The sequence below is a fragment of the Lytechinus pictus genome, chromosome 6 (assembly GCF_037042905.1).
Source record: "Lytechinus pictus isolate F3 Inbred chromosome 6, Lp3.0, whole genome shotgun sequence".
NCBI lineage: Eukaryota > Metazoa > Echinodermata > Echinoidea > Temnopleuroida > Toxopneustidae > Lytechinus > Lytechinus pictus.
Window position 1 is genome coordinate 25202036 of NC_087250.1, and position 72089 is coordinate 25274124.

Sequence of the window (72089 nt, forward strand, 5' to 3'; positions counted from 1 at the left end):
TAGAAGAAGGAGGAGGAGAAGAAGAAGAAGGAGAAGAAGAACAAGAAGAACAAGAAGAAGGAGGAGGAGAAGAAAGAGGAGGATATACATGTAGAGAAAGAGGGGTCAGAAGACAAAAAAAGGAAGAACATGAGGAAGAAGAAGACAGAAGAAGAAGAAAAAGAAAAAAGGAGAAAATAAGAAGGAGAAGAAGAAAGAGGAGAAGAAGAATAGGAAGGAGAAGAAGAAGAGAGAGAACAATATATAGAGAGAGATGACAAAAGAGCCACAGAGAGAAGAAAAAACAAGAAGAGAGAGATAAACGTAATTTCAGTAAGCTAGGTAGTATCATCATTAGATATGAACTCTCCCTGACCTCACATGTATGTCCCATGAATTCATAATGCCTTGCCCAGGGCATTGAAAAAAAAAAAAAAGCTTCTATCTCCCCATCATTCAATACTCTGTAGTGACATTTTCACTCTTGGTTACAGTCCCATTCTCTGCTTTTTGTCATTCATGATTTTGTTTTTTTTAGCTTAATGATATCAGTCTTGACAGCAACAACAGATTGAATCCTCTTTGTTCAACAAGCATGCAGTTTTGGGAGCAGTTCATTTGATAATATTAAATGAATTTTCACTGACAACTGTGATAAGCTACTGAAATTCTTGAATCTGATTGGCTAAAGAGCAAACTTGTCAGTGAAAATCTCTGACAAGATGTCATTGTCTGTATTCAAATGCAGGATCAAATTCACAAGGGTGAATCAGAAAATGTAATATAGTTTTGTTCCCTCGTATTTTTCTTTTTTCAAGAGTTACCTTTATAGTTTACATGTATTAGATGGGCATGTATCTGCTTTATGTAGTGTTGACATTAAATCATGAAGATCAACGACCAGCATTTTTTTTTTTTTTTTTTTGTGCTCATTTCAGGAGGAGCAAAAATGCCTGAAAATAGATTGGAGTCCTGTTTCACAAATGCCCTACATGTAGTTCTAGTAAGTTTTTTAGTATCTAGATTCATACTGTTGATATTGCAAATCTGTTATTGTATCATGTTTTAAGAAACAGCCTCTGATTTTGCATCCATATTTCATATCAGCTGAGTATTTCTGTGGTCTTTCCAGGAGGGGCAGAAGTGTCTGAAAATAGATCTGGGGGGGGGGGGTGGTTTCATGAAGAGTTAAAAGAATGATAAAGTTGCTCTTCAATATCTAGTTGCGTGTCATATAAGTGGTATCACATAATTGGTCAAATCATGCTATACAAAAGAAGAGGCATGCTACAGCATATTAATTGATAAGATTGCGCATTATACTCATGTACACATCAGCATTAAGCATGACATTATTAAAAGTCACATTAACTCGTTTGTGAAACACCCCCACCCCCCCTCCCCCCCCCCAGATTTTGCATTCATGTTTTGTGAGAGTCTCCAGTATCCAAAGATTTTTATTTGCATTGATGCAAGCATGTAATGGCTGTTGAACCTCCCTCTGATTACTGTCTATCATGTGAGTAGGAGGCCTGATTCTTTGCCAGCAATTTACCCGGGCAAGAACCTCCCCGGTTGTTTTCCTTAATTTACCAGCATAAAGGAGGATAATTTTCAGCCACTTTTTTGTGATTTTGAATGTAGGTAGAGATTGGGAAGAGTTGATGGAAGGTCATATCGATGCAACTGAGGAGTGATTGTTTTTATATTTTTGGCGGTTGTTCGTTTGTTTTTTTCTCAAATGGTAATTAGTTGTACAGCATCTGAGTAAGGGATTGTTTCATGAAATAAAATGACAGTGGCTCTCATTGACAACTGTCAGAAGCTACTGAAATGCTTGAATCTGATTGGCTCAGAGCCCGATTCTGCGCTAGCAATTTACTGGCTCGACCCTCCCTGTTTTTTCCCCCGCATAAGTACTCAGTAGGATAGTTTGTACATACATGTAGCAATATTTATTGTGATTTTAAATGTGTATTGTAGGTGGAGACTGGGAAAAGTTGACAGAAGGTCATATAGATACAAGTGAAGAGTACATTGTAATAGCCATTTGTCATTTTGTGTTATTGTTTAGTTTGAGTTTTTTAACTTTTTTTCTCAACATGGTAGATTATTGATGTACACAGATCGTGCAAAAAGTATGAAAGTATGCACTTGAATTACTCCACTGCAAATATGAACACATCAACCGTTCATGGACATTTATAAGCTGTGGTCACAGGGATGAGAATGCATAGTGAAGTCTGGACACAGCGTGTTCACACTGATATTGATGGCCATCTGTTGATTTTGCATTAAATATATATAGGTAATACATTAGAAGTAGATAGATCATTTTCTCCCTGTAAATTTACATGTATGAACATATCAACCACTCGCATTAATTAGCTACGAGAGGGATAAAAGAGCACACAGTGTGGACAAATCATGTTCACACTAATATTAGATGTCCTTCTATTGATTTTGCATAAAACATTGTATTCAGTTCCCCGTTCATTCATGCGAATATGAACACATTGATCACTTGCATCACTAATTAACAATGAGACGGATACCTTGTGGACAAGGCATGTTCACACTCGTATTCGCTGACCATCTGTTGAACCCGTCCTCATCAGTCGGCAGAGGTTCTGAGCAACGTTCATTTTATCAGAAAGGCCAACCACCTTATACACTCCCGGGTACATCAGCCAGCAACTCTACATCACCCACAGCGATTCATTCCCACGTTTTTTTCCCTTCGTTCATTCGTTAAGGACCCATCTCATCGCATCGTCGTCGTCTTCCCTCTCTCTCTCTCTCCTCTCTCTGCGCATCCCACCCCTACCGTCCCGGACGGTGTCCTCTGCGTGAACCCCAAGCTTGTCAGGGGATATTTATGTAATATATGCCTTTTTTCTCTCTCTTTCCATACGATGCGATGCTGTCTACCAAAGCTCGCATAGACTTTGTACAATATGTGCCGGTGTGTGTGGATGTGTGTGTATGTGTGGGGGAAAATGCATTGGAGGGTTTTTTATGTGTAGGTGTGTTTGAGTATTGAGTAGTGGTGGATGAACATGGAAGTGTGTATGTGTGTTTTTGTGGGTTACATTTTACATGAAACAAGCAGACAGACTTTGCCCAGAGAGAGAGTGTATGAGACTGTTTCTCTCTTTCTCTATCTCTCGCTCTTTTACTCTCGCTTTTATGTTTCTTTCTAAATTTTCTTCTTTTGCTGTTAAATAAATGGTGTGTACTTCATAATCCTTTTCCCATTTTATATTTTACAGAAATAACTTTGTAGTGTTCGATCATTCACAATCTTTGTCCCATTCATATTTTTAAGTAAATAATGTGTTCAATCTGTTTATAGGCTGAATATGTCCATTTAACAGATCTCTCTCTCTATCTCTTTCTCTGAATGTACATGTATGTACAACTCTCAATGCTTTTTTATATGCAGCTCTTTTTGTCAGATTCTGATTTTTCTGAATGCTCAATTATTATTATTTTTGTTTGTTTGATAACATGGTTAACTGTAAATGTGACAAAATGTCTTAGAATAAATGTGGCACAATTGCAAATAAAAAAAATACCATGCTTCTGAATAGATATTAACCTTAGCTTTAAAACAAATTTGATTATGAATGAGACAGCCTCTTCATTATTTTAGCAGAAAGAATGGATATTAGAGCGAGATAAATATAAATCAAATGGTGACACACTGAAAAATTAGACAACAGAAGTATGCATACAACTTCTGACTATTTATAAACTGTTAAATAGCATTTTTATTTTTGTTTAATAGGGACAGTGGTTTTCCATATTGTACAGGTATTAAAAAATCAAACAGAAGTCTGTCTTGGATCTTTGCATTTCTTGTGAAAAATCATTGATACATGTATTACCTTTTCGAAATATAATTCATGTTTTCACTGTGCACATTTACCATTTTAGGTCAATGTTAAAATGGAATGACTGGTTTTCATAAATGGAAAAAACACATTTTTCAAAACAGAAAATAACTGCCCCTATTTGTCAATACATAAAGTTTTGCTGTCACATTACAGAATTTACTTTGTCTTGATAGAAAGATTCCTCTAGAAAAGTTGAGATGAATTTTCACTCATAAAAGAATAAAATTAAGAGTGAATAGCGTAAATTTATGGTGGAAATATGCATTTGACTCGCATTTCATTGACCATGGTAATATGTTGTATATCCAGCCTTTTTTGTGTGATATATTTCATTCAAAATCAGTCAAAAGTGTTTTATACCCAAACTTCACTTCAAACTTTTTTTGAAAGTTTTCACTTTTTTATGGTATTTTGTTTCAAGATTGGTTTGCATTGCAGAAGCTGAGTATCACATACATATATCTTTTACAGAGTAAAAACAAAATACAAACTTGATACTTTTAAGAAGAAATAATATTGAAATAGTATTATAAAAACCATAGAAAACATGAAGAAATAGGAAAGTTAACCCAATAATACATCTTTTTTTTTTTTTTTCTTTGGGGGGGGGGGTGGCAATGTGAGTTCAAATATTAAGACCAAAGTCAGCAGGATATTTCGAATAATTATGATGTAAAAGAAGAAATCGAATTAACCCCCAGACAATAATTTGTTTGCCTTTCCTTTGGACTCTGTGGAAATTACTCTAAAAAATTTGGTTCTGTATATTTTTGGCCTTGTTTTATTCAATTTATTTATGTTTTTTCCAGGATATCCTATTCTGATTGGATGTTTTTTTTTTTTGGTGTGTTTTTAAATTCTTTCCATAATTGTATTTACTTAAATCTATAAACAACACAAAATTGGCAGCTCACAGGCTGAAAACATTTAATATGCAAACATAACAAATAAATAGAAATAGTACATAATTATACTATTAAACATTTTAAACACACATGATGGGTCAATTTATAACATTGATAAATTGCCAACTGTCATTTATTAAATTATAATAATTTTAATAATAATTCATTGGTTTTCTACCGTGTTTGATATAAAAACAAAGAAACAACCAAATAGATCTGTTAAATTGAACAATATATGTAAAAAAAAAAAAAAAATGATTTTTTTTTTTTTGGGGGGGGGGGGTTTAAGCAAAGGTCAAGTGTGATTGATTTAGAATATAAAAAAATATGTTGTGCAGATTAGATAAGAATTAACAGAGCTTATTACTTTTAGGGGATTATGACATAAAAAATAAGTTAAATAATGTCAAAAGAAACAGTTATTTGCAATGTGATTTCTACAGGTATGTCTAAAATGGGCATGTGTCTTTCAGTTCTATTATTCATATTCTATTGTGTTTTGTTTTGTTTTTGTTCCCCTCCCCTTTTTCTTGTATAAGCGAGTTCTGGTATAGTTTTCTTGTTTGGACATTTAGTTTATTTATCTCTATATTGTGTTATGCAGTGGTGCTAAAAAGTTAGTGAATCCCACCAAAAAAATCACTCCTTCATGCTGAGTGTTAAACGGAGACAACAACACTACAATGTTTGCCGAGCCCAGATAAAAAAACTTCACAATAAAAAAGGTCAAGTCCACCTCATTAAAATGTTGATTTGAATCATAAAAGAAAAATCAGACAAGCATAATGCTGAAAATTTCATCAAAATCGGATGTAAAATATTAAAGAAAGTTATGACATTTTAAAGTTTCGCTTATTTTTCACAAAATAGTTATATGCACAATTTAGTCACATTGTATGCAATTGAGAGAATCAATGATGTCCCTCACTCACTATTTATTTTGTTTTTTTTTATTGTTTGAATTATACAATATTTCAATTTTTACAGATTTGACAATAAGGACCAACTCGACTGAACCATATAATGTTAACCAATGGTAATTCCACATGTTCAGTGAGAAATAAAACTTTTTATTCACAGGACAATGAGGAGAAAATTAAAATGTTTCATATTTCTTATAATAAAATACAAAAGAAAAAGTGAGTTAGTGATGTCATCAGTTCTTCATTTGCATAACAACCAGGATGTGCATATAACTATTATGTGAAATCAAGCAAAACTTTAAAATGTCATAACTTTAATATTTTACATCCGATTTTGATGAAATTTTCAGTGTTATGCTCATTGGATTTTTCTCTTTTTATTCAAATCAACTTTTTTGTTGGCTAAATGAAAGTAGTTGCAGTAAAACACTGATTTCGTGAGAAAGTCTGTAAAACCAAGGTTAAGTATTACTATATCATTGTGGATCTAGATCTGGTACAGTTACATAAACTGAACTTTGTGAAATCATAAAATCTAAGCTGAAAAACGATCACACTGAAGATTGCCAACACAGATAGGCACACGTGGGACAGTGTATTATTATTGCTGGAATAAAGACCCGACGGAAGTGCCCGAATCCGCGCTTATTTTGCTTATTTCTCAGCAATTCCATAATTTCTTCCAGAATCCTTTGGCACATATTTTTTATTCATACGAACAGACACTCGGGTGGTCATTATATTGGATTCTGTAAAAAGTCATTTTGAGATCGTTACCACAACTGGCATTTTTAATATCTTTAAGTATCTAAAACATGGCAGAACTTGAACACTTGAAAAAAAAAATGTGTTCATTTTCTAGTGGGGTTCACCAACTTTTAGCACCACTGTACATGTCCCAACACGCATGTATATATGTTGTGATATATTTTGTTTTTGTTAGTTTTCCTTGTTTCCTTGCCATCCCATTTGCTGTGTATTGTTTCAATGTGATGTGTCTACAGGCCCCGATTGGATCATGCTTGCAACGTTCTTAACATTCTTGGAATTGAGGCATTCTTTCATGTACATTAATGTATGTAGCACCCCCCCCCCCTTCATCCATCCATTCCCTTCCCTTCAAGTATCATTTCCAATATCACAACACTAATCTTCTGTACTTACGAGGACTAATAATCACTTTTATAAAAGCTTCAGAACATTCTATAGTGTGTACAATGTCAGCTTGATCGAGTCTTCTTTCAAAAAAAAAATCTAAAAAGCAAATTTAATATAAATTTAAACCCTAATCGTGAGTTGGGAATTAGGGATAGTAATTGTTTTGGGCGATTTTGAAGTGATGCATTATATCTTAATACAGCTTTGAATCTTCATACTTAATCTACTATCCTCATTCCATCTAATGAACATCCCCCCCCCCCCCCGGGGGGGAAGGGGGGGCAGTGGTTACTGCCATTATAAGATGTACAGGCATTGTCCACAGAGGGGCATACAATTAAAAAAAAGTATCAAAATAAAAAAAATCAGGGGAAAATGGTACATGTACATGTGTACTTTTTAATGACCTATATATGAGTAAAAGCAAGGAGGAAAATACACAGAGACTCAGGGGCGTATTTGCCCCTGAAATGCTAAAAAAATAGCCTTAAAAATTAAAAAGAGAGCCCTATAAAAATTAAAAAGAGCCCCAGAGAATCCCCAGAACACTACAAAGTTTATCAAATGAAGCAGAGTTTAGACAGTTAACACTCTGGGTTGTGAAAAGTTTCCCCTGAAAATAATATGTATTTTTTATATATATTTTTTTTTGCCTGGTGTGAGTAAAGTGAATATATTTCACTATCATGAAAATGAAATATTTAAGGCTTTATTTTAGTGGAGGGGGAAGCATGCCAGAATAGTTTAAGGGTATTCTGGGGATTCCTGTTCATGGTCTATTCTGGGATCCATTTTATAAAACTTGCATAACAACAAATATACATACGGTACAATAACAGTTTAAAACTACTGAAATCATTCAGTTTCATTGGCTGATAGCAAACTTGTACATTATTGTAACAAGTGTTTATGAAACAGGGCCCCTGAAAGTCCCATGTTGCCCACATTTAAATGACAGTGCCCACTCCCTCCTGAGGTCTAATTCATTTTCATAATTTTCATAATTTTTTTTCTGCATACAATTTTCTTGGCCTATAGTATTGCGTATTCCATGAAATCATGTATCTTCTTTATTCTTCCTGGACTTATTGATATTTTAAGTCGTTGGTATCGCAGAAGACTGGGGGCATTTTATTTAACATACACTGTACAGTACGTAGCCAGACTCATCCAGGGCTCTGGAAATGATTTTTTGATAGGTGCTGCTGGTTTTCAAAAAAAAATTGATTTTAAGCAAAACAGAGATGGCTTTCACTCCCAAATGAAAGGGATTGGGGTCATGAAATTTTGACAAGTAAGAAAAAAAATGATACTCAATCCAAAATGAAAGTGATTTCGATTCAGTAGCTCATGGATTGGATGTCCAGGGGGTGCTGTCTATATAGTAAATAACACATGCAGCGCCCACTTGGCAAATCCTCGGGGTACTTCTGCACCCCGGCTTCCCACAGCCAGGGTGGACTCAATGGCCCGTATTCTGAAGTCAGACTTAACTTAGACCATAAAGTCTGTGCTAAAATTATGGGAGCCAAAACTTCTAATATTCCGTTTATATTGTATATTTCTTATGTTCACTATTTTGTTTTCTTTTGCTTTCATAATGATGAAAAAACTTCAAAATACTTCAGTTATCATTCCCAGACAATTGGGTGTCACATGAGTCAATAAATTGGATGTGTACTGTAAGGGATTTGTGCCCTAAATTGGCTCTCCATAGTTAAACCACAACTTTAAACCAGGGTTTAATTTAAACTGGAGTTCAGAATACGGGCCAATATGAAATAGTGGTTCTCCCAAAATTTCTAAAAAGAAAAAGTATAAGGAATAACATTTTTTGTAGCCTAGTTATGAAGAATCAATAAAAAAAAGTTGTGAGGCAGTGACTGCAGCCGGTTATGATGACTGTTTTTCCCTTCTTTCATCCAAAGGGAATTTCTCAGCGCTAATGAGCATTTTGTTTACTTCACTTTGAGTGGTAATGGGGTGTTTGTGGCTTTGTAAAGATGTGAGGTGATTATTAATACTCACATGAATGAGGGCATTCATCAGCCTTGTATGGTTTCATGGTGATGATGGCAGTGATGGGCTCAGAATCACAATCATTGGTTAAGGATGGTGGTGATGCTTTCGCTGGTGTTGGTGGTGGGGATGATGATGGTGATAATGATGATATTGGTGATAAAGATGATGATGATGATGGTGGTGATGAGGATGATGGTGATGATGGTGATGATGATGATGATGATATTGGTGATAAAGATGATGATGATGATGATGATGGTGATGATGGTGATGATGATGATGATGGTGATGACGATGATGATGGTGATGATGGTGATGTCGATGATGATGATGATATTGGTGATGATGGTTATGGTGATGGTGATGTCATAATGTTGGTGATGATGATGATGATGATGATAATGATGGTGATGATGACTATGATGATAATGATGGTGATGATGATTATGATGATGATGATGGTGGTGACGATAATGATGATGATGATGATGATGGTGACGATAATGATGATTATGATGATGATGATGGTGGTGACGATAATGATGATTATGATAATGATGATTATGATGATGATGATGGTGACGATAATGATGATAATGATGATGATGATGATGGTGGTGACGATAATGATGATTATGATGATGATGATGGTGGTGACAATAATGATGATTATGATGATGATGATGATTATGATGATGATGATGATGGTGGTGATGATAATGATGATGGTGGTGAGGATAATGATGATTATGATGATGATGGTGGTGACGATAATGATGATTATGGTGATGATGATGGTGGTGACGATAATGATGATTATGATGATGATGATGGTTGTGACGATAATGATGATTATGATGATTATGATGATGATGGTGGTGATGATAATGATGATTATGATGATGATAATGATGGTGATGATAATTGTGGTGATGCTGATGATGGTGAATATGTTGAATAGTGATGATGATGATGATAATTATGGTGGTGATGATGATGATGATGATGAAGATAATGATGTTGATTATGATGGTGATGATGAAGATAATGATGTTGATTATGATGGTGATGATTATGATAATGATGTGGGCAATGATGATTTTTTTTTCTGCCAGTGCTGATGATGCTGATGGTGATAGTGGTTATGATTTTTAAGAGCAGGAGCATTATGGTGATTCTAGTCTTAGATGATTGAAAAGTACATCTAACATGTACATGTAGTTTGAAAACTATTCTCAAATTATAAAGGGTTTTCAAACAAAACATGATCTAAGTTTCTGTACATATACATGTATCTTGAAATAAGTGCTTACATTATCCTCTAGTTTCAATATTCTATCAGATTTTTCAAAGATATGTTTTGTGGATTACATATATTGTGATTGGAATTAATTTTAATCTGGATGTCCAACTGTTATTGCCTCAATGTGAACAGAGCTTGTTTGGTCAGTGAATGGACAGGTCAATTAGTCTGTTATTGTGACGAGTTCATACGCAAACCACCCTGGGATCCTCGAGACCAGCTGCCAGGGTCATACGTTAGATCAATCCCAATATAGAATTCTGGCTGGGAAGCCTCGTCTCGTCAACATCCTAACTTCATCATCCCCCCCCCCTTCCCCCACCTCAGGGTGCCCAAACCCTTCAGAATATTCCATCCCGCTTTGATATTTGACCATTACCGGAACATAAGCATGCATGGAGAGTAGAGAAAACAATGATGGGTAAATTCCAGGACATTTAAACAGGGGTTCATCCCGCAAGGTTGTTTGGAGCGGCGGCGTATGCGACGCTTCATTGTGTCAAAAAGAAAGTTTCCTGTGTAGATATTATTAACCACAGGAGTGTTCTACCCCATGCCTGACCATTTCTCACACATAGCATATAAATGTCACTCTACTGCATTAACATTATGTGCCGGATGACGTATAGGGGAAGTAACTCCCACTGTGGTCGTGGCGTGTGCAACGCATCTTTTGTGAAGAATGCTCCTGATCGTCCTGATTAACCCAAAGAAATTTTTTGCACCCAAACCTTTGATTTATCGCTCCCCTCCCGGAGTACCTCCTCTCCTCGGTGAGAGGTGCGCCGAGGGGGTCGCTGGCTACCGGTGGTTTCATGAATCGCGCTGCCCTCGCGGTCTGATGCAGGGACAGTCACTAGATCGCCCCGTGGCTGCGGGGTTCCGAGCCTTCGTGTGACCTCTGACTCTGCCTAGGCACTGGGCAGGCGGGGGGTGCGCAGCCGTGATCTCGAGGTGGAGATGAGTGCCGTGTGCAAAATATAGGTGAAGATGTCTGGTTTTGCTGCCCTCGTTGTTTGCCTGCTTACGTGCAACATATATTTTAAATGTCTGGAAGAAGGAGAAGAAAGGCTCTTGGCTAGAGGCTTTTTTTCCCTCTCTTTATACAGTATACCCATACAAGGCACATATACACCTCTGCTAGACGCCGTGTCAACATCATTTATGCACACGTTTGTTGCAACGCATCTCTATCAAGATTTCCTATGCAATAGTTCATCATCTACTATAGATAAGAGTGATATAGACACACACTAATCTTTATACTCACATCGCACATAATTAGCCAGATGAAATCATACAAGTGGTTATTAGGAAGATGGAAAAGATTGAATGAGATGAGGACAAATCTGTTAATATTAACTTTTGAATGGCTTCTCAGGGTATTGGCCTGTCCTCTCTGTATTGAAGCTGCAGGTCTTAGATTCAAACCGTGTGTATGCCCATCAGCTTTAATCCTTTGTATATCCTTTGCAAAGTCTGTATAAATGCCACTCTTGAGAAAGGATACATGCATATTTACAAATTTGCTTTTAATGGCTAGCATAGATAATCAGTAGGCCTTTTAATTTCCATTATCTGCAACATCCATTTAGATTTTGTCAGAGGTTGAATGGTTAGCGCCCTCTCTTGTTTGGAAGCGTCATTGATGTCTTAAGTATGTTCTAGATCATGGATAACTATTGACATATTTTGCTTTGATCATCATGTGATATATTCATTGCTGAAACCTACCAGCTTTTGTTTGCCCAAGGTTGGACTGGCACAGCACCTTACCATGGCATTTTAGCATGCAGTTTTGATAAAGATAAGAATTTTATTTACCTCTTCAGGGTTGTATGAAAACAACTCTGCTCAAAACCAAACTGACATTCTCGTGACCATTGTTAATAACCTCATCACTGGGTGATTAACATCACATTAATGATTACATTGATAACTAGATTCACCTAAATATAGATGTGCTCCAATAAATAATTGCCACTTTCGCATACATACATATTTATCTTGTGGCAGCTAGTCATAAAATGTTTTTCAAAAATGATCCTTTACCGATATGAAGATGATGATGCCCGAGTTTCAATGTGATATGAGTGCTGCATATCAAAGTGGCCATTATTTTTTTTTATTTAATAAGTATTATCATCATGCCATCATCAATTCATCATTCTGTTGTTATTAAACATTATTAGGGCAGAGTCAAAAATATTTAACGCCGTTCAAACGATTGTTCAAAGCGTTTTTCTATTTTGACACCTGTTTGGATGTATGAAAAAAAAAATCTTTCCCCCAAAGTTGCTGAAATTTCACATTTCACTTTTTTTAATCCATGAAATACCCTTCTATTTTCCTCATTTCCTTGTAATTGTTCATATTTATTTGGAAATTATCAAGAAAATAAAGAATATTCTCTTTCGTGACTGTAGAAGATAATTTTCAGTTGCTGTCACACTTGATCTACCTCCATGAGATTATGTATGTGAGACTACAATGGCCTCGGATGCCCTATATTGATTGGCCTTGATGGCCGTGCATGTATTTTGTGCCCCTTTTTTATTTATGTTGTATTGTGGAAAGTGGATAAATGTGCCCCTGAAAAAAAACTGGCCTTGACCCTAACATTTTTAAAATTGATAACAGAAATCTTTGCTCCTGTTTTTTATTTATTCCCCCTCTTTCTCTCTTTTTGAACTTTGAGCCAGGTCGGGGGCAGAGGAGGAAAGAGCCGGCTCACGTTGGGTATGTCCGCCGCTGCCGAGTTCCGGAACCACTTGACGGACTTCAGCGAGCATTACGCACAGCTTGGGCCCGCCAGCCACGATAACCCGCCAGACGACGGACGACTGAAAAGTGAAGTGATCGTTAAAGAGAACAGACGGTATTACCTTGACCTCAAAGAAAACTCACGAGGGCGCTTTTTAAAAGTAAGCAATATTTGGGTAAATAGTCACACCAACGAAACCAACTCCAGACCGATCAAAGCTTTTACTTCATTTCAAATGGCGTATCATCGGACAGTTCTGTGTTGGTGTTATTGGTGTGGCTCTGGTAGTAGAATCCAGTCGAAGCACTTGTATTTTAAGTAGATTCGTGTATACAAATAATGTTGCTTTATAGGGAAGGCGTAGTAAGAATTACACACACACACATGGTACCTTTGAAACCAGGGTGAAAATACACAGGAGCTTGGGGAAATTTCGCCAGTAAAATGCTCAGAAAGCTCCTGGAATATCCCTTATACACTGTTATGTTTTAAGATTAATGTTGAAGATATACGTGCACTGTATGTAGTAGATATGAAAAGAAGCCCCCCAAAAATTATTCTTTAAAAAGTTGCCTGTTTGGAGCAGTTCTTCCATGTAAAGCCGAGAGTGGTTTGATTTATTATAGTCGTATCATTTTGTGAAATCTGACCATATCCCTCACAGTTTTGGTCATCACAGATGGTTCTTACGTATAAACACAATAATTTGTTGTAATGATATTCAGTGTTATCCCTTTGATTGTTCGGTTCATGGCAGTGTTACATGATAGAAGCGATCAATTGTATAAAGTGTAACTCTAAAGGCCACCGCACACCTTACGACCCGACTGGTCTGCGACTGAGTGAGGGGAGATGAATCGCAAGGTGGTCATAAGCCTCGATACCACACACCTTGAGATCCGACTACCATGCTGTCTGTGACTCACGCATGCGCCTTTTGTTTTTTGCCACAGCAATTGAGAAAATGACGCTTACTACTGCGTATGCACGTTGCATATCATGCACGCATTGCAACTCTGCTGTCTGATTGGCTGGAAGATGGATTGAGTTTGCGATCCAGTTGTAAAGATTCGACATGTCAAATCTCTGACCGGTCTGCGACTATCAAGCTGACAAGAGCTGTGACATCACATCTCCCCTCACTTTCCTTTTAGAGGTGTGTTCCTTGTAGTTGATGTCCATAAAACCATGAATCATCTTGAACAAGCAGGTGATTTTAATAGGAACTCTGCCTTTCAATTGTAATAATTAATCGTATCTCTTTCTGTTATACCTCTAGGTGTCACAAACAGTGAACAGAGGAGGTCCCAGAACACAGATCGCCGTGCCTGCCCAGGGTCTTGTTGAATTCAAAAACGCCCTCACAGAGTTACTAGATGAATTTGGAGTGGATAGCACAGGTAAAATTGGAATGAGTTGAATTTCAAAATTGGAAATTATCTGAATGGACTTGTTACAACATGTGACGTAATTGATTGACTGTTAATGCTCAGGGATTTTGAAATTTTGAAAATAGTCTCACAGATTTCTTAAAAATGACCTTAGTGGAAAATCAATTTTCCTCCGGGTTCAAGGTTTTTTAGAAGAAAAAAAAAATCACAGAATCAAATTAGGATAGAGAGTAAAGATATATTGGAAAAAGTTACAATCCAAAATTGGAAATTGAAACTTGGAAAAGAAAGCACAGGGTAATCGACATTTTCTCCTGTTTGAGATATTGGAAGCCAGGGGAAATAATATGCAGCAATTAGAAACATTTGTATTTAGTGCTGTGAAGATGTTTTTAATTTACTTTAATAATTGTGATGTATCTACTTTTGCAAGTTTATGTTTCATGAAATGCCCTCGAATATAGTACTCGAATTTTTGCACAATAGCGCCATCTCCCGGTGAACTATAGACCACGCACTTCCGTTTGTACCAACCCCAAGCTAGCAAGCGTGCTAAACGTCCTCTTTGTTTTTTCGCCCCTCGTGTTGTATTTTGTTATCGTTGTTCACAAATTTACTTCTATTTTTGTAAATTTTTGTGAAGCTTTAATCTTCTTATTTACATTGCTTTTATTTACAGAGGAAGGTCAAGGAAACGTCCCAGAGAGTAGATCATTTAGGGTTGAAAATAAAAATTTCTACTTTGACATCGGACAGAACTTCCGTGGAGTTTACATGAGAATCAGTGAAGTACAGGTTAGACACCAATTAGATACTATGTATGGTCTCTCATTAACTAAGTGCTATAAGTAGCTAGTCTCAAAGGGATGGTCCGGGCTGAAAGTATTTATAGCATCATCATCAGCCCACCTAATGAATATTCATGATGACTTTTTTCACAAAATATTGCTAAACTGTAAACTTCAATAACTTTATTATTTGTTATCCGATTTTGATGAAATTTTCAGCATTTTGCTCAGTGAATTCTACTCTTTGTATTAAGATATAAATATTTTCAGCCCAGACCATACCTTTAATGGGGAAGTGAACTGACAGATACTATGTGTGTTCTCTCATTGACTAAGTGCTTATAAGTAGCTAGTCTTAAAATATACCTTTTTTTGACAAATATTTATATGTATAAATGTGTAGTGTGGTTGGTCAATAGTGTTGGGTTTGGCTGGGATGTTGCCCCGCCTTCATGGAAAGACCCAAATGTACATTGTATCTTGATTGTACTCATATTATTATTTTATCATGGAAAGACCCAAATGGACATTGTATCTAGATTGTACTCAAATAGTATTATTTGTATCTTGTGTATATTTTTAAGGCGACCGCACACCTTACGATTGGTCTGCGACTCAATTTTGGAATAAAACGTAGTAGAATTTGATGCTAATATTGAGACTTGGAATATACTGTGTAATGTTCAAAATCATTGTACGAATACCTATGTTCAAATCTGACAATGCTATCATCCTTCTTAGAATAAAAGCAAATTTAATATCTAGTCGTAATGACGTCATAGCAGTCGTACGATTGGTTACGATTTGAAACTAATTTGGCCTTTACTCCAAAATAAAGGCTTGCAATCTTTCAAAGTGGTTATATTCGTATTCTTTCAATTAATTTTAACCTCAAATAAAATGATATGTTCCATTCACATTTTCAGAAAATGAGCAAAATGCGATTTGTTCCAAAATCGGATCGCGAATCGGTCTTAAGGTGTGCGGTGGCCTTTATGCTTGTGCATGTATGTGATTGTGCTTTTTAAAGAAGTGGAAAAAGAAGCTATTATTTTTATTTTTACTATTATTATTATTAGATCTGATCATTTTAACTAACGAAATCTATCATTGTCATAATTCTTTATATAGGAAAGGTTCATAACCTCCTCATCGTACTCAACATCATCGTCAGCTATAATCTCCCTCATCATTCATCCTCCTTAATTATCATTATCACTTTTATCATCATTACCATCATCATCATCACCATCAACATTACCACTGTCATCATCATAAGCATCATCACCATGATCATCACCATGATCATCACCATCGTCATCACCACTATCAACATCATTATCATCATCATTGACATCAACACCATTGTCGTCATCATGAACATCATCATTATTATCATCAATGTCATCATCATCATCATCATCATCACCATAACCAACATCACCACTATCTATATTCTCATGAACATCATCAATGTCATCATCATCACCACCATAACCAACATCACCACTGTCTTCCATCATTCCCATGAACATCATGATCACGAAAATGATCTCTTAGTTCATACAACCTTTTGTGATTGATTTGACTTGTACCTTTGAAAGTTTTTTTAACAGATAAATGATTGATGCTATACAAATGCTGTTCATCATCATCACCACCTCTCATCCTCTTTTTCTCCTCTTTTATACCCTCCATCCCAGCCTCGAAATCAATTCCGCACATCCGTCACGATTCCGGAGCGATCCTGGGCCCGTTTCCGAGACATCTTCACAGAGTACGTCGACAGGATGAAAGAGATTAGAGCACCCGAAGGAGGAGGTCAAGGGGACGAGGGAGATTAGGATAATCCAACACTCACCTTAATCCCCTCAGAATCCTCATCCCCTCAACAGAAGAAAAAAAAGAAAAAAAAAGAAACAGACTCTATACCCTCTGCCTCAAGAAGACTGGAAAATGACGAAAAAAAGGAGAAAAAAATGGAGACAAGAATTCTTTGACAGATGATTATTACATAACAGTGTGTGTATTCATGGCTTGGGAAAAAACAACAACAACAACATGAGATGGATATATGTGTGGGAGAGACAGTTGTGATATATAAAAAAAAATAATAATTTATATAAATCTAAAGATTTTATCATATTGAAATGGATTTTTTGTATCAATGAAATTGAGGAATGATTTTTTTTTTGCAAGTGTGTTGGTTCAATAGAGAAGGTATTGAAACAATGTATTTGTTACAATAAACCACAAAAAAATTGAAAAAGTTAAGTTTATGAATTCCAAATATGTGTATGCGGACACAGCTAAAGGTTCTTTTTTGTTTTGTTTTGTGAACACATCGCCATGACAATAATTGTAAGTCTCGGTAGGTGAGAAAAGGATCCATAAAACTAAATTTTGAGCCAATTGTCCAGAAAAATATTAATCATATTTACTCATGATTTGGATATCACTGCTCACATTAAAAAAAAATCTAACTTGACTCTCCCAAACTGATTGCCCACTTGAAAATTTAGTAAAGTGAAATGGGTCTTTGTTAGAGTTTACCTCTGAACCAAACACAAAATGTTTCAAATTCATGCCCGCTAATAGAAAAAAAATCACGATTGATATCAATTGTATGACACAATATGCTTGCGTGATAAAAACTGAGCAAAGAAGCTGAAAGAAATAGGTTTTCAGCAATGCTTTTGTAATAATTTGATTTTAACCATGTATAAGAAAATGTTTTAAGGTATTGGAGTTAATTTGCAGAGGTACAATGAGCCATTTGAAAAGAAAATAAATAACAGGACAAGGGGGGGGGGGCGGTTCAAGGCTTGAAAGGGCACAACGTGACAAGGATTCAATTGCACCGACCTAGGACAGAAAAAACTGACCGTGGGATAAAACTGGCATCCGGATTGTTCATGCTGCCACGCAGGATGGGGATACATTGAAGGAGGGGATGGATTACAGGTGGAGGACAGAATTGCCCACGACACGGATATACGGATGGTGAGACCGCTTCAGACGGAGTTCCTTTTTACGGAAAAATGTGTAGAGTTTACAGCCTGTGTGATTGCATATAACAAAATAGAGCTATTTAATAATTTGATGAAAAAAGAGGAACGATGTAAAAAAGAATGAGAGAGACATTTGTACATGTGTTTATGATAGAGAGCCTTTTCTAACATCAGAATTTTGAGTTTTCTTTTCTCTATTTTTCTGGATATCTGGTTCCTGTTTCTCTTTTATAGTGACTGAATCAGACTTGATTACTTTTTATAACAGGGGCAAGCGTACTATTGAATTAATGTAAATTTAGTGCAGGGGCCTGTTTCACAAAACTTGTTATGATAACAAGTTTGTAATAACAGTTAAAAGCTACTGAATTCCTTCATTCTGATTGTAAACTTGTTACAGAGATTGTGCATTTGTTATTATAACAAGTCTGTATGAAACAGTATTGTGATCTGTTCCGGCTTGTTCATACAATCTTCCTTGCCTATATGTGGTATTCAATACCTGTCAGCTTTGTCTAAAAGGCATCAATTTTGTGATTTTTTACTTTCAATTAAGTGAAGGAGGTGAATACTTCATCAGTCTTCTGTACAATTCACATTGGATCACAGAATTAGGAAATATGAAAATAATTTTTAAAAATCAGGAAAAGAAATGAAATCATTTGAAATTGTTCACTATTACTCCATGCAATTACTCACGGGTCAACAACTTATTTCAATCTTACGCTTGCCCCTTGACAAGCATGTATAAAATTGCCAGAAATGTTTGACAAATCTCGGCCTTCACAGTGTAGAGAGAGAGAAAAAAATTCTGAGATAAATAAATCTTAAGAGAGTTATATTTACATTTTTCACTTGTGTCAAGCTTATATATATATGAATATTTGATATTTTGTCTTATTTTTTTTCTCTGTTAAACATAGAATTCTGCACATTTCTTTTTAATCCTGTCTACAGGAGCCCCCTGTATTCGGGAGATGCCTCATAGAGTTATTTATATAATCATAGAGAGTGCTTTTTGTGTTGTGATGACCAACAAGGTGTTCCAAACCATTGAGAGGAAGAGAGAAATATATCTCCCGATCTAATGTATAGTGTTGGTTTGTTTAGCTAGCGAGTTCACCGTTGCCCCCACGTAGCCCTATAAACGTATGGATTAGATCTGTAGTGGTATATATAGAGAAAGAAATTGGCAGCCATTTTGCTCCTCCTTCCTTATTGTTTTGCAATTACAGTGTAAGCGGTGAGGGCCACTGGCAGCCATTTTGGTACACCCATCTTCATTGACTTGAATTAATGTTTATTTACAGCCATTGTCGACCCTAATGATTCTTACTCATGCTTCATATCAGTCTTTTCAGCTTTTTATAGAGAAGAATGAATTCCACTAACTTTTATTCTTGGTGGCCCTATCAGTCCATCAAAATCATCAATTTTATTTTTTTGCTGGCCTGAAAAGCAAATTTGGTGGCCCTAAAAAAGTAGAAGACATTACAATTTATCAAAACTTTGGTAGCCCGACCGGGACACCAAGTGTGGTCTTTTGCAGAATTTTGTTGGCCTGACTCTCATTTTTGGTTGCCCCGGGCCACTGCTAATGTTGAGCCTGCTTTACAAGACTCTGTACATGCATCTAAACAAAGCATATTCTTATTGATGCCCGTAATATTGTGATTAAAACTTATTTAAAGCCAATCCATATAAGAGAAATATCAGTGAGAAAATTCTTGTCAAAAGCAGTAATTTAAAAGGGCTTGTATTTTCAAACCAAGCTCATTCATCTTGTTTAATCTTTGGATTATGAAGTCATAGATGTGAATGGTTTCAAAGAGCAGGTGAACATTTGTGAGATGATTAGGAGCTGTAACTAATGTTAGATTACCCAGGGAATTAAGAAACTGGGATTTTACAGAGCAGATTGAGAAAAAGGTGAGGATGTTTGATCTTGGAAGTAGTGATTCCGGGAAGAAAGAGAAAGGAATTATAGTAATCTCATGTTTGGTAGTAGATTTGTGTATTATTTATGCTTGCTTGTTTCTTGTTCCATTTTGTTTGTTTAGAAAACAGCACAATCTAACTTCAAATGATAATAATGGAAATAACATGAATGATGGATGGGGGGGGGGACCAGCAGGGATGTTTGTTTTATCCTTTTTTTTTTTTTTTATTGGTTATATTGCCAATTACCTGTCAAATGCAGTGTCGTTTTTCCTTTTCTCATAACAATCTGAAGAATTCTATATAATTATACTGGTCAATCTGTTCAAATATTTTGGAACCAAAGAAATCTCTCAAGCATAGCGTATGTTCACATTTTGTTCACATTTCTGGTCTGAAAAAAATATTTTGATCTTGACGATTATTCAGCTTCCAGTCTAAGTATTAAGGTTACTGTTTAGTTTGGCACTATTTCCACAAATCATCAGAAGGGAAAAAAAGACATGTTTGAGGATCAATGATTTTGAAGTTCAGTGCTTTGGGGCTAATTTATGCCCTTCAATATGTAGCTTTCAATTGTTCATTCAATGAAGAAAAGGAGAGAGAGAGAACATAAAGTCCCCTCCCCCCATCCTATTCATTTGGTGATTTCAAGTTCAGTTGTGACCTTTTGGTGTTAGGTCAATTTTTACACGATTATAACACCAAACATAAAATGAAGATGGTTCTGAAAAGTCACTGACTGGTGGCTGAGATGTCAATACTGTGATCTGGATCAGTTTTTACAAACTCTGAATAAGTTTTGAAGCTAGTGGAAGCAATTCAAATTTCAACACCAAGGCCAATACCGGACTTGAAATCACCCATTGGGTTGATCTCATCATGGCATGGACTGTACAGATTGAAGTAGGGATATAACATATTACTATAAATTTTCAAGTCCACTGGTTTTATTTCCTTCAATTAATCCACAGAAAGTTAAACTAGGCCTAGAGAATGAAGCAGATTCTGTTGCTATTTCCTTTTCTATATTTTATTTATTTTTGTGAAAGTGAGAATGTTGAAGTGATATTTACCACCAAAAAAAGAAAGAAAAAAAAAATGTGTAAGACAACATTGTATCGTTGTGTAATCTGTTTGCATGTTAAGATATACAGGATGGTAGCATGAAGGGTAAGGTCTGGGTTTTTGTTTGGCCCGAGAAGTTCTGAACGCTTTAAGAATTTCTTTAAGATAGTTCGTCATTTAGGATATTATCCCTTTTTGCATGTTATTTTGCTCAAGTTTCAAGCTTTTTCGAGTTGAAAGAATGTTGAAGTTCAGTATGATTCAGTGTAAAGCTATCTATGAGGTAGCTTAAATGGTGAAAGGTTTAACTAATGGTTTATCAATTATATATCGTCTCCAAATTTGAGTGGTTAAAGGATTAGTTATTGGTAATATTGTTTTTGATGAATATTGAAGGTTTAAGTAGGCGTAACTGCTAATTGCTAGTGGTTTAGGTGATGATTTATTAAGTATAGATTAAGTCATCCTATATTTAAGTCGAGATTGAAATGGTTAAAGGATTAGCATAACTCTTGAATGGTTAAGTGTAGATGATGGTTTATCAAGTATACTCAGTCATTCTGTATTTGATTTAAGATTGAAGTTAAAGGATTAGCATAACTTTTAATGGTTTATCAAGTATTTATCAAATCCTATATTTGATTTGAGATTGAAAAGGTTAGAGGATCAGTGAACGGTTGAGGTTGTGTAGGATAACTAGTAAAGGTTGAATTTGAGTAGGTTAACTTGTAAAGGTGTATGAGATTAAATGATTATTGGTTTTAGAGTGTTTCATTCTGAAGGTAAAAGCTTGGCTCCTATTATTATTGCAGTTTGTTTGCATGTCATGTACACTAATGCAAGTTATGATGGTTATAATGGTTAAAAGCACTATAAGTGATTCTGTTAAGTATCGTGTAATAATTAAGAGTTTAGAAATAAGGGTTTGATAATGGTTTAAGAGTTTGAAACCCTTGGTCGGAGGAAGATGCTACAATTTATCTATCTGCAAGTAATGCTACAGGGATATGCATTGCAAGTTATAATGGTTGTAACGGTTAAAACATTCTTAAGTAATGCTGTCAAGTATTGTGTAATAATTAAGAGTTTGAAAATAATTAAAGAGATTAAAACCATAGAGAAAGATGCTACAATATCTACAAGTAATGCTACAGCAATGTGCAACTGTGCATTCGGATTTGTCAGAAACTAGCTAATCTCAAGTTAAATAGTAAAACTTAAGTGGTTTAAAGATTGAATTTAATCAATGAATGGGTTTGTTTACAATAATAGTACATGAAAGTTAGTAGAAGGATACTACATGTACAAGATAATTTGAACATTGTGTAATGTACTCCCATTAGATTAGTTGAACTCGCTCCTGAAGAGGTTAACTTTGAGTGAAATAAGATTTTTGAAGATGTTTTGGACAAGAATGCATTTCATTAAAACCTGTAATCCTGGATGAACTCCGGTTAAATTCCATTTCCACTGGTAAGGTAATATTTTAATTAAATGTATATGTTATATGATCAACAAGTGACTATTCTTACCTCTGGTTAGTTCAGTAACCAGTATGATTGGTTGATAAGTTAAATAGTTATGCTTGAGTCAAAGTGTCTCAGTCAACCTTTACTTTTGATTATTTCCTAAGTTTAAATGGTTGAATAATTTTCATTCAAAACAAATTTTGTGGATGCCAATCTTGGTTGTTTACCCTGTGTGACAAAGAATTGTGATTGATCTGATCGTTCATAATTGATAAAAATCATGGCAAATTGTGTAAAGAAAAAAAAGTCACAATCGATTGCAAACATTTATTTCATGTTTAACAGGGCCCTAGGTCGAGTTACACAAAAGATATCAATTGTACAATGGATTATAACTGAAAAAAAATAATTCTACAGCACACTGTGTTTAGTAGCAGTCAGTTAATTTCATAACTTCATGTAACATGTCTGAGGTCAAGTATCACAAGATCATGGATAAACGTGTACAAAAAGTTTTAGTCAGTTGCAAAGATTGATTTTATCCCTTCATGTAACAGGTCCAAGGTCAAGTAACACGAGATATAATGTATTCTAAAATGGATCATAATAGCATAGCTAACCATGTACAAAAATGTTGCAAGTAATTGCAAAGATTGATTTCATCTCTCAATGTAACAGGGCCCTAGGTCGAGTAGCACAAAAGATGTAATCAATTGTTCAATAGATCGTACATAAAAGCATGGCAAACTGTGAACAAAAAAATGCAATTAATTGCAAAGATTGATTTCATCTCATGTGAAATGGCCCAGGTCAAGAAACATAAGATACAACCAATTCTATAATGGATCATAACTAAAAGAAAAAAGCATGGCAAACTGGTTATTAATCAGTTGCAATCTACAACCTTGCAAGTATTGCTGTATCCATGTAAAAGGGCCCAAGCCAAATGAGATTGGTATATTCGATGGGTCCAACTTCTTTTAAGAATTTTGATAGGAATGTTTATAATCTTCATGAATATACTCGAGAAACTATCTACACAGGATGGAATAGAAGGTATTTTATTTTGTTTCAGTCAAAGAGCAGTGAGTAGTTTCCAGTCTGCTGCCCTCATGGGGTGAAAATGAAAGCATTCTATTGGAACATTGCAAGAAACTTGTTATCAATTGCAAGTAAATGTTAGGTTCCTAAATCAGTCACAAGTCCGACAATTGATGGTAAATTTCATTTTGACTGCGGCCAGCAAAGTCAACATATAAAATGCATGTTTGTTCATAAAAATTCTAGATATGAATGTATATCCTTGAATTCATTGATTTCTTGACAATTTGGTGTGTTCTCCTGTGTTTACAAAGGACATTTTTGCCAATTTCCTATCGAAAAAATTAAGACACTGATGGTTTTCCATCGAGTTAGGATTGATTGGATCAATCGTAAATCTTTGTAAAACAGGGCCCTGGTCTGCTTATTGTAAGAAGAGGTAAACACATTTGCTCTAGTTACAATTTACCCAGTTTATCAAATGTAAAGAAATGTACAGAAATTTGCATTTGATTGCAAGAAACTGGAAATCAATCTCAAGTCAAGTGTAGGTCCCAAAATCATTTGCAAATCTGACAATTGATTGCAATTTCAATTTTGATCGCTGGTCTGCTTCGTGGAACAAGAATTAATTATACTTTTGCTGTAGTTACGATTAATCCCAACTGTATACAAACAGAAAATTGCAATGCAAAATTCTTGCATGTTTTGTTGCAACACTCTCTAAGGATAAAGTGTAATTTGCTTTGTGTGTGCATACATTTTTGGTTAGAATATGACACTTAGTCAGGGTTAGTACTCTATCAGATAATGGGAGTCATTCATGTGTATTGGAATTTAAACATCGCTCTGCTACATGAGGAAGAGTTCTCGAGATATAAAATGGGCATTTATAAGTCTTAATAACTGCGTGGATGGGACGGTTGTATCTGCCGGGAAAAGGTTGAATAATATAACGGTTTCTAAATGAGCAGCAAGTTTAATCTTCGAAAGAGATGGAATAGGCATAATGAGGAATTCTAAAAGATATAAATATATATTTTTTGTTATATTTTATATGCTGCAAGTATGATGTAAAAATAAGAATCAGACAAATATTGCAAGGGTTTTTCATTTCATTCTATATTAAAAGATGACAATAAGTATTCTGCAACCCATAATATTGCCCATATCTATCAGTGTTTGAAGCACACTTTACTCCATCTTAACCCTACTTTGCATAAAAATTGCAAACTGGTCTTTTGAAGCACCCCTTTTTCCCAATTCAAGTGCACTTCATGGAAGTCATCAAACACAGAATATTGCAAACTTGGGACCCAGATATTTAAAAATCCTTTTTATTATTTCAAGTTCAGGAGCTTGTAAAAACAGCTTTCTTATGGTGTATAGTAATTTACATTCATAATTGCAAACATGCTCATTGAAGACCCTTCAGTATTTTGTGAAAATTTGAATGATCATTTCTACATGTTTTGATCCAGGTTTTCGTTTAGTGCAATTTATGGTATCTCACCTGCAGCACACAGTATCAGGAAAAAGATGTGATCAATTCATGTTCAGGACCTCATGCAGCAAAAATAATATCTTATCAAAATCAGATTAATACGATATGGGAAATAATGTTTAAATTATCGTAACTTTCCTTGCATGATCGCGCAAAAGCAAATCAAAACAATTTCCCCCACATGCCTCAAAACTCTCTGTGAACATTTGCTGCAATAATGTTCCACATAAAATGCAAATGATCATGTAGGCCCACCAAATTTATAGAATCGATAAAGAGATATTAATTGTTCTAGATAAAGACAAAGTTGAGAGCCGTTCCGTAAAGCTTGTTATAGTAACATATTTGCAATAACAGTTTAAAGCTACTGAAATCATTAACTTTCATTCGCTGGTAGTAAACTTGTAGATATTTTACATTTATTATTATAACAAGTCTTTGTGCCATGGGACACTGGTCTCGGAATGAGGGAAAATATAAATAAATCTAAATATTTCGCATTCACCTTTGTTTGGAATGCTTCACATCCAAATGATCAATGTTCTTGCTAAAGAGCAATATATACCAAACAAATCCTACCATTTTGTTTATTGTATTATGCAAACCTAAATGCTTTTTGTACAAATATTATGGATAAGTTTTAAAAAGATACAATACATGCAGTTGTCTTTTATCATCAGAATTTTAACCTTAAGAATAAACCAGAAATTTTCATTGGAACATAATCAGGAAGGGGGGGGGGGGGCTTGGGTTCAGGGGGGGGGTAGAAGCTTATGATGGTACTGTATATTACATGTTTTAGAAGGTATACAGTACATATATCATTCTGTGTATTTGAATATTCATCTGTAGATGCTGAGCTTTTGCCATGATCAACTAAACAAACTAAAAGTAGAATAACAAAAAAAAAATGATGTGTGAAGTCAGCGAGAATTTGGCTTCTCCAAACTTGCCTAGGTTTCGTCTCCCTTATCGATAGTAATGAATTGAAGTGGATATTATTGAAGTTCTTGGTAATAAAACCATTTATAAAAAGAAATATGTGTATAAAACTGAATTTGCTAGGGGCAGAGCTGGGGATAGGGGCATATCTTGTTACAGTGCATTCAATGTCTCCTGTTAAGTCATGTGTGGAGCTGCAACAAGACAATCCACAATATTCAAATCATTATCTCTCTAAACTCCAAGTAACGTATTTGCAATCTTTTAATTGACTTCATTAAATCATCTGTGATCCGTTCAAAAGATTCAGGTCATTTTCAGGGGAAAATGTTTGAAACATTTGGGCTCTTTACAACTTCACATGTGGCTGGCGTCGTTTTCCACAGAATTGGTATATACCTCATGTGATTAAAATTGCTTAGCTTATACCGGTAATTATGCCAGCTCAAAAAAAAAATGATAAAAAATGATAATCCTACCAAAAAAAAATTGTTTTTAGAGAGACGATTCTGTTTTAAGAAACAAAGCTACGTATTATATAGAGGAAGATATATATTTTAAAGAGTGGGATCATTAAGGAGCTTTAAATATTTTATTTTTTGTTTGTTGTGAGAATATCTTTTGATTCTTAAAATGAAGCTTAGCTTCATGATTCCACACAGCCAAGCTTATATCAATGTAATGTAGATTTAGTGTGTAACAACATTGGAATTTTAAGAAAGAAAAAAAAGTAGATGTAATAATAATTGTTATTTATGAAAAAAATTGTATTTTCTTTTTCTTTTTATTTTGTTTTATGTTTCTTGTTGCTTGTCTAATCCTGATATTGATGGCTTTTTGGGTCATTTGAAAATATGTGTTCTTTTTATTTTCCTTTTATTTGTCGAGGAGTCAATGATGTAGCCATATTCATATTGGATTTGTTTGTTTGCGAATTTCCATCACTCCAGTGAGCAAGCATCTATCGGTGTTGTACTCAGCAGCATACTTAGGTTTTTTTTCCAGCTTATGGATATTCATAATGCAGTGTGGCTTTGTATTAATATTCATGTTTGTCTTTGAAATGAAGAAAGCTGATTGGCTGCTCACTGGAGATGATGTCATAATGAATATTCATTCTAGAAGCTTTTAAGATACACACTGACTGATGTGACTGTAGAAGCTTCACCACTGTGTGTGAGTTTTTGAGTCAGTTGCTGCCTACAACATGAATATATATATACATAAACATGAGCACATACGAATATATGAATACTAATTAGTCTGTAGACTTCAAATACAGGCTTTTTCTTCTGTACAATGCATTTATGTAAACAAAGAGCATTTATTATTGGATAATATAGGATGACCCAAAAAGTTTTAAGGTATTATTGTATTTTTGTACTATGTAGGATGTTCACTGATGTTCATTAAATGGAGGAAAAGAAATTTTTAGTGTGTTTTATCTTGTTGTAAATGTTTGAGAAACAAGAACAAAAAGATGTAGAGAAAGGAAGGGAAAGAAAGAGGGGAGATATGGAAGGGTGGAGATATGGAAGAGTGTAGAGTAGATGAGAGAGAAAGAGAGAGAGGGGGAGCAAGTGGAGAGAGGGGTACAAATAAAGAGAATAGAAAATGTAATACATGTAACATATCTCATGCTCTAATTTTATGAGCCTCAATCTCACTCGCTTTAAACTTGCAAAATACATGAGACTTATGCATGTTTGATTAAAATTGAGGAGGAAAGATCCTTCAGATATGCACAGATTGAAGCAGAGAGCACCTAGATAGAACCCCAGAGCTTCTAGGGACCCTGGCCGATGCAACCTTGCACCCAAGGTTTGTGCTTTCAGTGGAGAGCGCAAACTGGGCAACGCACTCGCAATTTTCCTTCAAGAGTTTTTTTTTTTTTTTTCAGGCCCTGGAGTCATTTGTCACTGGAATCTCTGTTGATATAAAAACACAGACAAGATGTAAAAGAGAGAGAGAAAAAGGATGAGATGGCCAGCTTCTTCCAAATCTAAATATATAAGCAGATTACAAATGGTTGTGTCATGGATGTTACCACTATAGATCATTAAAAATCGGTTTCATTATGCAAGCCAAAGCATTATAAAGTTCACATGGAGTGCGATGACCATGCATCCATTATTGTTCCATCAGAATGTCACAGAAAAATTGCGATCAGATCCCAGCCATGGCGTTATTTCCTTTGGCAAGAAATTTATCCACATTGTGCTGCACTCGACCCAGGGGAGGTGAATGGGTACCCAGTAAGATTTATTCCTCGAACGCCTTAGGGCATATTAATATGGCGGCTCGGCTACAGCCAGGGTAATAATATGATACCAAGTATCAAAGCGCAGTTGAGTATATGCATATAGTAACTGCGCTATATAAATGGACATATTATTATTCCCGGGGGGGGGGCCGTCAAATGTATTGCTGTACACACGCGTGGCCAAATTATTTCCAAACCACCCCTAAACGAGTTTTTCTCTGTGTGCAAAATAACCCCCTAAAATGTTTTCTGCAGGCTTTATTTACACATTTTGACCCCTAAACAAGCTGTCGCCAGATTATGACCCCGGGGAAAAAGCTTGGGGAAAAAAACATACACTAAACACGTTTGGCTAGTCTTAAAAAAAAAGCTTTGGAAAAAAAAATACCCTAAATACGTTTGACCCTGCGATTGACAATAAATTGTGATGTTTTTTGTTGAGAATGAACCAACAGTCGGCTCTAGTCAGATTGACTGTTAAATTCAATTATCCGCTAGACTATCTCCACAAATTATTTCATTCTACTGTTTTACAGCCCATACAATACTGGTGTGTTGGCTCAGTTGGTAGAGCGTCCATCTTACAACCGGGAGGTCGGGGGTTCAAACCCTGGCCGCGTCAGACCAAAATACGTTAAAAGATGGGAGTTGCTGCTACCCTGTTTGGCGTTCAACGATTAAAGGGATAGAGCCTCGTCGATCTGGCGCTGCACAGCGGCTGCCAGGCCCATGATCAATTGGGCAAAGCAAATTTTCGGAGTATTTCATTTCATGTCAATTTCGAACAATAAAATATGGATTTTCATCTTTTTTTCATCTACAAAACAACTGAAAGATATTAAACTGGAAACCAACGGTCAAATTTAAATGCTTTTTGAGTAAAGCAGAAAATTGGGTCAAAAATTGTTGAAGGGGTGATGAAAATGAACGTTCAATGTATGCTACAAAAATTCTCTAATTTCTCCTATTAAACACTGCTGTAGAAACAGCATGATGATGAAGCGATAGAAAGATGGTGGATAAATAAACAGATCATTCACTGACCAACCTTAGAAGATAATTACAGCATATACAGTCTGTCTCACACAAAAAAGAAACCTGTTTTCATAGATAAACTTAACAATTTGAAAAAAAAATTACTATAAATTTGACAATTAGGGTGAGAGTTGGCCTATCTGATATGCGCCAGGCTAGTGGGCAAGTTACTGATCGCGTGAAGGAGACCGTCAGGCGAGGGCGCAGCTTCGCCCACTAGCCTGACGCATATCGGATAGGCTAGGTTATAGTGGAATCTCATCTGTAAATTGAGATCAAAAGCTTAGCTTTGCAAACCCTTCACGCATGGCAGATTAAAAAGAATATTGAGGCATACCGAAAATGGTTAGGGCAGAAACTCACGAGTGAATCTGAATCCACTCTTATTTCAGAGAACAGAGAAACTCAACAAAAAATGCAAAATAAATGCAAATGAGCAGTTATTGTATCATGAACCAATCCTGTCCAATTTTAAGCACAATCTCCTTTTGACACTAAATTTAAAATTCCTCTTGCTCATTAATGCATGAAGTGTTCTTATACTAGGTATAAAAATATAGAGGAATAACTGAATTTTATGATCTACATGTAACTAACATATCATAATTTGTTTGCCTTTGAAGGAGAAGGACATGGGAATGCCGGTTTCCTTTTTTCTGGGGCGCACTGTATATTGCATCTGAAAATAAAAGGCACTCGAGACTTCAAGAACTTCCTTCATAAATCATATTTATTTTCTTTATATCAATATATATCATCTGGTGTACAAAAATACAATTTCATGTAATCGTTTTGTTTATCTCACATACATACAGGACCGAATTCACAAGGTGGTTTTTAAAAACCATCGGTTGAACCCATGGTTTAGGCAGATTTCCTGTATAGATTATGCTTAATTTGGCACGTATCGGGCACGTGTATAAAAAATGTCCTATGCTGATGCCCCTTTTGTCACAGTGCGCCAAATTGACGCCTACTGTTTTGATTTCAGAGTCCACTCACCAAACAGTGGACTCATGAATAAAATAGCGTACTTAACCATGACAACAGGCATCAATTTTGCGCACTGTGACAAAAGCATCCATCAGTATTGGACAGTTTTTAATATACTCGGTAAATAAGCGTAATTTATACAGGAAATCTGCATTAAACCATGGGTTCAACCGATGGTTTTAAAAACCACCTTTGTGAATTCGGGCCATAGATTTTGACTTGGGCAGATCACATGCAAATGATGCAGGCTTATTTCACAATTTACACACTGGTGTATCTCAAGCAGCAAACTTATTGATCAGTGGGAATATTCTATTGTGTGGTCTCCCTCCCCCCCCCCCCCCCCCCGACTTGAAGATCACTTAATTGAATAAAACCAACAAAAACAGGCAGCTCAAAGGTGGAATATTCAATTTATAACAAAAACCAGAATTATACAAAAGACAAAAATCATGAATCAACTTTTTAAAAAATACTATGATATTGTTAGGAAAATGCTGTAACTACTGATAAAAAGAACTTACAATACATGAATGATTTGCCTCTTTCTTATAATAAGACAGTCCCCATCAAAAGGAATTTTCAGAAAGGCATTAAAAACCCATCTCTTCCATATTTTGCAGTACCATAGTACTAGCATTATATAATTTCTTGTAATTATTTTCATTGTAAGCACTTTGGGCCTTAAGGGAAATGCACTGTATAAGTAATAATTATTATTCATTGGTTTTCTATTATTGTTCAAAATCGTAGAAAAACACAGAATTAAACAGAAAATAAATAGAGTGAGTTAGAAAATAAGAATATATAAAAAACCTGGGATCAAAAATATGTATCAGAAATATGCAAGACATCATGCATCTCCGCGCCTGATTTACATCTTGCTTATCTTCTCCTTGCTTTCCCCCGAATCATCAAACTCCTCTCCTATTTGAATATTGTTCAGTTTCCAGCTGTATGGCCTGTAACCTACTGTGACCTCTGACCCTGTGATAAGCTCCTGGACTTGTGCTGCCTTCTCCCCGTCAAGGAATGGAATGGTCCACCTACATTGTGAATAACGATTAAGAAAATGTGAATTAAAAATGAGTTAAAAAGTGACAAATCTATTAAGAAGTAAATGAAAAGGTTTTGAGAGGATTTTGAAAGAATTGACAGAGATACAACTTTGAATGTCTTCAAAGAGACTATTCCACAATGCAGGGTATGCATGAACAATGGATAAAGAATACCCCCCCCCCTTTTCCTCCTAATTATCAAATTGATGAAAGTGAAGAGGAGATAACTTTTTGGTGACAATAAATTCTTTTTGCCAGTTTCAGAACGGTAAACATTTTCCCGCACACGCCTCTGCACGTTTATGGAATGCTTTTCCTGATTCCACGAAATATCAAGTAACTTTGTAGGTTACTTCAAAGTTTCGCTCAAAAGGAATTTTTTCCAGCAACCTCAATGCTCAATGTCGCATAGTACATAGAGCTTCTAATTTATTTCTTCTAACTTCTGAAGTGCATAGGATGCAAGCTGTTTAATATGTTAAAACCACAATAAAATTACCAATTATCATTATTATTATTATCATTAGTTGCCTAAAAGCTTCCTTCTATCCATGGGAAATAAGCAAAAAAAAGCTGCAACATGTGAAGTATAAAAATGAACACTATATGAGTTGCGTACAGTAATATTATGGCGGTATTTTGTGTGGGTTCCTTTCCTTTAAAAAGATGCAGAATAGGCCACAAGGGGGAGACAAAACACCAATAAAGTGACTTACTGGCTTCATACATGCAACCAAAAGGATGACATTTGTTAAAACATTTGTTTTTATTTTACAGAACTATAGTTAGAACATGAATACGTATTTGAGGGTTCCCTGATATTTGCTCCGGTGACAATTGCTCTGCTCTAAATTCCACACACTAATCAAATGACCAACTTCATTCCTAGGTTTAACACTATACCGTACCCTAAACCTAACATAAAAGCCTACTGCAACCCTAACCCTAAATCTCAGACGAAGTAAAGCCCGGAGCAATTGTCGCAGGAGCAAATGTCGTGTCACCGAGTATTAAAGAGATACGGTATATGGTTTACCTTACAACTTCAATGTCTGTTTCGGCCGCATCACTACCATACCATTTTAAGAGTGACGGAAGATTGATCTGGATAAGATAATAATGAATTAACAGAATAAATTGCATTTTTGGAGAATAAGATGGCTTCACAACAAACTTGAAATCCCAAAATTCATCACAAATCATGGTAGTTACAATAATTCCAAAGTTACCATATTTTTGTCTGAAAGGAGGCCACATACAGTCTAAAGATCTATGGGATTCAAGACTGAAAGGTCAAGTCCACCCCCAAAAAATGTTGATTTGAATCGACAGAGAAAAATCAAAGAAGCATAGCACTGAAAATTTCATCTAAATCGGATATAAAATAAGAAAGTTATGATATTTTTAAATTTCACTTATTTTTCACAAAACAGTGATATGCACAACTCAGTGACATGGGACTGTCGATGATGACCCTCACTCACTATTTCTTTTGTTTTCTATTGTTTGAATTATACAATATTTCATTTTTTACAGATTTGACAATAAGGACCAACTTGACTGAACCATATAGTATCAAACAACGTTAATTCCACATGTTCAGGGAGGAACTAATCGTTGTTTCACTTGACAATGAGGAGAAAATTAGAATATTTCAGATTTCATATAATAAAATACAAAAGAAATAGTGAGAGGATGGCATCATCAGTCTCCTCATTTGCATACCGAGCAGGATGTGTATATATATATATTGTGAGATTTAACAAAATTTTAACTTTCTTATTTTATAGTCACGTAGTGTATTACCGGACACTATTATGATTCCGGACGCGCGTATTACTGCGTTCTAAAACAAATTCGTACCGTAAAACTTCCGGAATTCAATTTCACAGAGCAATACATAGAACAAGATTGCAAAAACAAGGCGAAAAATCCAACTTTTACCTAATTATCTCTAAAAATGACAGAAAATGCTTAAAATATCATATAACATAGTTTTGTATTAACAATTGATGTATTTTCTAACGGAAATATGGGCCTGATTTGCCGAATTTCAATCTCGTCCACTCCTTCGAATGAATGATGAGGTGTGGTGTATTGTGGGTGATCGTCGATGGCTAGTTCTCAAGGTACCCGTGCGCAAGGTTTACTGTGAGTAGAGCCGTCAATCGGCAGCGCATCGATAGAACTTGATGAGCGTCACAATACGAACGCGAGCATATTATTATTGGAAAGTGCCATGGAACATGCAGCTAACAAGACAAAATAAAATAAGTTATCAAACACGAATTTATTACCAACATCTGCTCAGATTCGATATAAAAAAGCAAATAATACTTAGAATTTACTCATGATATGAAATAAGAAGAAAAAAATCACACAAATTTGCTCTTACATCATTATAATCAAGGATATCTTTACCCGTCCGGCGCGCGTCCGGAATCATGATGTAATTTGTCGCGCACGAAAATAATTGTTTTTCGTGGAGGGGTATGCGGCAACTGCGATGCAAAGAAAATGGTTGGTAAATATAAAATAATTTTATCATATTCATAATTTTCATAATATTTGGAATAGCAAGTGTGATTTTTTCTTGATTGTATTTCCTCTAGTTGTCATTTTTAAAGCACTGAAATAAAGGTGTCCGGCAATAGGATACACTGCCATACATCCGATTTTGATGAAAGTTTCAGCGCTATGCTTGTTGGAGGCAGGATGGAACATCAGGGCCATGTCTTACAAAGAGTCGATCCAATCAATCACTTCTATGGAGAGCCAGCAACATCTAAAATGCATGTTTTTTCAAGATATTTTCCAGATACGCTGTATATTCATGCACAATTCAGTGTGCTTCCTTTTGTTTACAAAGAACATTGAGCACATTTCCTGTAGATTAAATTATGACATTGACTGAGGGTTTCCATACAGTTGAGGTCAATCAGGGTCCCGTCTTACAAAGAGTTACGATTGATCCAATCAATCGTTTAAATCAATCGTAACTCTATGGAAATCCATCAGTGTTATAATTTTTTCTACAGGAAATTTGCAAAATGTCCTTTGTAAACAAAGGAGATCACACCAAATTGTCAAGAAATCAATGAATTTATGGATATACATTCAGATCTAGAATTTTTTTTAAATAAACATAGTTACATTTTATATGTTGACTTTGCTGGCTTTCCATAGTTGCAATTTGATTGGATCAATCGCAACTCTTTGTGAGACGGGGCCCAGGTCAATCGTAACTCTTTGTAAGTCAAGGTCTAAAATAGGTATATAGCAACATACCTGCTTGGAGTCAATGTCCATTGTTATCTCTTGATTTAAATAATTCTTCGCTGCCATGTCTAGTGCCCTCTCGAGATTCTGCTCTGTGTATACACTGATTGGGGGACAGGACTAAAACAGAAAATGGCAGATATAAAAGAAATTTATTGACAAAAAAAGAAGTTCATACAATTTATGAAATGTAATATTGTTTACTTCTTTCATTCTTAAAAATGAGATATACAATTTTGGTGTCCTTTTCAAAGAAATTATGCATTGCATTTTGCAATCGCCTCCCAGGCACGCAAAGGTGATGCCTAACATACAATTATGATAACAATAATCTTGTATCTCTTCATCAACATTATCATACCTCAGCCCCACAGTTCAGAGCAAAGTGTATTCTGGCATCCAAGGTATCAACCATGTAAGCTAACCGAGGGTCATCGTCATGGAAACAGCTCTTCTTGGTGGAAGGGTGTGGCTTATTCCCTGTCAAGAAAAAAAACTTCTGACAATCAGAAATAAACAAAATACTTGTAAATCTTTCTTGTTCGTAAATTATGCAACTTTGTTAAAATCATCATTTATGCTCTTACATCACCTCCATATATAGTGACTATTATATTTTGGATCAAAAATTTATCCTCCGGTCATTGGCTAAAAGAGCTTCACGTGATTATGTGTATTTTCAACTTTTTTGGAATGTTGGCAGCTAGGCATACTATTTGAGAAAATTACGTCATTTTTGTGACGTCATTTCCCCAAATAGTAAAACTATTTGGGGAAATGACGTCACGGCGCCATACGCCTGATGCGCGTGATATCAAAATCACCAACATTCAGCGGGGTATACGAGAGCTTGAGTGCTTACCATGGGCGATACTCGTGACGTCGCGGCTACGTTTTTAGACTACAGTTTATGCTTTGACTTTTTCAGACATTTTCATTGACTATTAAAACTTGGATTTCATTAAAATTGGATATGATTTTTAAAAAGAGCATAAGACCATGAGAGTGACAAGAGAGGATAAAAGGTAAGCCATTATTCTGTTTTTTCCTTTTGTTAAAATTTTTTATCCAAAATATAAAACAAATATACTCTGCCATAATCTCGAGTTTCTGGTTAAAACTATGGGCCTCGGTGCCTCCAATAGTACCATTCACTTCGGGGCTGCGCCCCTCAGTGAATAGTACTATTCTGGAGTCACCTCTTGCCCATAGTTTTAACCAGAAACTCTCAAGGCAAAGTATATTTGTATAACATTCAATGAGATTTTCATCTATTCATGAATACTAATATCCCGGGAAGGGGGGGGGGGGGCGGCATTATAACCCACCTCAATAATTCTTGTGAAAAAGCCATCATGGAAAATTTTAAGACCATGCCGCTTGCTGACGTTTTACTTTTCAAGTCTTAAAAGACTTTTGAGACCAAATTCAATTTGTGACACCTGGGTAAGTGGATATAAACCAAAGATAACCGGCAAACTAGGGAACATAGAGAATATTAATATTGTTTGTAGTCATTATCAGAACGAAAATAATAAATTCGGGGGGGGGGGAGGTTGGTTCAGGGAGGTTGATTGAGCTTGGATAGAGAAAACTCAAGATTCTCTTTTAGATCTTGAAGCAAACTGAATTCTCATCTACTGTGTGGCTCAAACCTACTAAAAATGAAAAAAATAAGTTAAGGTCTGAAAAAAGTTGATTGGGTCAGAATTCGGATTTTAGCTAGTAAACTTTCATCATGCAGGGTTCCTACATGTATAAAAAAAAAAGAATCCATGACAATTATTTCAACTTCCAGTTTCACATGTTATCTATGCAAATTGCAGTTGTTGGTAATTGGTAGGGGTTATTTCAAATTGGTCCAACTAATGCCAATCCATCCAATGGCCAACTCATCTGCTATCATTTGGTCTACCATCAGTTTGTCCACTACCCACATGGTCTACTTGCCATTTCGTCCACTCACCATTTCGTTAAATAACCAGTTGGTCCAATAGCCATATAGTCCATTTGGTCTAATTGGACTAAGTGTCAATTGGGTGAGATGATTGAACAGACAATGGACAAAAGACCAACTGGTTACGAGACAAAATGGTCATAGGACCAAATGGTTTTTAGACCAAATGGCTTAAAAACAAAATAGTGATGGATGGAATGGCATTAAACTATTAAATTGAAGGAAGACAATGTGATGTGACAAGTTGGCAGTAGACGAATCAGTAATTCATCATCAGTAGTTGACCCTCCAAACTACTCCTGCCAGAAGTTAACTGGAGGTTGTGGTAGTTGAAGGTATATTAGGTGAACTATTGCAATATAAAACACCACAGTTTTGTACTTTTCTCTTCATTTCTAGTCAGAAAAAATCAAATTCCCTGACTTTGCCCTGACTGAAAATAAAAAATAATAATAATTTTCCATGATTTCCTTGATGAGCAGCTGGAAACCAGTCGAGAGTTAATTCTTAAAACAAACTTCCTCTACATTGATTCCAATGGTTTAAATACCCTTCTCTCTTTTAAAACATCTGCTTCTTTGTGTAATTGTTAACTATATTTGCAATTATAGTCTTGATTCTGTAATTATGTGTTTATTCCATCAATGAAAAATAAAAGAAAAGAAGAAGAGGAGGAGGAGTAGGAGGAGAAGAAGAAGAAGAAGAAGCAGAAGAAGAAGAGAGACTAACTTCTCAAAATGCCATGTTCTATATCATCCAGGGAATAGACCTGTCCAGCAATGAGGTAGGAACTGGTCTTCCAAAAGTCCTGGACTTCAAGAACAGTTCTAGGTAGTTCTGGTTGGACAGCTAAAGCATGAATGGTTAGTGCATTGTAGATGTCTGAGAATGTACAAGTCAAAGAAAAAATATATTTGAAAGAAATGTTGATGATCCACAACATTTATATTGCACTATATTTCTGTTTAAAAAAAAGAACATTCGTTAGTGCAGGTTCATCAAATTAAGTTAGTTACTACACATCTGCTGAAATTAGTGAGTTTTGAGGGACGATTTGAAATGTTCAATAACAGAGGAAATCTTGAGGGATTTTTTTGGTCAAAAGAGAAAGCCCTAAATGAAACTTTACGCACATACAGTCCTAGTATGTAAAATCGGCTATCACAAAATACTTAATTTGTAGCAGTACCAACCCTTTACAAAAGCTTATGACTGACTTTAAGTCATACGATAACACAAATTCTCATCTAATATAGGCCTATCTAAACAACCATATTATTTTCAAATTGACCTCCTGGATCAGATTCACTAATTACAAAAATATACCGCACATCAATGTGAGACTTATTTATCTTTTTTATGATCATAACTCACATACTAGTTCATGTTGATATCATTTTCAATTTGTGTATCTGGATGTTCTTTTTCTTTAATCTAAAAATATTAACCAACAGATTATAAATGACATGGCTATTTTTCACATTATTTTTTTAGACATTTCCTTTTAAAGGAGACATCCAAAGAATCAAAAGTATTTTATAATGACTTTATGTGGTCATCATTGTAAAGGGGAAGTATTACTAATCAGATATATAACTTCACTTTTCAAAATAGTGATCAGAGATTGCAGAAATCAGCTCTCAAAAATGATTTATTTTCATGCCATATTTCTGCCTTCCACCGGTCCTCTTGCGAGCTCCAGCTGAGTGACGTCACACAATGAGCAGTGAGCAGCTGAGTTGACAGCAGCCCATTAGTGACGATCTTTCCAATCAGCGTTTTTTGCTCTTAGAATTGTTTATTCCTCTTAAGATTGGTCTTGTTATATAGATAAAAGTTTGAATTTACTGAACAGTGAAAAAAAGTGCACATTTAACGTATTTTGGTAACCGATATTTAGCTTAATTTTTTTTTTTTTTTCAAGAAATATATGTGAATAAAGAAAGCATATTTTCACGTAGAAATCACACTTGCGTCACATTAATGTTATAGTCAATATAAAGCATAGACATTCTTCTTTATGACTGAACAAAAATTATGAAATTTCATTAAGTAGCAAAGTCAGGAAGCACAAAAAAAACACGGCAATATCCATCGCGAAATTACTGAAATTGCAGTTGAATTGCCGAAGCATTATTAGGAAACAGCGGCGAGCGGACTTTCTTTCATTTATCTTAAAAATGCCTTCCTGTTAGGGCTATGGTCTGTGGCCAAATGCGTTGGCCCTAGTTTTGTCATGTGCGAGGACCCTGGTTCGAAACTCGGATTTTTTTTTTCTGGGTATTTTTTTTTTATTCCTTCCCCGTCCCTACCCATCTTTTTTTTCTCTTTTTATTTTCTTGTGAAATTCTATTCAGACCTGTATTTATCAAATCTTGCTTCTTAATTGCTGCTTTTGATTTTCAAGTTCTTGATTAGATTATTTCTACTCTTATTTGGGATGGGAGGGGTAGAGTTAAAAGTCAAGTCCACATCAACTAAAAATTATTTGAATAGAGTGATTTCCCTTGTTGTTTTTACTCAAAACAGTCATATACACAAAACAATGATATGCAAATTAGAGTTGTCACTCACATCACATTCGTTTCTATTTTTTGTGGCATTTTGTTTTTTATTCTTTGCAGATTTGACGATAGGAAACTCTTCATCTGATCACAATAGGTTATATTTACGGAACTGTTAAAATAGTAATTATATAAATTTGAATCAAATTTTTAATGAAATTTCCTGCAATATCTTGTTATTTTTCTTTAAATTCAAATGAATTTTTGATTGCGTGGACTTCTCCTTTACTCTTAATGTAGGGAATGCATAGCAAAATTTATCCAGAAACAAAATTGTCTTAGAATATGCAAATCAGTAATTGGACACATATGTTCACTTTTTTTTCATCCAGGCCACTTCCTCACATCCACCAGGCTTTCAGTCTTATAACAAAAATGATAAACCATCACACAACATTCACAGTGCTTCACAATAAATATTTCACTTCTGTTCATACATGCAATAAATATTGTGGAAAACAAATAAAAGGCGTACCCATATTCAAATACCGTTTAAAAGGACAAATATATTATACCTTTCGAGAAAAATCAGCACGTTAAATATCTGATAACAAAACATAATTATGGGGCACTGCAAGAAACTTATGTTCAATTGCAAATCAAGCGTAAGTCTTAAATTCAAATTCAAGCGTAATATAACTAATAAGGTCGAGTTGCAATCGCAATTCAACTACATGTTTAATCAAAGGACTTACCCTTGATTTGGGACGTGTGATTGAGTATAACATTTCTCGCAAAATGCCCTAGTAACATTAAAATTGTTCTTTCGTTTTAAATTGTGTGTTATTATTTTTGACAAGCTGTATTCCTGTCCAAGTCAAATTTCTTAGTTCTCTCCAAAACTGTGCTCAAAATTGTTTCCAAGATTGATAAAGAATTTTTTTCTTTTGTATCATTATCAGTCTACAACTTGCAAACCGTAGGTCCTGGAAAGAGTGAAGAAAAAAATGGCTATATCCAAATCATAGTAAAAGGACATGATGGAATCTCCCAGATTGAGGTAGCAAGCCGAGACCAGAAGTCACCAGAGTCAGCAATTGTGCAGATCTGTGTGTAGAAGAGAGAAAAAAAGAAATAGTTTAAATAATCAAATCAAAGTATGAATTTAATTATCGTGATGATTGATGACGTGCGATGGCATGTAATTCCCGGTCAACAACAAATGATAGTAGGTTTAGACACCTGAAAAGTTCCACTCAGAACACTGGTGCTCTACCTCAAGTGATGTTTGTGTAGGCCCCACTCCACTTCACTACCGCTACACTACCGCACATGTACGCCACACCTACCCGGGTAGGTGTGTAGCGTAGTGTAGGCTGTAGCAGTACTCCAGTAGTGAAGTGGAGACTACACGAACATCACTTGAGGTACGGTGCTCTCTGAGTCTCTGTGTCATTACAAAGATTGCATTTATCTTCATTGTTGAAGGCATTACGCATACATATATGCAGCAACACTCTAATCAGAAAGAAACACCAGACTCTAATTTTGGCCCACCCAAGGGTTCATTACATGCCGCCGCGCACAGAAAATTCAAGCCATAGAAGTCGTGGACCCAAGAAGTGAGATCCCAGCACGCGCGACCCACTAGTTAGAAATCCACTGCCAAACGCGGTTCGTGGTTAGTATACTAATACTAACCTCGCAATACGTACTAGTAGTATACTAATACTAACCTCGCAATACGTGTGAGTGATTTTGGCCAGGAATCAGGGTAATCACTGCTGAAAATTTGTCTGGCTTCATGACATCGGCATCATGGTGTGTAATTCTGTGTATAATAAAAACTTAAACATTCCTCTGAAACAGCAGATTTTCAGCCATGGTCCATACCACTCAGTGCTCCTAAATAATTTAATCGCCTGCCTGAGTCCTGACCAGTTTTAGAAATCTGAAGAAAAAATCTGCTGGAATTGTGCCACTCACACGTATTAAGTATACTAACCTCGCACCACGAACCGCATTTGGCAGTGGATTTCTAACTAGTGGGTTGCGCGTGCTTAGCCTGGAGGCGTCTGGGATCTCACTTCTTGGGTCCACAACACACGACTTCTATGGCTTGATTTTTCTGTGCGTGGCGGCATGTAATGAACCCTTGGGTGGAATTGTGCAAAAACATTATTTCTAAAATAAAAACTTTTTAATTTTAATAGTAGTTATGCCAAAATGCATGATTCTAAACTTATATCAGATCTGTATCTGTCATCTGACCTGAATGCATTGTCAGAACAAGTACAGTTTCCAAACATGCTTACCTTGACTTTTGACTGGATCAAACAGCGTAGCCTGCAACATGCATCGGGAGCAAGTGAATGGGACCGTGCAGCTTGGAGTTTTTCAATAGTTAGTAGAGCAACACAACGAAGACTGTCGAGTGGACAAAATCGATCTTTCCAGTTCACAATTCAATAAAAAACGGGCAAAATAACACAGTTCTGGTTCCCTTATAGTCTGAAGTTGTCGAAAACAGAATTCGGATGTCACATTACATGAAGAAAACGGTAAATTCGGAAGATATTGAAGAGGTCAGTAAGGTGATTCAGTGTATTATGCACAGAGTCAGAGGGATGATGAGCTCGATTATTGTGTGACGTCATTATTCTCGACTGTTTTCACTGCGTGAACTCATCGGTCTGGGGGCGGCTGGGGGGCTTAGAATGGTCTCTAATAATTTCATTTCTTGCATTTCCACGACATCAATAAGACTTTTTAGTGACATATTTGTGTATAAAAAGACAAGACCTTTCCATTCATATATAATTTGTCTATAATCATCACAAATCGTGAATTTTCTTTGGATGTATACTTTAAGAACTCCCTGTAATTTCTCATTCTGCACAAAGGATACTGATAAAGAAAGCCTTCCTCTGATCCGAGGTCAAGGGTCGAAGGTCAATGCTGCTTAGCTCTCTTGTTTTCGCTGTAAAGTCTAAGAAAAGGTCACTCCGACCCAGTTTGAAATAATCCACACCAGAGCCATCTTCTGACATACACAGAGCTTTGATTCTAAAAAAGACAGGATATCGGGAAAAGGGAAAGATTGAAAGTAGATGATTAGATCTAGTATAGTTCAATGAAATGATTCATATGACAAAAACCTTATGAATCCTAAAATGAATTTTTAAATTATCAGCATACACAGGAATGAAAATGATGATCACAATGTGGTGACTGACATGCATGGTGAAGATAATGATCAATGCATGACAATAATAATGATTTTGGTGGTGTTGATGATCATGATGATTATCATGAAGATCATGATGGTGGTGATGATGATGATCATGAAGATCATGTCTTTCATGGTGATGATCGATAATTATAATAATCAATGCATGACGATAATGATTTTGGTGATGATGATAATGATGATAATCAATGCATGACAATGATAATGATTTTGGTGGTGGTGGTGGTGATGTTTATAATGACGATGATTATGGTGATACATGTAATAAATGATGGTCATGATGGTGGTGGTGATGATCATCATGATGATTATCATGAAGATCATGATGATGGTGGTGATGATGATAATCAAAGCATGACAATAATAATGATTTTGGTGGTGGTGATGTTTATAATGACGATGATTATGGTGATAGATGTAATAAATGATGATGGTCATGATAATGATGGTGGTGATGATGATGATAATCAATGCATGACAATGATAATGATTTTGGTGGTGGTGGTGGTGATGTTTATAATGACGATGATTATGGTGATACATGTAATAAATGATGATGGTCATGATAATGGTGGTGATGATGATCATGATGATGATGATGATGATTATCATGAAGATCATGATGATGATGATAATCAATGCATGACAATAATATATGATTTTGGTGGTGGTGATGTTTATAATGACGATGATTATGGTGATACATGTAATAAATGATGATGATGGTAAAGGTCATAATGATGGTGGTGATAATGATGCTGATAATGGTGGTGATGATGATAATGACGATGATAAATGGCAATGGAGGTGATGATGATGGTGATATCAAATTATCAATGCAGCCATGGTCATAATGGAGGTGGTGATGAGGACAATGACGATTACAATGAATGATTTTTTTTTTTTTTGTAAAATAACCATTGCTGGTCTTCTTTATTCATTAAACAAAATATATTCACAGTGCTAACATTTGCCTCCATTTCTGGAGGGAAATACATGGTTTTCTGGATTTCACATTTTCTTCTATCTGTAAACGATATAACAAAATATTAAACAGCCTTTGAATCGTTATTTTCCTTTTAGATTCTTTTCCAGCGAAACATTTATAAATGGTATATAAAGCATAATTCAAAATTATATCTACATCATTTTTTTCTTTTGATCTAAATGAAATTCCTGATAATATATGACATGGCTGGAAATGAAAATTTGGCAAAATATATTTCTGTACATTTTCTTCAACTTTTTTCCAAAATATTATCATTATGTTACAAGATAAAAACATATGACTGCAATCACCTTTTTGATCACAGTAAAAACATTGGTCATTTTCTTTTAATTTCCATCTAAAAAGGTTAGCTGGTGTTGCCAAAATATTATACATGAACTTAAAATTAAAATTGACCAGTACATTGTCCTTAACTAACTTTAACTTAAATAACCAAACATCTGTCCAAATTGGTAAACAGTCAAATACTAAGGTATTACACCAAAATTCCTCTGCTCTAGATTCTTCAGTTTTTATTTGGATCAATTCATAATATATTTTCCTAACTGTCAATTTACTTAATGAAATAATACTATCATCCAATCCAATATCATTATATACATTAACATTGGATCTAAATTCCGAATACTTCTTTTGTAATAAACTTGTATTAGAAAAAAGAGTCATGTTGCCACATAACTCAATAGCCTGTCGTATACGAGCATACTGACTGTACCACCTTCCGTCCTTAACTACTATTTTAGCGCTAATCTTATCTATAGGTAGAAAACCCTTATCATCCATTAAATCCCCCACAAACAAAATATCAGAGTTTATCCAATTCATATAAAATAACATTTTTCCTTTGTATAAGATATCTTTATTTAGCCAAATCATTTCTTTTTGATAATTATCCTGTATATCTGCTTGAATATTTCTTGAATAGTTATACCTTTTTAATAAGAAAAACGTTGATATCAAGTTATAATAGAAATAAGGCATCCTGTTTTCTAAAAAACATTTGTTTTTAATATTATATTTACAATTCATAATAACTTTTATACCACCCAGTTGCTGAAACCAGTAATCAAACATACATTTACATCCAGGGTTTAACTCATCACTCAAATATTTACAAATCACCCATTTATAGCCCACTCCTACTAGTATCATCATTCATTGTAATGAACCCAAAGTGGAACCCAATGTGGAGGAATAAAAGCAATATAGCTATATGAAGCTGCTTGCTATTGTTGACCTCGTACCATCTAATATCCCAGAACCCCAGGATGATAAAACCCACTTTTTGGCTGAAAAAAGGCTACAAAAATGGGAACATTTAGGTATAATTACCTTTTAACTCTACAAATAATGGTTTAAAAGTACTAATTATAGGAAAAACAAATTGCCTGCCCCCCAAAACATATGAATAGACACCAAAACCAGAGAAATTGACCACCAAATAATAAAGTTGTGGCCAAAACTGTGATTTTGGGGGTTTTGGCGGCCATTTTGGATTTTGGCCCGGCACACTTTTTTCTCGGACCCGAGACAAAAAATATTGTTGTTTCATGTTGAGATACATTACAAGGAATTAAAAAAAACTGTTGTCATATTGAAATTACAAAAAAAGTATTTTTGACCCATGCCATGTATAGCCCACTCCTAATACTATTACTAGAGATAGTATAGCGCTTTATGAAAGTGATTGAAAAATATATATACGATATTCTATTTTGGTGATGATATTGAATGATTATCTTTGTCGATGAAGATAATTTTGAGAACAAAAGGACATGAATTTTCTGCCCTTGCCCTTGGGAACTTACTTCATGATACATCTCTGTAATTCTGTTGCAAGTTTCAGAGCTGAGAGTGAGATAGGCTCATTTAAAATATTGTACTTGATTCCACATTCCCCTTGACGTGCCATCACTTTTTCAGTATCGGCTCACAAGTCAGACACGGCGTAAAGAAAATGTTTCAACTTCCAAGTCTAATTTCTTAATGTTTGACTAGTGGCGACGGCGACGGCAGGGGCAGGCAAGTCGTCAGTCCCTCAGTCTCCAGCTCCAGCGGGTAATCTGCACGTAAATTAGTTTAAGTGTATAGTGAGTCAGCTCCAACCAAGCTCAGCCGAAGCCGGAGGCAGCTGTGGGCAGCCTCCGCTCAGATTCGGCGGCAGCAGCCGTCACTTTTTTGCCTTTTGCCAGAGCTCGCTTGGATTTGGACCTTTCCACTTTATCTTTATTTGCGACAATATCCTTGTTTTTTTCTTTGGTTGACACTTCACTATATTTTTGCGCTTCACTGGACCGAATTACGAAGTGTTGTTAAAAGGAAGAAAGTTTTTATTGGATGCGGGAATTAATTTCCTGCAGAAACTTTGCACTTTTCCTCGCCAGTGCAGTGTGTACCGTATACCGTATCGTATATATACCATATACCCAGCACAGCGCAGCTGTGATCCTGTGATCATGTGATCATTCACGTGATTATAATCAGCCTTCAGCCTCAGGAAATAAAGTGTTCGTCAAAATATTATTTCGTTTCCAGCTTTCCGCTATTTATTTAGGGTGAACTTTCCAAAAACAAGTTTCCTCTTTGAAAGATACTGTACAGTACCACAGTGTACCACTAAAACTTATTTCTCAACTTCAGTCACGTCATTTTCCATTGTGCATGTGCCCCACTAGTGCAAATTCGTGTAATGGAATAGGCAACCTGAAGAGTCACTGCTCTGTAATTTCGGGGAACAGAATATGGATGATGCAGTTCCAGGGTTCAGAAGCGAAGAGTATTCTATAGTGCCAGAGGAGGACCAGATATCTGAAGGAAATCTTATCGTTAAACATCAAAAACCACGGTTTACTTCCATCGTTCACACTTCTGAAATTTTGAGTGAGGCGGAGATCCGACGTGAGCCTGTGCACCCTGAACCGATCACATCGATTCAACAGAATGAATCAAGTGCCAAGTGGGAGATATTAAGTGAGGTGTGCAGTGACCTTTTAACTTGTTTACAGTGGCTTGCCAAAAGAAGATTGATTTCGAACACATACATTTGTCCGAAGTGCAGTCAGAATTGCACTTTTCAACCGCGAAGAGACCGAACAGACAAATACAACTGGACGTGCAATCCGTGCAACTTCAAGAAGAGTTTGAGAGAAGGGTCTTTCTTTGCTGGAAGTCATCTCAGTTTGCCAACGATCCTTCAGCTGATCAATCTATGGACTCTAAAAACAAGGCACGAAGTCGTCCAAGATCAGCTTTGCATAAAGCAGCGCCATACCATTGTCGATTGGTTCGCGTTCATCCGCGAGATTTGTGCTCGTAAAGTTCTCGATACTCCACATCACATCGGAGGGTTGCACGAGGACACTCTTGAAGGAATTGTTGTCTACTTTGACATTTTAAACTTCACCCATTTACGCAACAGGATACAGGAAACTTACTGGGTCGTGCTGGGGATAGAGAGTGGAACGGATCGCTATTTCGTGGTTCCGATCGATACGTGCCAGCCTGCTGCAGTTGCCTTGGTTTTACGCCAGTTTATTGAACCTGGCACGATCCTCATTGGTAGACCCTTTGAAAATGTAGCCGCTACCAATCACCCAGTAGTACCTGAAGAGCTAATCACCTTTTCTTCTGATTACTCTGTCACTTTAGACTTGAAAGCAGACTATCCCCATCTAGCATCATCATTTTATGACATTGAAGAGACAGAGCTTTGGAAGCTGATCAGACGTCGTTATAAGAGCAAGAGTGATCTGTATCGCAAGGAGGCGACCAGCACTTCTCTTTTTCAGTCTTACATACAGGAGGCCCTCTGGAGACGGATGAACTCAGATTCGGAAGATCTTTTTTCTGTGATGATTGCTGATATTGGGCATTATTACCCAGTTTAGTTTTCAAGTAAACAATAGGAAAACGTATCCCATTGCAATTTATATTGTTTGAACTTTGAAGTTAATGAAGAATCATCAATATTAATGACAAGGAAAAATTACAAATTTTTAACATCAGGTATCTTTTGTAATCATTGGAAGGAATACATCTTTTATTATCATCACACATGGATGAACAAATTTGATAGAGAAATTCACTGAAAAACATTCCTACAAGAAATGAATCAGAGGGGGGAAAAGAACACTACTATCATTTAAAGCATCGCTTGGAAATCATTGCATTTTAGGAAGAGAAAGAATATTGATTCACTCACCCTGAAAAGAATTGACTATCATCATCTATAGAAGATTGAATCTTTCATTGGACTAACAGTGTAAAATGGTTCTTCTGTTGCTGTGAAGCTTGTCAGAGGTTCCAAGAATTTATGTTTAACTTTATGTTGATCAAAAGAACAAGAAAATGATTTGATCCTGAGTAAAGTTAAAAGAACAAAAGCTTGAAGTAAATTTAAAAAAACAGAAGTTATAGAATTGAAGAAGACTCATTCATCTTTCAATACATGTAGATTGAGATAGACCGAGTGGTGCCAAAAGTATAAACCTTCTTAAGCAGTTTGGATCAGGAAAGCTTTCAAGATGACCGAAAGGAGAAACTTCCGGTCTCACTACTACGAGAAGGTTGGATTCCGGGGAGTGGAAGAGAAGAAATCTTTGGAGATTCTCCTTAGTGAAGACCCTGTCGGTAAGAAGCGGGGTTCATTTCATGAGGCATCCTGTCAGTGATTTTCACTAATGACTTTTGATTTCGACCAATCAAGTGCAAGGATTTCAGTAGTTTATAACAAATATCAGTGGGATCACTCACAAGTTGCTTCATGATAATAAGCCAGTTCACGGTTAGCTCATGATCAACGTTTCTCCGATGACCTTTATGATTTTTCATTAGGATAAGCACTATCATTTTCAAATGTAAATGTTGCGTAAGCTTTACCGGTAGAGTATTCAAATTCTAAGAACAAAAGGCATTGTATAGACCAGATGACTAGAATAGTACATCAGGGATAAAGTTTGGAAATCTGTTTTATTGTCTGCCTTTGGCACATTTGACTATTGTTTAGGCTACTGTCAAATACCAGTGATTATGAAGGCCCTATTTATTACTCTTCAGCTTGGATGTGATAAATATTTTGAAAGGAATACATGAATAATCATCAAATCACAAATGCCTATGTCAGTGAATTTGAAATCCACCTTCATGGTTCATCTCAAATGACTTTTTTCTGCTCGTGCGCGGTTTACAACCGTGAACAGGCTTATTGATATTGCTCATGCTACACATTATTGGTATTAATTAGGGTACTCTTCATGAAACATCTTTTCAATCATTTTCACTCATGACTATGGTTTTAGCCAATCAGAAGCAAGGATATCAGTAGTTTATAACGAACATCAGTGGGGATCACTCACAAGTAGCTTCATGAGATGCTAGTTGAGTGATGACCTCATTGGTAAAAACTCATTCATTTCAGGGAACATCTTTTCATTCCATTTCACTGACAAATTTGCTTTCAGCCAATCAGATGGATGGATTTCAGTAGCTTATAACAGCTATCAGTGTAAATCACTTACAATTGAACATGAGTTCTTGTATGTAGATTTTTAATTAGTACTGTATCCTTCACTCTTCAGGGAATAATTTTGCTTTACAAAGTTGCATAACATTTTTGGTCATAAAGAGAAAAGCTCTCAACTATTACAGTCCTATGTAAAAATATGCTATACAGATATGCATAGCAGTCTTTCAAAAATGTGGAGCAAATTGTGACGGATACCAGGAAAATAATTCCCTGCTCTTGTTCTTTTTCAGTATCTCCCCTCTTATCACTCTCTTTCTCCCTCCTTGCATTTAACTTGTTATATCTCCCCCTTCTTAATAACTGCATAATTCTGTCTAGTTTGATATTATTTTCTCCCCCAGTCGAATCCCCCTCATCCTCTCTCCCACTCTTCCTATTACCAGATTGTGTTTGTTTTCTTTTTTTCTAAAAGTTTGCTGTTCACCAATTATTGCCATAATTTGGTTGTAGATAAATGATTTAATAACTTCCCTAATCTACATGTTCATCCTTAATTTCAGACATTGACAAGCTTGGTACATTCTGTGCAAGGTTCTCTGTCCCCGCTATGTTTAGACCACTGGTCTGGAAGCTTATCTTGGGTAAGTTCAAAGGTCAATGTTGGCAGTGTCAGTACTATAAAATGTTACAACAACTGGCATTTACTTGCTCTAGTCTGCATAGTAGGGGGGACACAATATAGTACTATTTTTTTGGTCTGTTATGATGGAGAAAAATACATCATTCACAATCAAAATAATACATGTATTTTGGACGTAAATGACCTTACATTTTTTGGTGGAAACGGGGTTAAAACCTTTTTTTTTTTGCTTGTTAAATTGATTTGGGTTAAAATGACCTTAAGATTTTGGTGATAACCTTCTTTTTTTTTTTTTTTTTTTTTTTTTTGCTTGTTTCCAGCCATTGGTCCCCCCTACCTGCCCATGCTAGTCTGAAGGGTCAATAAATATAGGCTTACCGGTACTAACTTGCCAATCTTATAACGTGTGTAGAGGCCATTGAACTTTTTTTAACCATTGTTCTTTCAATCTTTGTCATTTTTTTTCTGAGATTCAGTATACATGTCCATGTGGCACCCTCTTTAGTGATTGGAAAAGAGAAAGCTGTGACAAGTATTCTGTTATCTTTTAGACCATTCCATGATTGAGGAGTGATTTGATATTTGTGTGAAAAAAAGTAGACCAAGATACTGTACATGTATATTCTTTGGGTGGGAATCTGATGGAAATATCTTTTCATGTTTAAATTCACAAAAAAGTTTTTTCCAAAATATGTAAATCAAAAATCAAGTTGCGTCTTTCACATCAACTGCTTTAAGGCAAACACAGTCATATAATCTAATAACGAATTGGAATAGCGGCACGAGCACTATACTTGTAATGACTCTCAGTGATTTTCATTGGCTAATTTACTTTCAGCCAATCAGATGCATGGATTTACAGTAGCTTATAACAGTAAAAATCACTGACCTTGAAATTGAAATTGAAATTGAAATTTTATTTACTACAATCTTAATAAAAAAAACATAAAGATCAAGAAATATGACTATTTCAAATGAAATACCTTATAGGTGAGAATATTTACAAGACTAGTGGAAAGATCACAGAAAAGAACTAATTTCTGAATTAATGATCCTGAAATTAACACAAAACAACACAATAAAAACAAATGCAGTCGGGAATTCCAAAACAAATATAACGTGAATATAATTGAATCTATATCGGTTTTGATATAGGTTTTACACTTTCTGCATTAAATGGATTTTCAAATGTCTTATGAAGCTTTGTAGAGTTTTGCACAGTTTCATATTTTGAGGGAGCTTATTCCAAATAAAGGTACCCTGTTTGAGAAAGAATAATGACCATATTTCATGAGTATCAGTTGAATTGTAACTTTTCTTTAAATGCTCACCTATTCTCTCCCCTTTGCTTTCCTAGGCATCCTACCTCCACACCCAAGCATCCATGATTTCGTCTGGCAGCAACGGACAGAACAGTTCAATGACCTTCATCGGGGGTTAAAGGTCATGTCATCAATCAACGAGGAAACTCCCATGAGCCTTTGCTTTCTCAAGATGTTCTTATTGGAGGAAGGAAGGCTGCCGCTGGAGGATGAGAAACTTGTGAGTGTATAGAAATTTTGAAATTTCAATAAATATAATTTTTGTCTGGATACTTGACTTTACATTTATTAAAACAAAATCTAGTTTAATGTTGAAAGGAGAAGACTCTAGAAGATTCCGACAAGGAGAAAAAAAATGGTATAGTTTCATACTGTGCAAGATCTGATCAAACATACCCAAATTTGACCCTGAATATATTACAGAAGAGCCAATGTTCAAGTTAAGAAAAGGGTACCCTTGCTGTGCAAATGTCCATTTTGCCTTGTTAGAGTGCCCTACATGTACGTGATGCACCATAACACAAAGCGTAGCCATTAATCATAGTGCTGATTTTCAATATTGATTACATTAATTATTGTACCAATTAAGCACACAAATGAACTACATGTAGGCTCTGTGTAACTGCCCCCAATGACGTATTACAGTATCACGCTCGGTGTCCATCCGTCTGTCTGTCCGTCCGTTAACTTTTCCTTGTAAACATGATAACTTTGGTTAATAACCTAGGCTCATATAATTTGGTGTGTATGATACTAGGATGGATCCCAGGAAGCCTATTGATTTTGAGGTCAAAGGTGAAGTCGCCGCCTTCCACTTTTCTTGCTTGACCAATAACTCCACTTTCCACGTTACAGGCAGGCGTACATGTATTATGTGCTCGCCTTAGCGACACTCTTGTAAACTGTAGATCGCATCTGCTTAGACCGTGGTGGTGGTGGGGTGCATGTGTTGCATGTTGACTGTGTGATTATTTGATATAATTATTCAAATTCTTAATGTTTTTTAAACTTTAGTTACGTGTGAAACAAAAGCAGGGTATATTCAGACCTGCCAACCAGTACGTTTTTGGAACCAAAATACGGCAGTACGTGTTTTCTTTAAAAAATATGTTTTTGTAAAAAAAAAAAAAAATTTAATTATTATTATTATTTTTTTTTTTAAACAAAATCATAATTTATTTAGAAATATCATCTCTATATGTCTCTATTTCATAAAACTTACACAAATATAGTTATTAGATCAATGCAATTTTTGGTAACATGTTTTTTTTTCCAATCATTTCGTTAAAACCAGGGTGAGATATACACATAATTAATTTTTTTTTTTCATCTGCATGAGCGAGTGCGCCACACATTTTATTATGAAATACACTTTTTGGGGAGAAAATACACTCTTTTTTTTCACAGAATACACTTGTTCATTCCCAGAGGTTGGCAGGTCTGTATATTGCTAAAGCTATATTTTCAGTACGTATAACAGGCTTTTAAATAATACGGGTTTGAAAAAAATCATTGAATTTCAATTTGTATATTTTTCTTTTTTTTTCAGGCAAACAAAATTCATTACAGGGCAACCAAAAAATGAAGTGTGATGTTTTTGGTGGCCTGAACTGGCCACAAAGAAAAAAAAGTTAGTATAGAGCCTTGTTTAACCCTCTTGTTTCTTTCTATTGCAGCCAGAAAATGATGAGCATGACCTGTTTGTCACCATAGCAACCGCATCGATTGAGATGAATGATGAAGATGACTTAGAGTCCTACTGGACGGCTGTATGCGTCTTCAGGCTCGGCCGCAAGATGAAGGATCAGATTAGGATCATGGTAAGTGGTTGGGATGAGATGAGGGCACAGAGAAGGAGGAGGAGGACAGTGTTCGAAAATGGTGTAAACCTTGAAATGTAGCTTGATGTACCGTAGCTTGAGGAGGAATGATGGTAGTATTGATGACGATGATGATCATGATCATGGTAAGAATAGTGATAATGATGATGATAATGATGATGATGATCATGGTAATGATAGTGATGGTGATGATGATCATAATGATCATGGTAACGATAGTGATGATGATGGTGATGATAGTGATGGTGATGATGATCGTGATGGTGATGGTGATGATGATGATGGTGATGATGATGGTGATGATGATCATGATGATGATGATGGTGATGATGATAGTGATGATGATGGTGGTTATGGTAATGGTGATGCTGATGCTGATTTTGATAGTAATGGGGGTGATGATGATGATGATGAGGATGATGATGATGTTGACGGTGATTCTAATGACCACAATGTTGTAAAATGATCTTGTAATGATCATGATTTTGTAAAATAATTTTGATAAACAAAGTTGATAGCATTTTCATAATATCATTCTTTATAGACTTTCCTTTACATATTTTTTTTATTTCTCCTTTATTGTAGCCAAGTACATTCAAGACTATTCTAAAGAAGGAGGACCCAGAGTTGTACAATCATCTGCTAATCATTAATAGTCTGGAGAAACTTCCATATTCTTCCTGGTTCAACGCACTTTATGCTGGAGTACTCCCCACAGATGCATTAAAGCGGTAAGTGTTTGAAGATGTTGATAATTTAAATAGGGAGCGAGTTAGCTCATTTGTTAAGTACTTATCCGTGATCTGAATATGAACTTGATAAGTAATTTTGCTAGCCAAGTCTATTAAAGGCTAAGTAAAATGCTTACAAAATCAATACTTTCAATTGAATACCGGCCCATGGGCCGATTTCATAAAACTTGCAATAGCTGTTAAAGCTAAAATACCTTCAATCTGATTGGCTGGTGGTAAATTTGTTAAAGAAATTGTGCATTTGTTTATAACAAGTCTTTATGAAACTGGGCCCATATTACATTAAAGGGATTGTTTGATTTCATTCAAGATGTAAAAATATTTTTTCTTCCTTGCAGCTAATGTTGTAATCATAATTGCAAACCTTTAGGTCAGACACGAATCACCCAAGAGTTTTTTGAAAAGCTAATTGTTCACTTAATTGCTCCACTAATGATGACTATAGTCATAATCATCCAGGTGAACCCCTTTTTTATGTAGCATAGGCTATTTTCAAAATTTATTTTGAAATTGCATGGGTGGGGGCAAGAACAGCCCTCCCCCCCTTGATTTTGGCTGTTGATCGTGCAATCACGACAAAATTGGCACGCATGTCACCGATGACGTAATCTCCACAATTCAGATGTCAATTGTACCAAATTATTTAAATTTATTTTTGATTAATTAATTATGCTAATTAATGCATAAAATCATAATTTGACTGTAAATCCATATAGCTATTACATAGCTCCATGGTAAATCTTTAAATATTGCCCCAAAGCTGCTAGTTTCTGGTTTGTACACTTTTCTTCGGATTATTTTCAAATTTATATAAAAAAATTGCAATATCAACATTTTTTCCTTATGTTTTTCCTTTTTTTTTTTTTTCTTATGTATTTCCTTGTTTTTTTTTACTTAATTATTTTCATTGTTTTTTTCGATGGAAATCGTCGGCAACACTATTTCAGTCATAAATGACATGAAATCTATTGCTTCTAATCTGTAGAAATAAAAATAATGATACATGTACATAATTTTTTATGAATTTTGGCTACATACAGAATTTACCGTACATTGGATGCGTACATGAAACCACGTTTTGAGCAATTTATTTTGGGTCTGACATGTTTCGTAACTCAAAAACTGCGTACCCCCACGTCACGAATTTGGTCTTAAAAATTGTGTGAGATTTTAAGGAAAAAAATAATGAAATGACACGACACGATATTATCACGTTACAGGTTTATCAGGAAAATGTTGAGGGGGTGTTTTTGCCCCCCCCCCTCCCCTGACTTGATGGGGCTACGTTAATATCGAATGCTATAGAAGTTAAATACTCACTCATCTACATAGCTATTGTGAAATGTTTGAATTGTAACTCTAATGGTTTGATAATTCTGTTTGCTGCCCTCAGTGTTTGGGATCGTGTACTAGGAGGAGCTAGTCGGGTCCTGATATACGTGGCTCTCACGCAGCTCTTAACACATCGTAAGACTCTAATGGGAATAGGGACGGCAGATCTTGTATCTCAATATCTACACCAGGTGAGAATTAAGACACTGGCTGATTCCAAGTTGGGTGTAGGTGCTAGTGTTGGTGTTAAAAGCCCAATTGAGGTGTTGATCTACTTCGGGCAAAAAATTGATATTTTATTTTGTGGGGCTGCTTTTCACACCAGCCCGTTGCAGAAAGAGTTGCAATCAATCGCAACTTTAAAAATCATGCGTAACTTGATTTTCAACCAATCAACAGATTGCCTAACTCTGCAACATTGGATAAGGTTTAGCATTGTAGTGAATGGGAATATAGGGGATTCTTTATGATTTTCCTGTGCTATTTTGAGCATTTCCGAAACCCGTGTTTATTTTTTTTCTGTGTACTTTCACATCACTGAGGAAGCGATAGTCGTTTCATTCACTGAAATAAAAAAGTGATTATTTGCTTTATATTCCACATCAGAAACGAACTAATCATAGAAAGAAGGAGGGAGTATGTTCCTTGCAAACAGTGACTCCTGCAGTGTACAATAAACTGAAATCATATTGATAAATGATGATTATATTAATCAATATTCATGTTCCACATATTACAGTTCATTTCATACTAAATAATTTCAGTTAGAAAAAAATGCTTCATCTGCATAGATTGTGAAGATTTTGACAGAACATGAAAAAAAGTGGACACACTGAAAGGTAAAGCTTGTAAAATTTAGATTTTTGTTGTTTCTTTTCTTTCTCTTTACACAGATGCCATTGGACAATGCTGAAGTTCTTGTCAATGAAGCCATTGAATTCTGGGAAAAGGATGGTAGTCACCTGAGACCAGAGCAATCAGTCACATGATCAATCACATGACCTTGGACTATGTATGAGCAGTATTAGACTCTTCTGTGTAAAGGAGCCATCCACATAGAGACGCGTGGAAAGTGTTCTTTTGCACCGTCTGATTGGTTATGAGTGGTCACATGATTATGTCACTGAAGGAATGTCTGCTGCCACGGATTCTGATTGGTCAACCAAGGGTCACATGATAAGGGTCGATATCAGGAAGGATGCTTGGATCATGCACAGATAGCAAAAACAAAATTGTCAAAGGAGGGGGAAAATACCTTGTGGTTTGAAATTATTTTGAGGTTCTTAAGACTAGAAAGAATTCTATTGTATAAAGCTTTTCTTGAAGGATTTTAATCAAAATCTGGGGTCCGTTTCATAAAGGACTTGCAACTGTTGTAACTTTGTCATAATGGCAACTACCATTGAAACAGGGCTCAGCAGCCAATCAGAATCAAGGTTACCATGGTGGTTGCCATGATGGCAAAGTTAAAACAGTTGCAAATCCTTTATGAAACAGGGCCCCTGGTCTTGATTTTGATCAACTATAAAGCCAATCATGACGCAACTCCCTAGGCTAGGAAAAGAGGGTGAATTTGCCTGCACATTTGGCACTCTAAATAATAAATTTTTCTTTATCATTCTGACATGGATAAAAAAAACTCAATGAAAATAAGAAAAATGTACACAGAATAAAATTGTTTTTGGCTTCTCATAATTTCAACTTTAAACCAATTTCAGCCTGACATCAGAATATGGGCGCTATGCACTTATTTTGGTGTGTAGAAAATTAAATTGGATAATATAGTAACCCTTAAGGGCATTGCACTTTTGTCTGTATCAGTCATTGGTTTGTAATTTCAAGAAGCATTTTAAACAATTTTTTTTTTTACTGCACATTCTGAAAAACAATGTGATACACTTATCTGCGCAAGTCAGACTTCTATTATTTAAAAATCAAGTCCACCCCAGAAAATTCTTGATTTAAATTGAGAAGAGAAAAATAAAAACAAGCATAACGCTGAAAATTTCATCTAAATCGGATGTAAAATAAGACATTTGCGACATTTTGAAGTTTCGCTTATTTTCACAAAACAGTTATATGCACAACTCGGTGATATGCAGATGAGAGAGTCAATGATGTCCCTCACCCACTATTTCTTTTGTTTTTTTATGTTTGAATTATACAATGTTTCAGTTTTTACAGATTTTACAATAAGGACCAACTTTGACTTAAATAACCATTAACTGTTAAAATAATGGTAATTCCACCTGAAGAATACAAATTTGTTTCAGCGGACAATGAGAAGAAAATTATAATTTTTCATATTTCATGTAATAGAATACAAAAGAAATAGTGAGTGGGTGACGTCATCAGTGTGTTCATTTAGCCCTATCTTAACTGGGCTATTTCAAACCAACATATATTGGGGGGGGGGGGGTAAATTAAAATTGACCCCCCCCCCAGTTTATAAGGGTTAAGTCAAGTGCACACTAAACAATGTTGTTATCCAAATTTCAAAGACCATAATATTTTATATGACCATTCAAACCTATAAAATATTACAGATCAAAGTTTTAATAATGGGCTGAATATTGGAATAAAAATTCTAGTCTATTTTAAGCCTCTCTGTATGAATAAAAGTGAAATTAATTAAAAATCATAACGATTTCATCATCCATTGTGACTTGAAGCTGATTTTGGCTTTACTACAACCACAAGGCTTGCAACATATAGCAGAATTCTGATTTTAGTATTTGTAGAAAATTTCTTGAAACCTATGCATTTTAATCACCACAATATTTTATAACAATGATAATTTTTTTTTTTTAATAGTATACAAATAGAGACTATAGACAGTGCCCTGGCGGAGGGCGGGTAGAAAGGGGGGGGATTCCTCAGTGAGGCAACAAAAACAAGTGTTGTAGCCTTCGTGTTCCGTCTTAAACTGTATCCTACCCCCGGCCTAGCCCAACCCTGGAAAGGATCCCATGGTAGTGGATCCTCCCCCCCCCCCTAAAAACAAGAGAGACAGACAGAAGGAGAAGAGGGATGAAAGAAGAAGGGAAGCGGGCCCGGGGGAAAAGGAAGGGGGAGAAGAGAATGAGTGAAGGAATAGAAAGGAAAGAGAGAGGGGAGAGAAAAAAAGAGAACGAAAAGAAAGGCAAGGGAGAGGGGGGAGAGAGGAAAAAGAGAACAAAAAGAAAGGCAAGGGAGAGGAGGGAGGGAGGAAAAAGAGAACGAAAAGAAAGGCAAGGGAGAGGAGGGGGGAGGAAAAGGAGAACGAAAAGAAAGGCAAGGGAGAGGGGAAAAGAGAATGAAAAGAAATTTAGGCAAGGTAGATGGGAAAGAAAAGGAAGGGGAAAAAGAGAAATGGAGGGGACAGAAAATGAAGGAAAAAAGAGAAGTGTGAGACAGAAAAAAAGTTTCATATTCATTTTAAAAGAAAGCGCAATATTATGGTCTATATCCAATGTGTTACGAATGGATTATACACCGCGATCCCAGCCTGTGGTTCGGGCGCGACGACCTTGTGTGACGTCACCGATAGAGACCTCAAATCTAACAAGAATTCCGATTCGACAATTGACTTAACTAAAAAATAAGGAATGAATATCACATCTTATGGGAAAATTGCTTGCATTTTCGTGAAATATACATTCCGTTCTATAATTCTTTCACCCCGTGCTAACTGCCCATTCATTCTCGAGAAATGGGAAATCGAATATACACCGTGTCTCAAACTTTTTGTGGAAAAGGGGGATATATTCCATCTCCTGCCATAAGGTAATACGTATCAGGGAAAGTTAGGCCCATTTTAGACACGATGTTACTGTGAATAATTCAAAATGTGATAAGAGTCCTTGAAGAGATGGACTCACAAATTTCCTTTTGAAAAACGTATTGAAATACCCTTACCATAATACCTTTTAAAATTTCATTAGTACATGTCGTTCCTGTGATATCAGGGGCGGATCCAGGATTTTCAAAAAAAGGGGGGGGAGCAAATTTTTCGGAGGAAAATTTTGACAAGACCAAACAAAGGTTTTCAACCACAAATTAAGGATATTTCGTACCAGAGAAAATTTGACAAGCACAAAAAAAAAAGGTCTTCAATTTCAAAAGAGGCGGCACACCTCGGTTTCAGTGGCATTTTTACATTACAAATTTTAATTTTTCTTCTCAAAGGGGGGGGGGGCGTGCCCCCCTCTGTGCCCCCTGTGCCCCCCCCCCCCCTGGATTCGCGCCTGTGTGATATGAAAGTAGCAAAAGTAACAACAGTTATACCCGGTTTTTTTAAGATGATAAACGAGATATTTGCAACAATCCATGGGCTGAAATCCCAGGGGGACATCGATGCACCCCCCATCAAAAATAGTAGGGGGGCACAATATCAAAATGTCCCCCCTAACAATTTTTTATGGTGGAAAGAAATCTTTCAAAATGGAAATAAAACATTATTTTTGACGAAATGACCTTACTTTTTTTGTACTTTTTGCATGTGCAGTTGATTAGTCCTTATACTGTTGGTATATTCCTGGACCTTTCCAAGCCTACGCCATGATATTTTGTCATACAAATTATCTAATTATGGTATTCGTGGGAAGGCTTTTGATCTGCTGTTCGGGAGCTACCTCACGTTTCGTAAACAATTTGTTTCTTATGCAGGTAAAAAAAAATAGTTTCAAATCGATATCTTGCGGAGTACCCCTAGGATCACTCCTTGGCCCCTTCCAATAATTCCATTCTTCCAATATTTTGCCATTTATTCTGTTGCTGATGATTCTATTTTATTGCTATCTGACCATGGCTCACGCATTCTACATTGTTGTATTCGAAGGACCCATGTTGAGGAATCATCTTCAAAACGAAATATACGTTGAAAATACGTTGAAATGTAAATTAAAATCTTTTCTTTTGTCCAGCTATATGGACTCAGTTAAGATTCACTGGCTGAACAAACATGTTATTTACTAGCCTAGTACCATTTTATAGGTATATACTGCGTTGGTTTTGATTTTGTTTTCTTTCTTCGCTCACCCCCCCCCCCTCTCCCTCTCTTTATCTGATCTCTCTCTCTCTCTTATCATCATTATTGTTTCATTTTCCATCTCATTCTTTATACCCCGCGATCTTAGTCTGTATTATGTGTTGAATCTCCTTGATTGCTAATTTCATAATCATCTTATTCTTTATACCCCGCTATCTCAGTGTATTATGTGTTGAATCTCCTTGATTGCTAATTTCATAATCATTTTAAAGAAACCTGCAGACTATACAATTAAGCTTAGCTTTTTATGCAGGTTCCTTCATATTTCATTTATATTTATTGCCATTGTCATAATCTGTCTGTATCCTGTGTTATCATGGTAACATGGTATCATTTAATTATTTTTCTTGTATTTTGTTTATATTTTGTTATATCGCTGTTGGGCTGATAAAACCTAGCTCGTATATCTCAAAATTGAAATATTTTTATGACAGCTTAGAATAAGCTAGATTTTGACATTATAACAGGGGCAACAACCTTCAAATTTACCTCGAAAGAGTTCTTCACATCTTAATATCAGGAGACTGTTTTAAGACAAAATGAGACTGCCACCATTACTAGAATTTTAAAATACAGCCTTTTCTATGAAGCTGACCTCAAAATTGTCAATTTTGAGATACGAGGTTTTACCAGACCGATATATTTTGTGAAGTATGAGAATAAATTCAAATCCATCAATCAAATCAATAATTTATTATATTCTTTTAAAGAAATTGTTTACCATATTTAACTCCTCGTTCATTTTATTGACGGTCAAGAATAGTGTGCACTTTCAGAAACCACTTGAGCATGAAAAGTATATGCGTTTGCTGGTCTCCTGCTTATATTCAATATCCTAACAAACTTCAGAAGTAGAACGATATATGGTTAAGTGCCAGTGAGTAGTTATAGTTTTTCTTTTGATTCTTTTTCAACTTTGTTCTCAAGTGTCTCCTAGGTCATTTATTCACTTATTCACTTATTCATACTAAGTATGATGATTGGCATATGACTGTATGGCTCACAGTGAAAGTCTACACAAATGTATATGCACACTGTTAAAAAACGTGATTTTACAGAAAAAAAGAAGATTTTGCAGAAAGCAATAACAGAATCATTCTGTAAATTCATGAAACAGGATTTTTTTCTGCAATTTAACAGAACAGGTCTGTTTAAAAAGGGGAAAAGGGTGTTTTATTTAAGGAAATTTGTAAGATTACATACACCAAATACCAAATTTCTGTAAGATTACGCAATCTGGTAAGATTACAGGCGTTCTCGAGACTCTGCTGCAGGAACTTCTTTTATTTTAAGGATACATTTTCTAACAGTGTATATCTATGTATATATGTTTGTATGTATGTATGTATGTATGTATGTATGGGTGTATGTGTGTATGTATTATGTATGTATACATATACATATATATATATATATATGCGTTATATATATATTATATGACCATGTAAGGACATTTTTATCCTCGGGAAATGGGTCAGGAGGCAAGAACCCCTGACCCCCCCCCCCCCCCTAGGTTCCGCCAACCCTGTCGCGTACAGTGTTCTTGCTCGGTCTTCGAGTTTTTGTTTGGCCGTTTCTATCTTAACAGGGTAGCCCTTTCAGTTATATAAACTGTCCGCCGCCCTGGGTCCCCGTTCCATAATTCCATTATCTTTGTCGATTAAATACCCTTATCGTCAAATGATGCCTTTTTTAATTTTCGTTTTGCGAACGTGGGGAGCTCTCTTTACCGACAGTGGTCAGAATGTCCCGGTTTAAGGTCATACAATTATTAGGCCTATTATATCATAATGTTATACATAGCAAAACAATCAGTCATTTCATAATAGGACTAATTATGAATCTGGTATTATGAAACTCTTTACCCATAATGTTCACAGACTTATAAATACCCCGGTCATCGGATTCAACCAGTCATTCCCATACACAATATATACACCCCCTTCACTCCCTTCAGCCAGTCGCCAACGATACGCTGGAATTGCGGGAGAAACTACAATGAATATCACATCCTATCTGGTGGTTTTTTTTTATAAGAAGCGACTTGAAGAACGACTGGTGAAACTTTCTTACATGCTAAATAATCACCAATGAACACTAATGGTAACGTCATAAACGAGCAGCTGCCCCATATGTAACGCTATATAAGATGCATAACATTTCTTTTTTTTTTTAATGGTTCGGGATCACCTATCTTTATTCATTTTAGGAGTGGTGGTGAAATAATTTGTGTTTTGATATACTGGAGGTACAATGAAAACCATTTTCAATTTTCTTAGAAAATTACATTTCATTGAATTTTTTACATACATGTACGACATGTCGGAAAGCTACTTGCATTATATGACATCTCAAATCAAACCATATTCTAATAACTTTTGTTAATTTTTTAATGGATTCTCCTCAAACCTTCGCCAATAATTTTTTATTATTTCTTTCTGCTATTTCAACAATAAACTTTCGGTTGCCATATCGAACTTCCAATTTAAACGAACAGCTTCATGACCGGGTTCATGACACGACCCCTGGGGATCGATTTAGCACCTGGGTGATTGCAAAGCATAGATTGACGTCTTGTCAAACGACACGATAGATTATATTAAAAAAAAAACAGGCTTACATATCGAACCAGTCGACAATACCAGTAGAAAATTTTAGAGGTAAAACAACTCTTCACATGGCCGAGAGCGTCCAAGGCGCCATGATTGACGCCTTGTCAAACGACGCAATCATGGAGCACGTAAATGAGATTGACGCATTGTCAAACGCTAAAAGACACGTGAAGAGTCGGTTTACCTCTGGAATTTTCTCCTGGTAGCCCTCGATTTGCAGGTGTATTTTTTATAAATACATACTCTGATATTCCATGAGTTCGGTACCACTCGTCGGTAAAGCAGAGAACACTGCGAACATCTGAGAGAAAATCGAACCCTAGCTAGCTGTCTCTTCCTGCAAGTTGCCAAACTGTTAGGTGAGTGTTGGTCTATCTTTTTAAATTTGTGCCAATGAAGTCCGGGAATAAAGTATCCCAACGAAACTGATCAAAGTCGATCAAAGATTGCGGTTTGTCCTACACTATTAAAAAACCCTGATTTTAACTGAAAATAAAAGAAGATTTTGCAGAAAGCAATAACAGAATCATTCTGTAAATTCATATATAACATATGCTCTCGGGCATAGGTGCCGCGGTCGGGGATCGAACCCCGGACTTTCTATGTAAAGCCTGGCGCCTTAAACCACTCGGCCACGGCACCTCCATAACCATGCAATGTATCGATAATGATTTTCAAAATGTCCTGTCATTTCATGGACGTTCATTTTTATAATTTGTTATGTTGATTTGTTTTAAATAAAATCCTCTAATTGGAGACCAAAAAAAAATAAAATAAAAACTTGGCAGACATTTCATATTTGTGCTAGTTACTTCTCAACACAAACATTTCAGATTACACTTTTTGTTAAGTGAGGACATAGTATCATGATAGAAAATGTAATATAAATCATAATAATAATAGAAGAATAAGATAACAAAGGCACGAAAAATTCCAGTTGAAGTATACCTTACTCCCAACGGTATCCCAATCATGTGAAATAGCTTAACATGCTTAATACGCTCTTTCATTAGATACTGTCATGGTAGTATATATTTCTGAAGAAATAATAATATTACTATGTTTGGAAAGCGAACAAATTTCACTGAATTTCATGGATGGATGTAAACTTTTGATGGTGTGTGTATAAAAAACGAAACCGAGATTTAAAGATGATTTATCGTGCCTTAATCGCAAATACAATAGATGAATGACCTATCATTGTAAAGCTTAGGATCTCCTCTTTCAATTGAAATAACTTAGATTATTCTGCATTCATGCATGAGTGAGCAAAAACAATTTGAAGATAGGAAACCCAAAAGTCACTTGGTGGGCGGTATCTGAGTTTCAAAAGGAAAATCACAGTTTTAAAAAGTTCAATATCTGGTCTTTAATTTGATTCATCAATTACAGAAAACGGTCGATAAATAACAAAGGTCTGTTTATTTGAAATAAGGCTTGAATTCCAATAATTTCATAAAGTGAAGAGGTTTTACAGGATAGCTTTTAGACTTTCTGGACACTCCGTTTTGTTGACGATCAGCCATGCAGAAAGTCTTTTGTTAACTGTGCAATAGCTTCGGTGGGAAACCGGTGAAAACACGGATGAAAACACATTTTATTTCTTGACCATTTTCTGTGATTTAGCTATCAAATTGAAGAGCAGATATTGAACTTCTTAGGCATGTGATTTTCTTTTTGAAATTTTGATACCCCCCGCCAAATGCCTTTTTACTATCCTTTCTTCAAGCTGTTTTAATCAATCATGCGTGGATGAAAAATCTTGTATCAGCTGAAAGAAGACGTTCTAAGCCAGCCATTCTCAATTACTTTTGTGAAAGTTCCATATTTCTCGTTGGGAATCTGTAGGGGGAGGCGGGGTAAGTTGAGCATAGGGCAAGTTGAGCCACCGCCCCCAGGCCAATAATGAATGAGTCAGACATTGTGGTGGTGACATGTATTGATGACCCATTACATAACCCTTTACCCCACCACATTGTTTTCAACTTTGAAACAAAAAGTACTTTTTTAGAGGGAAAAATACAAATTTCAGCCAAAAAAGTAAAAAAGGGTGTGAAATAGATAAGTGTTTTTTACACACACACTTCTTTACATGCAAAAAGTGTCACAACTTACCCCGCCTTCCCCTACTGCTCCACTGGCGCGAACGAGCGAAATATTGCTAAGGAGGCCCCTGGCTAGCGCGAGGGGTCTGAGCCCCTTGAAGTTTTGTATTATGAGGCCTTTTAAATGGCCAGGAGGGGCTCTAATAAATATCAACAGATGCAAACAAACTACACAATTTATTTTATTAATAAGTGACGTTTCACAACATATACCGGTGATACCACTTGTTGAGATATAGTGATTGAAGTGACATGTCATTCATTTTGCTGCTAGGCCTGAGAAATATCTCACTTATCTCATGTATCATTCATTCATTTCACGTGACCACACGAGGGCATCCAGCAGACAATATACATCGCAGTATTTCACTTTTACAACCTTTCATTATAAATAATCGGCTTCAAAAACAACAAATATGTCTACAATTCCGTAATTCCATGAAAATTATTTTATGGTAAAAACTTACCAACTTACTTATCGTGATGCTACAATGATATGCAAATTAAAAACTTGTTTTTATATTGTATGCCACATTTTCCGATAAGATGTCTGCTCTTTGCCCGGAGTCCAAGTTATTGATTAAAACCATGGCTTGCCATGTATAAGACTTTTGTTAAATCATGGATTTATTTTCATCATTTCAAGTGCTGCATCTAAGCTATTCCACCAAATTTTAATGTATAATCTGGAAATGCGAAATTACTAGACGTAAAAATAGTTGAAAACATGATTGATATCCAACGAATGGGGCTTTCAGCTCACTTGTGATCATAATTTATATAGATAAATTGTGTATCTCTATATCCTTTGTGATGGCATGCACATGTATGATATTCTTTGTAACAGTCATACGCGCATACACCAAGCATACATATGGTAAAAACTTACCAACTTACTTATCGTGATGCTACAATGATATGCAAATTAAAAACTTGTTTTTATATTGTATGCCACATTTTCCGATAAGATGTCTGCTCTTTGCCCGGAGTCCAAGTTATTGATTAAAACCATGGCTTGCCATGTATAAGACTTTTGTTAAATCATGGATTTATTTTCATCATTTCAAGTGCTGCATCTAAGCTATTCCACCAAATTTTAATGTATAATCTGGAAATGCGAAATTACTAGACGTAAAAATAGTTGAAAACATGATTGATATCCAACGAATGGGGCTTTCAGCTCACTTGTGATCATAATTTATATAGATAAATTGTGTATCTCTATATCCTTTGTGATGGCATGCACATGTATGATATTCTTTGTAACAGTCATACGCGCATACACCAAGCATACAACAAATAAAGTCAATAAGGACTTAAGTTTCAAATATAATTGAGTTTTTTGTTTTCCCTTTGTAATAAAATTGTCATCGAACAATTCTAGGTTACTAGTAGATCAGACATTCCCGCCATATATTTTGCTTTTTCCCCTACCGGCTCCCACGCGCCACTCCGCAAGGTGCGCCACAAGTGGCGCACACGCCATCATTATATAAAATGAAAGGTTTATTTTACCGTGTTTACACTTAATCGGCATTTGGTTCAGAACCAAAAGCCGATGCAGAATCGGCATTTGGTTTGCGTTTACACGTTGTTACATGTATACAGCTCGCGATTCAGAACCGCGAGCCGATGCAAAAACCTGAAATGATACGCACACCAACAAATACGTCATAATAAAGACAACGCTGGATCAGTGCGCTTACAATTACGTCACAATGGTAAAGTAAATGAAATGCGCACAAATTACCCGTGCAGAATCGGCTTTCTGTTTACACGTAGTAAAAAAGCCGATTCTGCATCGGCTCGCGGTTCAGAACCTACTACTTTGGTGGTGCACATTGTCGGTTCTGAACCGCGAGCCGATTCAAGTTGCTCGCGTTTACACGCTATGAAAAAGCCGATGCTGAATCGGCTCGCGGTTCAGAACCGCGAGCCGATTCAAATGCCGATTAAGTGTAAACACGGTATCAAGTTATCAAGTTATCAACATTGTTTCAGAACAAAGAGCGAATTCGTATTCGTAACGTTTCCTGTAATTCGTAACGTATTCTGTAAATACGTTATGCATTTTGTAAATATGTTTATTGTTATTCAGGGTCCAATGGAAGACCACTACTTATTGGTGAATGGGCTACCCTGTCAAAATATCAGAAATAAATAAATAAGTAAATAAATAGTTTTAAGATACAAATCTAACATAATTAAACAGTTGTAAACATCGTTATTTCCCAGCAAGAGGGCTTAATTACATTTTAAAGAAAATCCCTACATAATCGATTACAAACGATTACTGAATTTCGATATACAATGATATACATGGATGAAAAAAAAATTTCTTCGCTCTTCACCGTTCTGAAACAATGCTGATAACTAATTAAACCTTTCATTTATACACACCCTCACACACACACACACACACAAACAGTGTTTACAAGATCTATGTGTACATACAGCAATGCAAAATCATCTTCTATTCAGAATGAAGTTTCTCATCGTTGTGGCGCTGATCGCCTTAGCCATCTCTTCGGTCCAGTCGCGTAGCTGTCCGGATGGCTGGTCTAAGTACGTTACACGTTGCTATCGGTATTTCTGCACACAAAAGACTTGGCAACAAGCGCATAATGCATGTCGAGCCCACGGAGGAAACCTCGTCTTGATCCATGATACATTTGAGAACTACTTCGCCTATATCCTTTTTCTCCAATCAAATTGTGACGTTAGTATATAGCTGCAGCACGCCAATCATGGATGCGGCCCTGCTTTATATACATACATACATACATACATATATACATACATACATGCACCCGTACATACACACACACACACACCTACATACATATATACATACACAATGGAGCATGACTATATTTTGTGAAGAATGAAAATAAATTCAATTCAATTCAGTTATGACTGGCGACCCTCTTACCCTTTTATGAATAGTGAACCTCGTCTACTACTATGACTAGCGAACCTCTTCTACCATTATGACTAGCGAACCTCTTCTACTACTATGACTAGCGAACCTCTTCTACTACTATGACTAGCGAACCTCGTCTACTACTATGACTAGCGAACCTCGTCTACTACTATGACTAGCGAACCTCTTCTCCCATTATGACTAGCGAACCTCTTCTACTACTATGACTAGCGAACCTCTTCTACTACTATGACTAGCGAACCTCTTCTACTACTATGACTAGCGAACCTCTTCTACTATTATGACTAGCGAACCTCTTCTACCATTATGACTAGCGAACCTCTTCTACTACTATGACTAGCGAACCTCTTCTACTACTATGACTAGCGAACCTCTTCTACTACTATGACTAGCGAACCTCTTCTACTATTATGACTAGCGAACCTCTTCTACTACTATGACTAGCGAACCTCTTCTACTACTATGACTAGCGAACCTCTTCTACTATTATGACTAGCGAACCTCTTCTACCATTATGACTAGCGAACCTCTTCTACTACTATGACTAGCGAACCTCTTCTACTATTATGACTAGCGAACCTCTTCTACTATTATGACTAGCGAACCTCTTCTACTACTATGACTAGCGAACCTCTTCTACTATTATGACTAGCGAACCTCTTCTACTACTATGACTAGCGAACCTCTTCTACTACTATGACTAGCGAACCTCTTCTACTACTATGACTAGCGAACCTCTTCTACTACTATGACTAGCGAACCTCTTCTACCATTATGACTAGCGAACCTCTTCTACTACTATGACTAGCGAACCTCTTCTACTACTATGACTAGCGAACCTCTTCTACTACTATGACTGGCGAACCTCTTCTACTACTATGACTAGCGAACCTCTTCTACTACTATGACTAGCGAACCTCTTCTACTACTATGACTAGCGAACCTCTTCTACTACTATGACTAGCGAACCTCTTCTACCATTATGACTAGCGAACCTCTTCTACTACTATGACTAGCGAACCTCTTCTACTACTATGACTAGCGAACCTCTTCTACTACTATGACTAGCGAACCTCTTCTACTATTATGACTAGCGAACCTCTTCTACTACTATGACTAGCGAACCTCTTCTACTATTATGACTAGCGAACCTCTTCTACTACTATGACTAGCGAACCTCTTCTACTACTATGACTAGCGAACCTCTTCTACTACTATGACTAGCGAACCTCTTCTACTACTATGACTAGCGAACCTCTTCTACTACTATGACTAGCGAACCTCTTCTACTATTATGACTAGCGAATCTCTTCTACTACTATGACTAGCGAACCTCTTCTACTAATATGACTAGCGAACCTCTTCTACTACTATGACTAGCGAACCTCTTCTACTACTATGACTAGCGAACCTCTTCTACTACTATGACTAGCGAACCTCTTCTACTATTATGACTAGCGAACCTCTTCTACTACTATGACTAGCGAACCTCTTCTACTACTATGACTAGCGAACCTCTTCTACTACTATGACTAGCGAACCTCTTCTACTACTATGACTAGCGAACCTCTTCTACTACTATGACTAGCGAACCTCTTCTACTACTATGACTAGTGAACCTCTTCTACTACTATGACTAGCGAACCTCTTCTACTACTATGACTAGCGAACCTCTTCTACTATTATGACTAGCGAATCTCTTCTACTACTATGACTAGCGAACCTCTTCTACCATTATGACTAGCGAACCTCTTCTACTACTATGACTAGCGAACCTCTTCTACTATTATGACTAGCGAACCTCTTCTACTACTATGACTAGCGAATCTCTTCTACTACTATGACTAGCGAACCTCTTCTACCATTATGACTAGCGAACCTCTTCTACTATTATGACTAGCGAACCTCTTCTACCATTATGACTAGCGAACCTCTTCTACTATTATGACTAGCGAACCTCTTCTACTACTATGACTAGCGAACCTCTTCTACTACTATGACTAGCGAACCTCTTCTACTATTATGACTAGCGAACCTCTTCTACTACTATGACTAGCGAACCTCTTCTACTACTATGACTAGCGAACCTCTTCTACTACTATGACTAACGAACCTCTTCTACTACTATGACTAGCGAACCTCTTCTACTATTATGACTAGCGAACCTCTTCTACTACTATGTCTAGCGAACCTCTTCTACTACTATGACTAGCGAACCTCTTCTACTACTATGACTAGCGAACCTCTTCTACTCATGACTAGCGAACCTCTTCTACTACTATGACTAGCGAACCTCTTCTACTATTATAACAAGCGACCCCCTCCTTATAGCAACTCGATCTCATCACATTGTTGCTTGTGACTTGCGACCTCTATGAACATAGACCCTTATGAATAGCGACCCTTATGACTATTATGACTAGCGTTCCTCATATGACTAGCGAGTGGACCTCCAAATAAGTTGAAGCGATGAATATCCAATGCACTAAATCAGTTGTTAATCCCACTTTTTTATTTCTTGGGAGAAAATATTTCTAATAAAATACAAAAGCACAAATGGGGATATGATTTCATGGTTTTGCTCCACTAGTTCACTGCAACCATCCTGCCTGTGGGGAATCTACAGGAAGGACTATGGTATACTAATGCTGTACAGAGCACACACTTTAAACAATCATTAAAATATCACTTTTGTGACCAAAATTACTAATTTCCATACAATTGCAATTTATTTTTCAGTAGTAACTTGGGAATAATTTTTGTATTCATCAAAGCGCTCAAAAACTTGAATTTTGGGCATATTTTTGTGTACGCCCTCTATTGGTGGAAAGTAATATGGCAAGAAAATTTTAATATTTCAATCTCTGTTTTTAAATAAGAAAAAATGATTTAAAGAATCAAATTTACTTAAGAGCCAAGTTGTATAATGCATAGGTGTAATGGAAACTGTCAGTGTAAAAAAATCAAGCATTTGTCCCAAAGAAAAAGAGAAAATAAGTCAAACATTGCCACCCTTATTTTGCCACACATGGAGATATAACAGAGAACAAGGTTATATCATAACCTTGTTCATTGAATGAGTGGTTTTGCTCATTGAATATTCACGAAGACATGTACAGAACTGTTACACCGAAATAATGCAAATCTTTAAATCTCATCAAATTTTCCGTGTGTTTTTTTTTTGTCTAATATTTCTTTATCTATTCAAACCATATCATTGTCAGCCGGGAGCACCCCTTTAAACCCGAGATTAAAAGTCAAGTCTACCACAGAAAAATGTTGATTTGAATAAACAAAAAAAAAATCAAATTAGCATAACGCTGCAAATTTCATCGAAGTCGGATGTAAAATAAGAAAGTTATGACATTTTAAAGTTTTGCTTATTTTTCACAAAACGGCGATATGCACAACCCAGTGGCATGAAAATGAGATAGTCGATGATGTCCCTCACTTGCTAATTCTTATCTTTTGGTTTTGTTTGAATTATACAATATTTCGTTTTCTACAGATTTGACAATAAGGACCAACTTGACTAAATCATATAGTATTAAACAATGCCTATTCAACATGATCAGGGAGGAATTAATCGTTGTTTCACTTGTTAATGAGGAGAAAATTTCATAAAAGAAATAGTGAGTGGATGATGTCATCAGTTTCCTCATTTGCATACCGAACAGGATGAGCATTTAACTGTTAAGTGAAATTAAGTGAAACTAACCTTCTTATTTTACATCCGACTTTGATGAAATGTTCAGATTCTAGGTCTAAACATGCTAAATATGAAACGCGCGCGCATGTTTATATATAAATCATTATCCAGTTTCAGATCACAATATCAACAATTTTCTGCTCGCGCTTTGTTCTCGCATTATTAATGTAGGAAGACCCCCTGTTACTCATCCTTTTCATGATTTACAAAACATGAACAGAGTGGCCCATTTTAGGTCTAAATCTCGATTTTTTTTCTCGCGCTTCGCGCTCGCATCAATTGTTAGATTATATAGCTATCTTGTTCACGACTACAAAAATTGATTAAAATTTTCCATTCTTTCTTTAGAAATTTCAAAAATTTTCAGCTCGCGCTCCGCGCTCGCATTTTTTGATTGTTGAAATATGTAACGCCTTCATGGCTAAGTGCAAGCTGTCCTTAACAGGTACCTTTTCAACAGGTACCAGTTCAAAACGTATATAAAAATTTTGCGCTCGCATTATTAATACTAATCCTTTTCATGATTTACAAAACATGAATAGAGTATCTCATTCAGTAAATATTATAGGACTAAATCTCGAAATTTTCCGCTCGCGCTTTGCGCTCGCATCAATTGTCTACTTATATACCTATTCTGCTTGAGTTACAAACAGTGCTTAGAATTTCCATTCTTTAGGTGATGTGTCAAAAAAATGTCAGGTCGCGCTTCGCGCTCGCATTATTAGATTGTTAAATGCTAAATGCAAGCAGTCTTTAACAGGTATCTTTTCCATCAGTTCATTTCTGCTCGCGCTTTGCGTTCGTAGTAATTATTTAGTTGCATACACATCTTTTTCAGGATAACAAACATTGCCCAGAATATTAAAATTTTAGGAAAAAATACATA

General features: G+C 35.9%; 3 protein-coding genes across 6 annotated transcripts; 2 read left to right on the forward strand and 1 right to left on the reverse strand.

Moving 5' to 3' along the window:
* Positions 1 to 8936: 8936 nt before the first annotated feature.
* On the forward strand, positions 8937 to 21185 carry LOC135154363 (transcriptional activator protein Pur-alpha-like). The gene is made up of 6 exons (XM_064100505.1): positions 8937 to 9066; positions 12022 to 12094; positions 12888 to 13113; positions 14233 to 14353; positions 15024 to 15139; positions 16836 to 21185. The coding sequence occupies exons 1-6, from the start codon at positions 8937 to 8939 to the stop codon at positions 16974 to 16976; spliced, it is 807 nt and encodes a 268-aa protein (XP_063956575.1). The 3' UTR covers positions 16977 to 21185.
* Positions 21186 to 30115: 8930 nt separating this feature from the next.
* Positions 30116 to 45862, reverse strand: LOC129263643 (uncharacterized). 2 transcript variants are annotated; one of them, XM_064101273.1, is made up of 8 exons: positions 45262 to 45862; positions 41510 to 42260; positions 39950 to 40301; positions 37420 to 37572; positions 35095 to 35213; positions 34743 to 34853; positions 32491 to 32558; positions 31181 to 31442 (listed from the first exon to the last, which is right to left on the reverse strand). In XM_064101273.1, the coding sequence occupies exons 3-8, from the start codon at positions 40005 to 40007 to the stop codon at positions 31271 to 31273; spliced, it is 681 nt and encodes a 226-aa protein (XP_063957343.1). In that variant the 5' UTR covers positions 40008 to 40301; positions 41510 to 42260; positions 45262 to 45862; the 3' UTR covers positions 31181 to 31270. The 2 variants fall into 2 exon arrangements, with proteins under 2 accessions (XP_054757520.2, XP_063957343.1); XM_054901545.2 differs by lacking the exon at positions 39950 to 40301 and having other exon boundaries at positions 30116 to 31442; positions 42103 to 42260; positions 45262 to 45859.
* Positions 45602 to 57222, forward strand: LOC129263642 (TBC1 domain family member 7-like). 3 transcript variants are annotated; one of them, XM_064101271.1, is made up of 8 exons: positions 45602 to 47347; positions 47907 to 48082; positions 49478 to 49558; positions 50915 to 51099; positions 52556 to 52699; positions 53306 to 53451; positions 54866 to 54995; positions 55698 to 57222. In XM_064101271.1, exons 2-8 carry the CDS (start codon positions 47977 to 47979, stop codon positions 55791 to 55793), a joined length of 888 nt encoding a protein of 295 aa, XP_063957341.1. In that variant the 5' UTR covers positions 45602 to 47347; positions 47907 to 47976; the 3' UTR covers positions 55794 to 57222. The 3 variants fall into 3 exon arrangements, with proteins under 3 accessions (XP_063957341.1, XP_063957342.1, XP_063957340.1); XM_064101272.1 differs by having other exon boundaries at positions 45653 to 45845; positions 47881 to 48082; XM_064101270.1 differs by lacking the exons at positions 49478 to 49558; positions 50915 to 51099; positions 52556 to 52699; ... (1 more) ...; positions 54866 to 54995; positions 55698 to 57222 and having other exon boundaries at positions 46099 to 47347; positions 47907 to 47983.
* Positions 57223 to 72089: the final 14867 nt, after the last annotated feature.

What these genes read in the sequence shown, in the direction of transcription:
- LOC129263642 (XM_064101270.1), top strand. Translation starts at nt 46,195, where the DNA reads ATGGATGATGCAGTTCCAGGGTTCAGAAGCGAAGAGTATTCTATAGTG.
- LOC129263643 (XM_054901545.2), bottom strand. Translation starts at nt 45,365, where the DNA reads ATGGCACGTCAAGGGGAATGTGGAATCAAGTACAATATTTTAAATGAG. An exon ending in AGAACATGGCATTTTGAGAA is followed by an intron (nt 35,214 to 37,419) that starts GTTAGTCTCTCT and finishes TTTTCTTGACAG; the next exon opens with GGAATAAGCCACACCCTTCC. An exon ending in CTCTGAACTGTGGGGCTGAG is followed by an intron (nt 34,854 to 35,094) that starts GTATGATAATGT and finishes TTTCTGTTTTAG; the next exon opens with TCCTGTCCCCCAATCAGTGT.
- LOC135154363 (XM_064100505.1), top strand. Translation starts at nt 8,937, where the DNA reads ATGGCAGTGATGGGCTCAGAATCACAATCATTGGTTAAGGATGGTGGT. An exon ending in CACGAGGGCGCTTTTTAAAA is followed by an intron (nt 13,114 to 14,232) that starts GTAAGCAATATT and finishes TTATACCTCTAG; the next exon opens with GTGTCACAAACAGTGAACAG. An exon ending in ATTTGGAGTGGATAGCACAG is followed by an intron (nt 14,354 to 15,023) that starts GTAAAATTGGAA and finishes TTTTATTTACAG; the next exon opens with AGGAAGGTCAAGGAAACGTC.